The 72,089-nt window shown below is 41.0% G+C and overlaps 1 protein-coding gene and 3 long non-coding RNA genes across 7 annotated transcripts; 3 read left to right on the plus strand and 1 right to left on the minus strand.

The window, feature by feature from the left end:
• The first annotated feature begins 18,699 nt into the window (after positions 1-18,699).
• LOC111834021 (uncharacterized) lies at positions 18,700-20,483 on the plus strand. Of its 2 annotated transcripts, XR_011992820.1 has the most exons (6): positions 18,700-19,340; positions 19,462-19,549; positions 19,639-19,805; positions 19,897-19,998; positions 20,144-20,197; positions 20,376-20,483. It is a non-coding gene; the product is annotated as an uncharacterized lncRNA (long non-coding RNA). The 2 variants fall into 2 exon arrangements; XR_011992819.1 differs by lacking the exon at positions 18,700-19,340 and having other exon boundaries at positions 19,408-19,549.
• A 5,144-nt stretch (positions 20,484-25,627) lies between these two features.
• On the plus strand, positions 25,628-29,102 carry LOC111859318 (uncharacterized). The gene is made up of 4 exons (XR_011992821.1): positions 25,628-27,180; positions 27,651-27,753; positions 28,253-28,519; positions 28,933-29,102. It is a non-coding gene; the product is annotated as an uncharacterized lncRNA (long non-coding RNA).
• A 578-nt stretch (positions 29,103-29,680) lies between these two features.
• On the minus strand, positions 29,681-40,158 carry LOC111834024 (uncharacterized). Of its 3 annotated transcripts, none has more exons than XM_072716564.1 (9): positions 35,489-40,158; positions 32,948-33,023; positions 32,503-32,621; positions 32,014-32,433; positions 31,698-31,908; positions 31,201-31,412; positions 30,975-31,122; positions 30,664-30,773; positions 29,681-30,321 (listed from the first exon to the last, which is right to left on the minus strand). In XM_072716564.1, the coding sequence occupies exons 2-9, from the start codon at positions 32,985-32,987 to the stop codon at positions 30,055-30,057; spliced, it is 1,527 nt and encodes a 508-aa protein (XP_072572665.1). In that variant the 5' UTR covers positions 32,988-33,023; positions 35,489-40,158; the 3' UTR covers positions 29,681-30,054. The 3 variants fall into 3 exon arrangements, with proteins under 3 accessions (XP_072572665.1, XP_072572664.1, XP_072572663.1); XM_072716563.1 differs by having other exon boundaries at positions 34,499-40,158; XM_072716562.1 differs by lacking the exon at positions 35,489-40,158 and having other exon boundaries at positions 32,948-34,475.
• Positions 40,159-40,232: 74 nt separating this feature from the next.
• On the plus strand, positions 40,233-42,909 carry LOC140592511 (uncharacterized). Its single transcript, XR_011992822.1, has 3 exons — positions 40,233-41,063; positions 41,176-41,262; positions 41,597-42,909. It is a non-coding gene; the product is annotated as an uncharacterized lncRNA (long non-coding RNA).
• Positions 42,910-72,089: the final 29,180 nt, after the last annotated feature.

A 72,089-nucleotide genomic window follows, 5' to 3' on the forward strand; every position in this document is an offset into this window, starting at 1 on the left:
AGAAAGTCAGAGAAAAAAAGAGTGGTGCAGGGGCAGAGCCGAAAATAATATAGAAGTACTTTCCAATCATGAGCTTTCTGGAGCCTTATGTCAGGGAGAGGGCCACCTCCTCCAATATGTCCCCATCCTCACAAAATAGACCCTCCAGTCCCCAGGCTACCTCAGCTCCTTTGCCAGCATCATCATCGGGCACCCCTTCCGATGACACTTTCAGTCTTTACTTGACTGAAGTAATTCCCACCACCCAGACTACCTCTTCACCTCTGGCCGAGTTGGCACCTGAGCCTTTATTTCTGGCCCCTGCTGCGTCTCAGGAGCCTGGCCCATCCACCTGCACCTCAAGGGCTTCCCCAGTACCCTCCACTAGACAGGGTTCAAGACAGGGAATGAAAAGGCAGAGAGAAGAGTTTGAAAACAAAATTTTGAAAGTGCTCGAACAGCCAACAGATGAGGAAGAGCTATTTCTTCTAAGCTTAGCCCCACGTTTAAGAAACCTGCCACCAGAAAGGAGAAGTGAGGTTAAACTAGAGTTTATGACAAGTTTACACAGAGCAGAGTTTTCATAGTGAGTTTTCAAGTTCATTTGTTTGAGTCTTTAGTTTTATCATTGTTTATTCAAGAAAACTGATTGATGTTCATTGTTGAAATAAATGAGTTCATTATTTTTGAATATATTTTGATTAAGATGTAATGTGCATCAGCAACAACATTATTATTATTGTTATTAATAATATTATTAAAAAGTAATGTAGGAGACAATTCATGTTGCATTCTTCGTGTGAAGTGACTTTTGCCAACTTAGTTTAGATCAAAATGGGATTACATGCAGTAGGGATGAACTTCCTTTAACTATGAATGCAAAAGATAGTCTTCTTGACCAGCCCTTTATATGAGTAAGTAAGTGGCTCTTAAAAGAGCCTTTGTTTTATTGTGAAGAGGATGAGCAGCAGCAGCAAGTGGGGGTTGCATGTCAGACTGTAGTGTACTGCCAGGGCACCCCTCCAGCGGCTGAGCAGAAGTAGCTTTTGAAGGCCTCCCGTACAGCTATGGCCTCTTGGGTGGAGTTGTTGGCTCCCACTCTTCTCACAGGTTGAAGTGAAGGGATCTTCTCTTCTTGTGAGATGGGAGCTTCTGGTAGATAATTCCACCTCTGGAAGTTGTGAAGGGCCACTGTTGCTTTGACAATGACATTTACAGGGCACACTCCAATTACCCGGTGGTAGATCCTCCACTGTGCAGCAAGAATGCCAAAGGCATTTTCAACAACTCTCCTGGCACGTGAAAGGCGGTAGTTGAAAATCCTCTTTGGCTGGGAGAGGTCTCTTCCGGGGTAGGGCCTCAAAACATTCCTCCTTGTATTAAAATGAGAATAAGAAGGACAGGTTAAAATTCAACAATATACACCATCTAGAAAGTGCATGAGCAACAATTACCTCAGGGGAAAAGCCTCATCTCCCACAAAAACATGGGGCATGGGTCCTAGGTGGTCAGCACCTGGGAGAGGAGAATCCTCAGGCAAATCCAGCCTCCCTTCACGCAGGGCTTCTCCAAAGGTGGATGCAGCAAGGGTCCCTCCATCACTGCTCCGACCAAAAGCTCCAACATCCACCACCCTAAAAAGGTACCTTGCATCCACAACCGCCAGAAGTACAATGGAGTATGTTCCCTTGTAATTGAAATACTGGGAACCAGAATTATGTGGTGCTTGGATCACCACATGCTTCCCATCCATTGCTCCCACACAATTGGGGAAGTTCCACCTCTCCTTGAAGCCAAGAGCAATCTCCTGCCAAAGAGTAGTAGTTGGTACTGGCAGATATTCATGTACCAGGCTGTCCCAAATGGCTTTGGACACATCTGGCACAATCTCTGCCACAGTGGAGATGCCCACCCGGTAACTGGAGGCAATGGTGGTGTAGGAGTCTCCAGTTGCAAGGTATCTGAAATTAATGACATTAGATAATTTAGATATGCATCCAAACGATTTTTTAAATTGCATGGAGCATTTTCTCACCATTATATATTTATTATTACATGTCATTTAGCTGAGGCTTTTGTCCAAAGTGACTTACAGCAGAGATTTACTATCTTTCCGTTTTAATGTGTGCTTCCTGGGATTTAAACCCACGACCTTTGTGTTAGCCCACTGAGGTACTTTTTAAGACACAGGAGCTATATATTTATTATTACTGAAAGCTAAAGGCATGTATGTTGTTAACTGTTAGTGAAAACCATTACTACATTTAGATCACTTTATGGTATCATATATAGCATACCCATGCACAATAAAGTGGGCGGAGTATTTTGGCGGGAAATTTGAATGCCGGCAGTTTAATTCAAAACATTATTAATTCAATTCAATTAGATACTCTACTGAAATGAAGTTTTATTTCCAATTAAAATGCCAACCTCAAGCAAATTGCCAGACGCTGCGTTGGAGGAATTGACTCTCGGTAATTGGTCCGCATCTTAGTGATGCTAGGTCCCACTCTACTTAGCAGGCTGTCGAACTGCTCCATGCTGAGTCGAAAGTACACCTGGAACCGGTCGCTGTGACAACGGAGTTCCTTTACTAGCCTGAATTCCCCAAGCTGCTCTCTGGATAAGAGGGTGTCATGCACCCACAGCCTCTTCTTTCTTGGCGCTAACAGAGCTAGTGCAAGTGCTTTTCTTTTAAACATTGTCATGACTGACCGCGAGCTGTGACAACAACAAAACAGAAGAGTTTAGAAAGCCACGCCTACTCTTTGCACTGAGCCCCGCGGCAAGCGTGGCGCGTGAAGCGCACTCACTGTTTTTTCGGAGGAAGCGCAAACCCCGCGGCGAGCGCAGCGCATGTCGCGTTCGGTCTGAAAGCCGCTTAAGAGTCTTAAAAGCACAGGCGGAGGTTGCGGAACTCCCGGTATCACACCCTTTGAGCAACTAGTTGCTGCGATGATTGGGGACACACTTTTATCGGGTGAGGGGGACGTCGATGTCAGCGCGGGTGAGTTTTTTTCGTACCATACTTGTTTGAATTACTTGCATGTTTATGAATAACACGTAGGGCGCAGATGCGGTGTTACTTTAGTTTATTCTCTTTGTTTATTCTTACAGACAATAGTACAAGAGGTGCCCCTAGTGCATTAATAGAGTACATTAATAAAGTGAAAGTGCTTTCTATTTACATAAGCATAAGCAAATTCGTTCTCTGAAGGTGACTTTATAGCAATGTGCGCGCAGTCGATAATTCGACTACATTTGGAAAACCGGACATCGCTGCGAATTGCGCTTTAATGTTTGCCTGTTCACCCAGTGTAGGGAAAATTTATATATCTCGATGACAAGCGGATTATGCCATCCCATACAGCTGGCATGGCACGACTCAGTGATGACTGAGAAATGCCTGATCGGTCCGCAAGTTCACGCTGAAAAGCACCTGTGGCTAAAAATCCGAGGGTGGAGAGAACTTGTACAGGTACCGGTAAGGCGCAATTTCTTGCAGTCTTCCTCCGTAAAGCTGGCTCCAGTTCAGCACACAACTCCAAGAGGATAGCTCTTGGAAATCTGAATCGACTTAGTAACCAGTCATCATCATGAGCCAAGAAATCACTGTGATCCCTGAATACGCGCTCTCTTCTGACTCTTCCATTTGCAATGTCCTCTAACAATGCAAGAGCAGCCATGGTTGGAATATTTTTTGTCTTTCCCTGCACCGTTTTATTGTCACAGATTGATTACGATCAGGTGACCGATGGCCAATTAATTTCGGTGTATTTCATGCAGACCGCGTCATGAATGCGAGTGTGACACAGTGAAACTGCAGTAGCACTCTTTTGCCAGTAGGTGCCTCCATTTTGCCAAATCGAGCAGAAACTTGCGTACGCCTTGTCTAGGGTTACCGTGAGAATGTGCGTGGCGGTACGCCAAGTTTAGTTTTTATACATCTCGACGTGAGCGTGGAAACGGGCGTGCGCAACATTTTTGTGCGTAAGCACCGTTTATACATGAGGCCCCAGGACCGGAGCTGGAGACCCCTGTTTTAGACTGTAGATCTTCTAATGTTGTATTTAAAACAAGATGGATCCAGAATTATCTCAAGTACAAAGATCGAGAGCATGTGGTCCCTTATACTGAACTTAATATTTCAAAAGGTTGGAGGATTAGAATTATTGTTAAAATGTAATTTTGATATAGGATGACTTCCCGTGAAACTTGCTAATTTTCACAAGCAGGCACTTCTTGCTTGGTTGCTGATTTATAAAAATTATTTCTCCCCTCACACTTACTTAATCTGGAATAACAGATACATTAAAGTAAAAAAGACATTATTCTATGAAAACTGGACTGAAAAAGGTATACTTTTAGTTAAACAATTACTGAATGAAAACAATCACATACAGTGGTACCTCAGAACTCGAATTTAATCTGTTCAGAACTCCGGATTGAATCCTAAAAAGTTCGAGTTCTTATCGAATTTTCCCCATAAGAAATAATGGAAAACCAATTAATTGGTTCCCGGCCCTCAAAAATTACACCTAAATATGTATTTTTTTTTTTTTAGCATTTACACACAAAATGAACCGGATAAAACAAGAAGAGCATATACTGTACTAAACATATCTAAGCACATATATCAAAACAATAATTTGTAAAGTAAGAAAATCTAAACAATGTATCCTGCCCCGTCCGCTCCTTCCGTATGCCACGCCCCCTCCTTAACCCCATGTGGAATCCTCTTGTGATCAGCTGTTTATGGTTGTTATCATTAGTCCTCTGTATTTCGTCTGTGTTTCAGTTTGTTTCCGCAGTCCAGTCATTGTATTGTCCGTCTGCGTTTTGCCTGCCTTACCTGTAATTAAACCCCGTATACGCCGATACCCTGAATTCTGCGCCTTTGTCTCCATTCTGTCCCCGCTTGGCACAACAATATTATTATAATTAAACATATTAATGGTTTATTATTAATATTAAAATAATAAATAAGAAATCTTTATTTTAAAATGTATTTTATTATATAATAATAATTACTGTTACTGTCTATCATTGTCTAAATGTATTTTTACTGTCTAAATATATGTATTCAGTTAGTGTAAACATGCATGGTGCTATCACAGCGAATGCGAGGCTGAGACTGAAGCTTTACTCTTTGTTTCAGCTGAGATAGGGCCGTGTGACTCATTTCCCCATGCATACAAGTTATCTCAGGTCGGCGTTCATGGTTTGACTTCGAGCTCTAGGTAATTTTTTTTCGAACTGGTTGGTTCGACTTTTAAGGAATTCGAGTTCTAATGAGGTACCACTGTGTGTGTGTGTATATATATATATATATATATATATATATATATATATATATATATATATATATATATATATTACATGTACTGTAACAGCGTTACGTAATTTAATTACAATAAAAATGTAATTGTAATCCGTTACAGTTACTAGAGAAAAAAGTGTAATTAAATTAGTTACTTATGGAAATATTCATAATTACAATTTTACTTACATCATAAGATTGTATGCAAAACTTGCTGATATCTTTAATAACAGTGTTTTTATTGCTTTTCATGTTATTCTTATGCAAATATACTCATTTGCTATTTCCCTCCATAGCCAAAAGTTTGAAACTATTTGATGCTTCTGAATGGTAATCCTGTCGCGTCTATATTTGCAGCGCCAATTCTGCTAATTAATTTGCCTGAGTGGTCAGAGTTTCTGTTGCAGGCGATGGCAGACAAGGAAAGGAATGCATTCCATTGCTGGAAAAATAAAAAACATTTCCGATACATTACGGAAAAAGACACAAATTTAACTGTGCATTGCAGTGCGAACAGGCCCGGGGCTACAGGTCAATGATCGATTTTATAATCGTATCAACTGATCTGCGGCCCTCCGTCTTGGACACTCGGGTAAAGAGAGGGGCAGAGCTGTCAACTGATCACCACCTGGTGATGAGTTGGCTCAGGTGGCGGGGGAGGAAGCCGGTCAGACCCGGTAGGCCCAAGCGCATAGTGAGGGTCTGCTGGGAACGTCTGGCAGAGGCTCCTGTTCGCTGGAGCTTTAACTCGTGCCTCCGGCAGAATTCCGACTGCATGCCGGGGGAGGTAGGGGACATTGAGTCCGAATGGACACTGTTCCGGACCTCCATTGTGGAAGCGGCCGTACGGAGCTGTGGCTGCAGGGTGGTCGGTGCCTGTCGTGGCGGTAACCCCCGTACCCGATGGTGGACACCAGAGGTGAGGGGGGCCGTGAAGCTGAAGAAGGAGGCTTACCGGGAATTATTAGCCCGGGGGTCTCCGGAGGCAGCTGACGGGTACCGGCGGGCCAGGCGGAACGCGGCTCGGGCGGTCGCAGAAGCGAAAACCCGGGCGTGGGAGGAGTTCGGTGAGGCCATGGAAAGCGACTTTCGGTCGGCCTCAAAAAGGTTCTGGCAAACCATACGGAGTATCAGGAGGGGGAAGCAGCTCCTGGTTCCTACTATTTATAGTGGGGGGGGGGGGCTGTTGACCTCACCTGGGGACATCATCCGGAGGTGGAAGGAATACTTTGAGGACCTCCTCAACCCTGCCTCAGATACATCTACGCATACTGCCTTTGAGACATCTGAGGGCACAGAGCCCGAGGGTGCTTGGGGGGGCTTGCCCATCACTGAGGCTGAGGTGGCCGGGGTGGTTAAGCAACTCCGTGGTGGCCGGGCCCCGGGGGTGGACGAGGTCCGCCCGGAGTACCTGAGGGCTCTAGATGTTGTGGGGCTGTCGTGGCTGACACGCCTTCTCAACAGCGCGTGGAGGTCAGGGACAGTGCCGCTGGATTGGCAGACCGGGGTGGTGGTCCCCTTATTTAAGAAAGGGGACCGGAGGGTGTGTTCCAACTACAGGGGGATCACACTTCTCAGCCTCCCTGGGAAAGTCTATTCCGGGGTACTAGAGAGGAGGGTGAGATCGATAGTCGAATCTCGGATTCAAGAGGAACAATGCGGTTTTCGTCCTGGCCGTGGAACGCTGGACCAGCTTTATACCCTTGCAAGGGTACTGGAGGGGGCCTGGGAGTTTGACTATCCAGTCTACATGTGTTTTGTGGATTTGGAAAAGGCCTACGACCGGGTTCCCCGAGGTGCTCTGTGGGGTGTGCTTCGGGAATATGGGGTCCGGGGTCCACTGTTGTGGGCGATCCGGTCCCTGTACGAACGGAGCAGAAGCTTGGTCCGCATTTCCGGCAATAAGTCGGACGTGTTCCAGGTGCGTGTTGGGCTCCGCCAGGGCTGCCCTTTGTCATCGGTCCTGTTTATTATATTTATGGACAGGATTTCTAGGCGCAGCCAAGGCGTTGAAGGTGTCCAGTTTGGTGGCCTCAGGATTGCCTCGCTGCTTTTTGCAGACGATGTCGTCCTGCTGGCTCCATCAGCTGGGGATCTCCAGCAGGCACTGGGGCGGTTCGCAGCCGAGTGCGAAGCGGCAGGGATGAGGATTAGCACCTCGAAGTCCGAGACCATGGTTCTCAGCCGGAAACGGGTGGTTTGCCCTCTTCGGGTTGGGGAAGACGTACTGCCTCAAGTGGGGGAGTTTAAGTATCTCGGGGTCTTGTTCTCGAGTGAGGGTAGGCGAGATCGGGAGCTGGATAGACGGATCGGAGCGGCGTCTGCAGTTCTGCAGGCGCTTAACCGGTCCGTCGTGGCTAAGAAAGAACTAAGCCAAAAAGCCAAGCTCTCGATCTATTGGTCCATCTTTGTCCCTACCCTCACCTATGGTCATGAGCTATGGGTAATGACCGAAAGAACGAGATCGCGAATACAAGCGGCCGAAATGAGGTTTCTCCGCAGGGTGTCTGGGCTCTCCCTTAGGGATAGGGTGAGAAGTTCGGACATCCGGGAGGGCCTCAGAGTAGAACCGCTGCTCCTTCACGTCGAAAGGAGCCAGTTGAGGTGGTTTGGACATCTGGTGCGGATGCCTCCTGGGCGGATACCCGGAGAGGTTTTCCGTGCATGTCCTACAGGGAGGAGGCCCCGGGGCAGGCCCAGGACTCGCTGGAGGGATTATATCTCTCGGCTGGCCTGGGAACGCCTCGGTGTCCCCCCCGAGGAGCTGGTGGGGTTAGCTGGGGAGAGGGAGGTCTGGGTGCCTCTACTGAAGCTGCTACCCCCGCGACCCGAACTCCGGAAAAGCGGCAGATGATGGATGGATGGATGGATGGATTGCAGTGCGTGTTTACAAGTGTTCTGTCATAACATCGATCCTACCTATTGAGATGTGCTATCGAGCCTTTCTGTGCATGTGCAGTTCGACCGTCTTGGGATTAGGGTTAGGTTTTAGGGGTTAGGGTTAAGGTAAGGGTTTTAGGGGTTTTTGGGGGGTTAGGGTTAAGTTAAGAGTTAGGTTTAGGGCTATTGATTAGCAGTGTTTAGTACTGCTGTAAGGTAAACACTGCCAGGTTACACAATTTCAAAATGGTTAATGGTTGAGAATATTCATTCATAATTTAGAAAAGTAATCAAAAAGTAATCAAATGTAATTAGTTACATTACTTTCATATAGTAATTGAAATAGTTACACTACTATTACTTTTTAAATAGAGTAACTTGTAATTGTAACGAATTACATTTCCAAAGTAATCTTCCCAACACTGTTTATAAATAATATATATTAATATATATTATTTTTGAGAGCATTTAAAGGCAGTCACATATATTGCAGACACAATTTATATATATATTATATATATATATATGTATAAAAATTGTGTTTGCAATATATGTGTGCATATGTTTGTAGCATCACTGTATTTAAACAGAGTTAAAAAATATACACTCACCTAAAGGATTATTAGGAACACCATACTAATACGGTGTTTGACCCCCTTTCGCCTTCAGAACTGCCTTAATTCTACATGGCATTGATTCAACAAGGTGCTGAAAGCATTCTTTAGAAATGTTGGCCCATATTGATAGGATAGCATCTTGCAGTTGATGGAGATTTGTGGGATGCACATCCAGGGCACGAAGCTCCCGTTCCACCACATCCCAAAGATGCTCTATTGGGTTGAGATCTGGTGACTGTGGGGGCCATTTTAGTACAGTGAACTCATTGTCATGTTCAAGAAACCAATTTGAAATTATTCGAGCTTTGTGACATGGTGCATTATCCTGCTGGAAGTAGCCATCAGAGGATGGGTACATGGTGGTCATAAAGGGATGGACATGGTCAGAAACAATGCTCAGGTAGGCCGTGGCATTTAAACGATGCCCAATTGGCACTAAGGGGCCTAAAGTGTGCCAAGAAAACATCCCCCACACCATTACACCACCACCACCAGCCTGCACAGTGGTAACAAGGAATGATGGATCCATGTTCTCATTCTGTTTACGCCAAATTCTGACTACCATTTGAATGTCTCAACAGAAATCGAGACTCATCAGACCAGGCAACATTTTTCCAGTCTTCAACTGTCCAATTTTGGTGAGCTCGTGCAAATTGTAGCCTCTTTTTCCTATTTGTAGTGGAGATGAGTGGTACCCGGTGGGGTCTTCTGCTGTTGTAGCCCATCCGCCTCAAGGTTGTGCGTGTTGTGGCTTCACAAATGCTTTGCTGCATACCTCGGTTGTAACGAGTGGTTATTTCAGTCAAAGTTGCTCTTCTATCAGCTTGAATCAGTCGGCCCATTCTTCTCTGACCTCTAGCATCAACAAGGCATTTTTGCCCACAGGGCTGCTGCATACTGGATGTTTTTCCCTTTGCACACCATTCTTTGTAAACCCTCGAACTGGTTGTGCGTGAAAATCCCAGTAACTGAGCAGATTGTGAAATACTCAGACCGGCCCGTCTGGCACCAACAACCATGCCACGCTCAAAATTGCTTAAATCACCTTTCTTTCCCATTCTGACATTCAGTTTGGAGTTGAGGAGATTGTCTTGACCAGGACCACACCCCTAAATGCATTGAAGCAACTGCCATGTGATTGGTTGATTAGATAATTGCATTAATGAGAAATTGAACAGGTGTTCCTAATAATCCTTTAGGTGAGTGTATATCTCTCTATATATCTATCTTTAAAGTTTCGCTATAAACTGTCTGTTATGTGCAGGTCCAGAAACGTGCTGTCTGCCATAAAGCAAAGGGTTTCATGGGACTGATCATGCAGCAACATGGTGGCACATGCGCGGAACCGATCGTACAGCCGGCACGCATAGGGCACTGATACACACAGCCACTTACAGTGCTGGGTTAAATCAATGCATTCTGGTCCTGATGCAAAGCATCATGGTTAGATTTTTTTGTACGACTTCAGCTAAAGGTGGGATATGGACAGGATTCAACGCTGAAGTCCTTGCATCACAGCAACTGGATCCCCCGCAACCCAGTAGGATAAGCGGGTTGGACAATGGATGGATGGATGGATGATATCAGTGATACTTGTAGTATCACACACCACTATGGGTTGGAACAAAACATTACACGCATGACTTCTCTGGAACTCTATTTAGTGTAGCATATCTACATTCCATCTAGTTGCCACTGAACCACATCATAGCTCATTACTTCATTTTGATGCTCTCCTCGCCCAAATTGCGACGTGCGGTGCCTAGCCCGCTCCTTATGAAAGGCCAAAAGCGTCAAAATGTTAGTTTTTTTCACCTTAACACGCTCAAAATTGACATAAGAACATAAGAACATAAGAACTATACAAACGAGAGGAGGCCATTCGGCCCATTGAGCTCGCTTGGGGAGAACTTAACTAATAGCTCAGAGTTGTTAAAATCTTATCTAGCTCTGATTTAAAGGAACCCAAGGATTCAGCTTGCACTACGTTATCAGGAAGACTATTCCATACTCTGACTACACGCTGTGTAAAGAAGTGCTTCCTTAAATCCAGTTTGAAATGTTCTCCCGCTAATTTCCACCTATGGCCACGAGTTCTTGTATTTGAACTAATGCTGAAGTAACTATTCGGTTGAACAGCATCCAAACCTGTTAGAATCTTATAGACCTGGATCATGTCCCCCCTCAGTCTCCTTTGCTTGAGGCTGAACAGATTTAGCTCAAATAACCTTTCCTCGTATGACATTCCTCTAAGACCAGGAATCATTCTTGTGGCCCTACGCTGCACCTTTTCTAAGGCCGCTATGTCCTTTTTAAGATATGGTGACCAAACCTGTACACAATATTCTAGGTGAGGTCTCACCAAGGAATTGTATAATCTTAGCATTACCTCCCTTGACTTAAACTCCACACACCTGGAGATGTACCCCAACATCCTATTGGCCTTTTTTATTGCTTCCCCACACTGGCGAGAATGAGACATGGAAGCATCAACATACACACCAAGGTCTTTCTCATAATCAGCTACCTTTATTTCAGTAGGTCCCATAAAATACCTGTACTTTATATTTCTGCTCCCTACATGGAGTACCTTACATTTGTCTATGTTAAATTTCATCTGCCAGGTGTCAGCCCAGTCACTAATTAAATTAAGATCCCGCTGTAGCTGCTGAGCCGCTAGTTCAGTATCTGCTACACCACCCACCTTGGTGTCATCTGCAAATTTCACCAGTTTACTGTATATATTGGTGTCTATATCATTTATGTAAATTAGGAACAAAAGTGGTCCTAAAATTGAACCCTGCGGTACCCCACTATGAACGCAGGCCCACTGTGACATCGAGCCTCTTATAACTACTCGCTGCTTCCTATCCGTTAACCAGTTATCAATCCAAGTCGCTACAGTTCCTAAAATACCTGTCGCTTTGAGTTTAAGTGAGAGCCTCTTGTGGGGAACAACATCAAAAGCCTTTTGGAAATCAAAATAGATGACATCATAGGCCTTCTTATCATCAACTTCCTGAGTAGCTTCCTCAAAAAACTCCAACAGATTTGTTAAACAGGATCTACCTCTCCTAAATCCATGCTGGCTATCCCTCAAAATGTTATTTGAGTCCAGGTAATCTACCATTTTCTCTTTGATTATAGCCTCCATAACTTTACCAGTTATACAAGTTAGACTGATTGGCCTATAGTTTGACAAATTACTTCTATCCCCTTTTTTGAAAATGGGCGTTATGTTGGCATGCTTCCAATCAGAAGGTACCACACCTTCAGATAAGGATTTTTGAAACAGTAATGTTAAGGGTCGGCAAATAATATCCCTCATCTCTTTTAACACTATAGGTAAGATGCCATCAGGGCCCTGTGATTTATTTATTTTGAGCTTAGCTAGGCTCTGCAAAACATCAGCTTCAGTTATATATATATTAGTTATAGACGATGTTGAATTAGTAATAAGAACTGGTAAGTTACTAGTGTCCTCGACAGTGAACATTGTAAATAGAGCCCGACCGATAAAGGATTTTGAAGGCCGATACCGATACAAATATTTGTTGGTTTTAAAATCCGATATTCCGATATATCGGCCGATGCGATCGACAGTCTGCAATGCACACTTGGTGTCATTGGATTTCACACACATGTAAAAGGAAAGCCAACTTTTATGCACAAGCTACGTTTGATACTTTTTCTCTATGTCTAAATGTTCAAATGTCTAACTTACATTTTACAATGCAGGGACTGTAACTAGAGATAATACAGTAATCATTACTTTATTTAGGCAGAATAAGTTCGTTGTGGTTTCCAAGCTCATTAATGTTAACGTTAGCGGTCTTAGTGGCATTAGCTAGCTTTGTGGTTAGCTAGTCTATGATGAGCCATAATTTAGCAATGGATAACGTCATACTGCAAATTGTAAAACATACATTTTCAATATAACAGGCCAAGGAGAGATGATACGTCTCACTGCTATAACTGTCAGGCTATTAAAGAAATACTTCAGTCTCATTGTCAAAAGTTAAAAGGACAGTCAGTCAACTACACTGTAACAACGTAACGTAATTACTAGCTAATTCCGCTTTACTCTTGGCTTATTTAACAGCAGCAAAACTGGACATGATAGTCACGAATTTTGTTATGCTTATTTGAGTTAAGGCCACTTAAAATTAATAAATTGTTTTACATGGCCGCCCGCCTCAAGTTTTTGGTGCCGCCTCGATTTTTTAAATATTTTATATTTTTCAAAAAATCCGTTTTTTTTCCACCTCAAAAACTGTGGGTGAAAAATCTTGAATGTCAGCCTCGGATTTTTCAATTTGACGCTTCTCGGACAATGGTTTTTATCGTTTGTCAGATTGTGTGTGGGCCCACGGTATTAAAATCTTGGCAGGGCATCAATATACCGAGTAATATTACCCTTCGCGAGCTGTTTGAGAACTTTTCTAGTTTTAGTATATCTCTGTTGCCGTTCGTCTTTTCGCTAAAAATATAAAATATAAAATCCCCTACTCACCAATATTTTAGAAGTTTGAGTCATGTAAAACAATTTATTAATTTTAAGTGGCCTAAGAGAACTGATTTCAATTCAATTCAATTTTATTTATACAGTATAGCGCATTATCACAACATTACATTGTCTCAATGCGCTTTACATTTCTGCCTCGTAAGGACCCCCCATTGAGTAAGCCAAAGGCAACGGTGGCAAGGAAAAACTCCCTAAGAGGAAGAAACCTTGGGAGGAACCAGACCCAAAGGGGGAGCCCATCCTCCAGGGGCCGGCAGATGAGTCAAAAATGGGGATGGGGATGTTCTTTTAATTGTTATTCAAGCAATGTATGTCTCGTGACCAACTCACCATGAACACACTTCACCGATGATCTCACTCGCGGATAACTGGTTCTCTCTGCCCGACACTGGCTGGATCAGCAGGTTGCAGGATGTGTGGCGCGTTATACACGAGTGTTGCCAACAGGGACGGTGTAGAGTGCCCTCTGGTGGATAAACTATACGCCAACACTAATGACATGGTTGAAGGGTGTTTCGTCCGTTTTTATTTTATTTTTTAAATATTCATTTATCGGCCATTATAAATGCCGATACCGATAGTTTGGAAAATGCCTAATATCGGCCGATAATATCGGCCTGCCGATAAATCGGTCGGGCTCTAATTGTAAACGCACACATTCTGAACACGTTCAGAATGTACACATTAACATGTCAGTTTTGAGCATGTTAACATGCCATATATGGTTGCGTTTACATGCCCAAAAATGTTGTGTTAACATGTTTGTGTTATGTTGCCAGTGTGCAAATTTCTCATTGGGTTTTAGGGATATTGGACTCAACCAACTTATATTAGCAATGTGTATCTCAACCTCTTTCCCTGAATATGTGACAGTGCTTTGTTTTCTTTCCATTCCTGCCTTTTTTCAGCTATATTTTCAAAGCATACTGAAAACAATGTTTAAAGCTACAGTATATTCTAATTCCAATGTTTCTGTTACTTTATCGTACTTATATTTTCAAATAGTGCTGTGTCGATAAAATCGATTCTCTGATTCTTAGTCAATTCTCATAATAATTCCTCAAGATCGATTTCTGCCCTTTTTACAGCTAAAATAGAAAAAAAAAAGTCCAGACAGGCATTTTGAGGCTTAGATGTTAAAGGGTTAATATCTTTAATCACGCGCATTGTGAATTCAATGACGGGACAGTAGGTGATGATATAGTTCACCGGGGAAAACTTTATTAACAACATGGCGTCGGACACTAGCGATGCTTTGAAAACGCCCGTAACTTTAAAAGCAGCGGTCTGGCAGCATTTCTTGTTCAGAACGGACAAACAGACAGATGAGCTTGACAAAAGGAAAGCGATTTGCAAGGCATGCCAAATGGAGGTGAAGTATTCCGGAAATACGTCCTGGATCTGTTCGGTAATTCTGCCCAACAGCATGTTTGTGAAAGCAATTGTATCAACATTCTGGGAGGGGGATTGGACTTGGTCCATACAGCCATCTTTAACTAACAATACTTCATTAATTTGTTGTTGAATGTCAATATAATACTAGTATTAATATGTTGCACAATTACACAGTCATGTAATTAAGGTAACAGCTAAAAAAAAAACTGACCAAATCGATATCGGATCGGAAAACAGATTGGATTAAATCGTGATAGTCGATTCTAAATCTTGAGAATCGGTATCGAATCGATTCTTGAAATCTGAATTGATACCCAGCACTATTTTCAAATATAGGAACATACAAAATACAGGAATGGTTAGAACAAATGTAAAATGAAAAAAAGTATATCTTATGAAAATTTACTGTTATATCACAAAGCATTGTGGGTAGTGTAAGTTTCACTGTCTCTGGTGAGTACAACGCCATGGCTCCTGTTCTGTATTCTGAGTACAATATGTTTAGTTATTCTTCTCCAGTCATTAGTAAAAGTAATAAAGTAAGCGTAAATAATCAGAGATCACCAAGTCAAATTTTATAGAGGTGTGCAACCTTGTGAAGAAGATGTGTGTGTCAGTAACGTGCTTTTGCCCCATCCCTGCTAGGTGTGGTGATGAAACGTACAGCAGATTATCATCCCTACATAGCTGGCTTTCGGAATGGTGCCTGATAAATGGTGTGGGTTATATAGACAACTGGCAAACGTTTTGGAGTAGACCTGGGCTTTCGAAGAGGGACAATATTCACCCCTCTTGGGCTGGTGCCGACCTCCTGTCCAAAAGTATAGCTCACAGCCTCAAGGCAAATCACTGACTAGCTAGAGCCAAGTCTAGGCAGCAGGCAAACTGGCATAACTGACCGCCTGTGGGTCCCTTGGAATCGTCACCTAGGGTTCATGTTATTGGGACTGTGTCTGTTCCCTGCACTTTTAATCATGGAAGCCTATTCCACCGTAGTGTCATAATAACTTAATAAAAATTACAATGAATCCATTACTAAATAATCAGTATTTCTTCCCAAGGAAGAACGAAATAAGTTTCACCACCTCAACATTGGTGGCCTTCCTACACAACCTAATACAGTGGTCAGAAATCTTGGTTTTCTAGTTGATTCAGATCTATGTTTCGATGCTCACATAAGAAGCATTACTAGAACTGCGTTTTATCATCGACGGAACATAGCCAAGCTTCGTAAGATGCTCGCACTTCATGATGCAGAAAAATTAATACATGCCTTTATAACTTCCAGACTGGACTACTGTAATGCCCTCCTTTCTGGTTGCCCATCTAGATCCTTACATAAATTTCAGCTGGTGCAGAATGCAGCAGCCAGAGTTCTCACAAACATTAAAAAATTTGATCACATTAGCCCTGTCTTACCCTCCCTTCACTGGCTTCCAATTAAGTCTTGGATTGACTATAAAATACTGCTATTGACTTATAAAGCACTGAATGGCCTTGCACCGGAATAACTTAGTGAGATGCTGGCCTCATACAAACCTCCGCACTTGTTTTCTCAAGGCGCAGGATTTCCTCTTAGTACCTAGGGTAGAAAGAGCTACAGCAGGCTGCAGAGCTTTCTCCTATAGAGCTCCTCAGATGTGGAATGATCTTCCACCAGATGTGCAGGATTCAGGCTCACTTTCATAAAAAAAAGGCTACCTGGTACCTTGGGCGGAGCTTGACCCTCTGGGTTCCTACGACGCCGCAGAAACAGCGGGGTCAAGGCAGCCATTATCCCATTATCCCGCAACGGAGCAAACCCAACATGCATCCTCCCAGTTCAAAAGTTGCGCATCAACTGACTGTCCGCGGGGGCAGCACTCACGCAGACATCCCATTTCAAAATGGTGGCACCAACGGTGCACCTGTTATTTTAAATAAAAATCGTTATGGTTAAAGGGGTTTAAGTAATGAAGCACTTTTCTGCCAATGTGAATAACAAAATAAAACAGCCTAAGCATTTCGACAAGAAAAATCAAGGAATAACGTGGCTCTCGCTCTCTCCCTGTCGCGCTTTTGCGTAGAGCCACAATCCCCACACACCACTATCATTTATTGAAAACAGCTGAAGCAACTAGTTTTCTGAATTTTAAAGTGTGTATATAATAAGTAAATGTGTGTAAAATAAGTATAAGATGTGTTATAAAGCATATAGCCAACAATAATTAATAAATAATTTAAGCATAATATCCCACATACACCCTGGCCTATAGCTGGTAGAAATGGTGCTATCCTGTGGTCTACAAGAGAAAAGCATATGGTACCAAAGCAGGTTCAATAGACTTTAAAAGAATAAAATTCATGAATTTATTAATGTACTGGTTTAAATGCATTTTGAGGAAAATACAACTTTTAACGGCTTAATTTTAACGGGATCACCAGAAGCGTCCAACTTTCTAGCTAGAGAGGAAAGAGGGTCTGGCAGTTTTAAGTGGTAAAAGCAGTAGCTGTGTATTGTTAACGGGGTGGTTTTAAACAAAATACACTATTTCACATCGGTAAAAACACAGCCATCCTGTTTTTAGGGGGGGGATTTATGCGTATTGCATGTCGGTCAGCTAATGGTCACAGTGGGGGAACGGGGTGTTGGCGCAAGAGCTTTTGGAGTCGTGAGCCCATGAGAAGGAAGCATCAATGAAACAAAATGGTTCCCCGCTCGCCTGCCTGCACGGACGTGACAGCTACAGTATATACTTCAAAAATTTTTTTTAACTTTGGTAGAATAATACCTTAGTTATTTTAATAATTGAAGGGATTAACCCTGTCAGCACAAGTACGTCGGCAATACGTCGCATAAACGGCGGATGGTCGCAATTAGATCGCGTTCTGTTACGAAGCATCGCGTTTTATTCGCGAAAACGTCGGATCGTCGCGGTGTTGAAAAGCGTTGCTCGCTTAAACGTCGGATCGTCGCTTTTAAGTCAAAAGTCGCTTTTTGGTAGGGAAAACTACGCATCACGTCGGATCTTTTTTAGAAAAGGGTTTGTTTGACTCTGGAAGTATAGTAATATTACTGTAATAATATTTAATGTAGTGATATTACTTGTCATATAGGGTATGGTATGATTTACATAGCTATTTTATATACTGGACATTAAATGTTTCTTAATTATTATAGATAATTATGTTTAAAGATATCCTGTTTATATGACTGTATTTTAAATGAGTGCACACTTGTATGCATGAGGATCTATTGAGAGATGTCCCACTGTGAGTGAAGACTTGACAATGTGCTGCTGTGTCTCTGATATCTGATGTGTGTCCTTAATTATCACCAAATCCATAAAAAAACTGATATATGAACATGAGCAACTTGTGTAGTGATTTAATTATTGCACTTGTTCATTTTGGGAGCTATATTTGTTTACACTTCCATACATGTTTTACAGTTAAAATAATTACATTACATGAAGTCTACATTTCAAAAACACAATTAGGCTGGATTTCTTTGCAAAACAATGAAGTTGTATTTATAGTTATAAATGTAATTGCACATGTTCGATTTATAGCATACCATATCATGACCGCAAACAGTATCCTAGCTATAGCATGCAATTTCAGATTTTTACCAAACTTGTTATTGTCTTTGGTTTGTTTGTTTGCCTCTTGAAAAAAGAACATCGCTACGAATGTACTAAAATATTTTTTAATGTGGTTTGACTAGTTCGTGTTTCTTGTTTGTCTCTCGGAAAAAATCTCACTCCAAATCTGCTAAAATATAAAAGCGACAACGTTAAGCAGCCTGTTCATGGAGGCAACCATGTTTATTCAAGAGCGCCTGGCTGCAGACACTGTAGGTGTGGAGCGCCACAGTAAGCGGAGACACGTGATCTCCACAGTAGGCGGAAACACGTCACCGCCACAGTAGGCGGAAACACGTGATCTGCATAGATTCAGTGGAAACCGCGCAGGTTAGGGTTAGAGTTAGGGTTAGGGTTAGGGCTCAGCATCATCAACAGTAACAAAAACGCAATTTAGTTTTCGCTGTCAAAAACATTTCTCGTGCGACGTAACTGTGTTCAAATTTGAAGTCATGTGTTTCCGCCTACTGTGGAGCTCCACATTGGCTGCAGCCGAGAGCGTCATTTCCGGGCCCACAGTAGACTTCCTGCCTGTAAGTGGCTAAAAACTCTCAGTATATGTTTGTAGCCAGAGACTTCGTTTTTTCCCGCTCAGAGTCTTCCTTTGTCCCAGTCGCCGATAAGTGAGGTAAGTTTTTACCATTGTTCTTAATTTTGTGTGTGTGTGGAAGAAAATGGATCGTGTTTTAAAATATATTTTGTTCCCTGTTAAACCAGCTTTAAAAGACAAGAAAAAAGAAAAGTCTATTTCGTCGCGTACGATTAGTTAGAAAGGTAGGCTGAAAATCATTTCTTTCTTAAATAAATAGTTTCAGAATGATCTAAATGAGTTTCTTTTTGTTTTTGATGATACAAATTAATGTTAACAATCGTGTTTTGATTATTTATTGTTACAAACTTTTTATCGCACTTACCACACGGAAAAGGCTAAACTACTTCGGTGTGTCCGAGCAAAGGAGACACCAAACGAATGTGCAGGATGGACACAGCACAGGGCTCAGGTCCTTTATTTTATTATTTGCCAGGATGGGGATGTTTTTGTCAGTATAAGCTTACTAAAACTTACCAGGGTACATATTCTTGCTCTTAATCTGACTCCGTATTCTTGCTCTTAATGTATAGATTCTCTGGACAAGGTTGTTCGAAAATGGAGCACATCTTGTGATACTTCGGATTTAAATTCTGATCAGGAATCATGCAGGAAATCCAAGTAAGTAAAGAAGTTTGTCACACATGACAATTTTGATGTATTGGGTTAATTTGCAGAACTAATTTGTTGTTTTGTTGATGTACTTCCAGACCTAAAAAGCAATTTGCCTTGTTGGACAGTTCTCCACTGAGGAAACGTCACTAGGCTTACTCTCAGAGCGGGAATACTTTTAACAGAAAGAGGAAATTAGCGTTCCTGCCACCACCACCAACACCTCCACCAGCACATCAACCTTGTCTCACACACCACTTCCAAGGTACAAAGATGAACATCATTTTACTGAATTACTCGGTTACATAATCCAAATGCTTACCACTGTTTTGTTTCTGTTTTATCCTCAACAAAAGCAGATCTAGTTTCTCCGGGACCATCCAACACACTGAATAGTCACCCAGAGACTGAGGGAGAATCACTGGAATACACCTACATGCAAACATTCAGGGAACAAAGTTAGTAACATAAACTGCATAACTTAAGTTTTTTTTTTTTTTTTTAACAGTAGAAAATGTGCACGTAAGATGCGTGCAATGATATGGTAATCTGTTTCATGTGTGCGCTTGCACAGGAATTAAACACTGAATTATACGCCTACAGAAAGAACATCCTCTCCGGCTGTCCCACACCCTCTGCACCTGTCAGGAGAACAAAGTAAGATTCCAGAACAATCATGTTTGTTTGTTTTTATGGAATTGCTATTTGTGTGAATGAGAGGTAACTTAGAGAGTGCAGTATTGCACTCAATCACAAAGAATCAGAATACGATACAAGATAGTAATTATGATCAGTTAGGGTTTTAGAGTAATTTTTTACTGTCTTATTCTTACAGATAGTCCTTCGAGGACTCGGCTACCCACGGGGCAGCTTGTACCGAATCAATGCACTTGTAAGTTGTAAACAAATCTACATCCACATCTGTCTCGATGTATGTATAAATATTTAATGCTGTATTCTCTATTGTCCTTACAGCGACCGAGAATATCCTCCTGCAGATGTTGGGGGAGTTGCAGAGCCAGGTCAAACACCTGACTGAAATTGTCACCCAGATACATCTCTTGTTGGGTAACAGTCCTGGAAATGCACCAGTGTGTATCTTTTTAGTGTGTATCTTGTATATATTGTGTGCATTTTTAATATATATTTTTTTTTAATAAAAACTCTTTGAACGAACACCTTTGTGTTTTCTTTATATTATAAATAAAATGTTAGTATCAATACGTGTTCGACACTAAAGAAGACGTAAATAATTATTGGTAATTGTACAATAAGATTGTCGGGAAATGATCGCGTAGGATTAAAAAGGGGGTCGGGGAATGATCGCCTACGGATAAAAAAAAAGGTAGGGAAATGATCACGTATATCCGTAATTAGGTCGGGAAATGGTCGCGGAATCATCGCGGAGTTCGCCTAGACGTCGCGTTTTCATCGCTGTTACGGAGGCGCGACGTAGTGCCAATGTGCAAACGACTGAAAAGCTACTAAATACCGACCTTAAAAAGACCTATCAGCACCGTAGCTGTTACGCAGGCGCGACGTAGTGCCAATGTGCAAACGACTGAAAAGCTGCTAAATGCCGACCTTAAAAAGACCTATCAGCGACGTAGCTCCGACGTACTTGTGCTGACTGGGAAAAACATTTGTCATTTTTGTCAATGTGTTACTTTAAGCAAATGCGTTATTTTCTAACGGCAAAAGACCTGTCATGTTTTAGGTGCGAAATGATATGGTCAAGCAATGTTTTACAGCACGGGGAATTAATAAAGAATTTTTAAAGCATATTAATTGCCCCACATGCACCGCGGAACACAGCCATTATACATGGCGCTGACGGGGTAACATATATTATCGCAACATGATTATGTCAGGAAGATTGTCACGGACCTTGCCCGCTGTCTCTGGGGGGAGCACTCCGGATAGGAACTAGTAAGCAGCATTTAGTAACAAGCATCAAAAACACATTTTTAAAAACTTTAATAGGGTAAAGCCTTAGTTATTTTAAGTTTTTTTTCAGTAAATGTTTGTTCACGCTCATGTGCACAAGCGTGCACCCAAGGGTTGGCCTTTAAAGTTTGATAATCAAACTGAATCAAAAAACACCAGACATGTATAGTTTACGTTTTTTTCTTAAAATTTATAAGGATCGTTTTGTTATAGCGAAATTTTAAATTAGTAATTGTAAACTTAACAGAGGATTGACAATATCCGAATCACAAATACAAATACACAAATTGATTCTTTATTACAAAAACAGAGTAATATTTGCACAAAACAAAAAACAAACAGTTAGCACTGCTCCACATTTAATAGTACTGGCCATAATTCATCGGATTAGCTTCCGCACGGTCACACATAGGCATTTAACACACTGAACATGTCTCTCACAAATACACGTGTTCCACTCAGAGTGACATATGCACATTAATTCATACTCTGTGACACTGCAAATGTACCAATAAACCGTGCACACTTCAAACGTGTGCCAGTATGACCTTGGAAAAACCCAGCTGGCCCGTTAGCAGTGCTAACACACAAAACCAAGACAACAGAAAAAGAAATAAAAGTTACCCAGCAAACATGCAGACATTGGCCCCATGTGGGCAGACTAAGGGCAACGTGGGCTAGGGCAACCCATTTAGATACCACAGTGGCCCCATGTGGGAGTTGCTAGTAGGGGCCCACATAAATATTACAGCAGTGGCCCACAGTGGGTTAATTGAAGGCAGCCCGATTTCAGTCAAAAGTCAAGAGGTCCCTCATTGGTCCAGTGTTAGATTGGTAGTTCTGGGCCAATGTAATGACTACCCTGATTTTAAAAGTGAGCATTAAAGAATTATAATTAATTAATTCATTAATTCATTCATTTAATTTAAAATATTTATTCCATAATAAACACATATATTCAAAATAGTCTTATTTTATTTTTAAATTTATTGTAATATAATATAGTTTTCCCTGCCTCCCGCCCCCAAGATGCTGGGATTGGCTCCAGCTTCCCCGCGACCGAGGTGAATGAAGTGGTATGGATAATGGGTGGATGGATAATATAGTTTTCGAAACGCGCATGCGCCTTTACGTATCCTATGCACTATAACGGTTTTTTTCCCTTCGCGCCACGGAGGTAGTTTTTGAGGGAATTTGTGAGGGAGTTTTGGCGGGCAGGCGTGAATTGTCAGAAGGTAAGTTTTTCTTACTGCTGCTGTTGCTGGTTATTTGCTATTTACACGTATTTTAACATATTATTTATCTTATCAGTAAAAAATTCTTGACGGTTTAAAATTTCCTGTCAGAAAGTTATCAGATTAGATTGCTAGTTGATTTACGTCTCAGTACACATTGGTGTGCAGCGGTTGTTATATCAATGTGTTCAGTTTGTTTTTCAAAATAGGCCTATCAATTTTTCCGTGTTTTCATAGGGGTGCTAGTTTAAGCCTTTCGATTTAAGTTTTATAAAAACTATTGTCCGTCTTTGACTTCTCCCGCACGTCAATGCAATTTGTGGCCACTGCAATTTCAAGTCTGTTCCATGACCTTAACGTTTGAAACAAAATGGTAACTCTTTTGGCCACTGATGGTAAAAGTGATATCAAACAGCCAGTTGTGAGAGAGGCTGCGTCCCCAGATCTGCAAGTACTGACTCTCACCATTGCAAAAAAGCTTTTGCCTATAAGATATTATTACCACACGTTGAATTTCCTTAGATTAATTCAGATGGTTATTTACAGTATAGGGCTCACAAACGCTCGAATGCATTACAGTGGTACCTTGGTTCTCGAACTCACTAGAACTCGAATTTCTTGAAAGTCGAACAAACCAGTTGGACCTAGAACTCGATCTGAATATCAAAAGTCAAACCGTGAACACTGACCTAATATAAATTGTACGCGCCAAGAAATGAGTCACACGGCACGGTCTCTGAGCGGAAACAAAATGCTTCAATGTCAGCCTCGCATTTGCTGTAGTAACAGCGCTTGTTGGTGATAATGCTATTTTATTGAAAACACTGTATCAGGTAATACACTGTACTTTATATCACTTCGTTAGGCATTGCTCACCAAAACGTTACGTAATAGTTGTACAAATGTTACAATCTAAAAGTTTGCTATTCACGAACAAATGAACGGATACAGAGTAATAATAAAAATAAACAATGGACCGGTTTCAAAGTTTTTATTGTCATGTACAGACTACAATGCAATTCTTACTTGAATGCCTTCTTCACAGACTGGACGATTAACCAAATAAAGCAGCGCAACATTACAGTAACTATCAATAAATAAACCACTAACTTACGTGTACTATTAAAGCATTTATGTCATTTATTTAAACTTTATTTTACCAGGTAACCAGTTCTCATTGCTTTACGTGATATTCGGGAGAAATAGCAGATTACGCATCGGAACTGCCTGGGATACAAACGCCTTGCATGTAACTAAACTCTTCAGCCAATAAGGGTAAAGGTGTGTCGTCACGGAGGCGGTTCCAGTTTGTGCAGCCGGGTGAGAGGTCGCAATACATCTAACCGTAATGCATTGCGTCAGGATCAGAATGCGTTGCTTTAAGCTGCGCTGTAGTAGAACGCACCCAATGACCGGACTGGATCCCACACAAGGTTAATGAGGGGGCGTGGCACACGGAAGGAGCGGACGATTGGGTCAGGGCAGGGGTAATGTTGGGATAAGATCTTAATCGTTTTGGAAGCCATTAGGAAAAAAAATGCTCTTCTTGTTTTATCCTGTTCATTTTGTGTTTAAATGCAAAAAAAAAAAAAAAAAAAACATTTAGGTGTAATTTTGGGGGGCCGGGAACCAATTAATTGGTTTTCCATTATTTCTTATGGAAAAAATTCGATCAGAACTCAAACTTTTTAGGATTCGATCCGGTGTCCGGAACGGATTAAGTTCGAGAACTGAGGTACCACTGTATTTAGCTTCGCACAGAATGGCAAATTCTAATTAAAAAAATGTTGCACTGTAAAGCCCTGGTTAGGTCACTTTCCAAATTTAGGTGCCTGTTGTGTTACGAGGTGTTGTGTATTTCAATTAATATATTTTTAGCTGTTTTTAATTTGATATTTTTGTTTTTTTGTTAATACAAAATTAACTTTGCATGAATTAATACAACACACATTAAACATGCAGACTCCTGAGTTGAAGTTTGTCTTCTGGTTTGGTTTTTGATTTTGAAACTGAAGTTACTGTTTGTGTTATTTTTTAAATTTCTCTGACTAAAAATAAAATTCAAAAATTATACATAATTAATACATAATGTGTATTTCTCTCTCTCTCTCTGTTTGTATGTGTGTGTGTGCATGTCTGTTATGTGTATGTGTATTTGTGTGTGTGTGTGTGTGTATATATATAGTCTATTGTGTAAAATGTCAGGCTTCAGCGCCTTAAGTTACTGGACAAAACGGCGTAATGCACAAAGAATTTTAGATAGTTTTCAGTGTACTCAGGAGCAGCAGGATGTTTCCATGTCAGATTGCATGTCAGATTCCTTATTGGATCATCATGCTGAAAATAATGACGATGAAGATGATGTCTTCTCAGACTGTATTAGTGATTTTGAGGATGTAACGAGGGAATGCGATGATGACCACAGTGTTCTAGTAGATAAATTCAATGATGCTGAATGTTGGGCTGCTGAAAATGAGCAATGCATTCCAACTGAGGAATGCATTCCAACATTACAAGAAGAACTTGCAGAATGGGTGGTCAGCAATAGCATCACTCAGATGTCTCTGACTGCCCTTTTAAAAATTCTGAATCGTTATTTTCCAAATCTGCCAAAAAGTGCTCAAACGCTAATGAAAACAGGAGCTGTAGATGGCATGCGACAAATTAATGGAGGGGAATATTTTCATTTTGGAATCATGTCTTATCTTGTCACAAAAAAGGAGTGGCTATACACATTAAACAGAGGCATTGTGACTGTGCAAATCAATATTGACGGCCTTCCTATTTTTAAAAGTTCTTCAGACCAGCTTTGGCCAATTCTAGGGAAAATTGATGGTGAAGTAGAGCCTTTTGTTATTGGACTGTTTTGTGGAAAAAGGAAACCACAGTGCATTGATGAGTTTCTTTATGACTTTGTTAATGAAGTGAAGGAGTTAGAACAAGGATTTTCAGTTGATGGCAAAAATTATCATCTGGCCATTTCTTGCTTTGTATGTGATGCTCCTGCTCGTTCGTTTCTCAAGAATATTAAAAATCATAATGCCTATCATGGATGTGAGCGCTGTGAACAAGAAGGGGAATTCATTAATGGTATTGTTTTCCCTGAAAAAAATGCCAGACTTCGAAGTGATGAAGAGTTTAAAACTCAACAAGACCCAGATCATCATAAAGGGTCAACTCCGCTCAATGTGCTTAATGTAGGCTTGGTGACACAGTTTGTGCTAGATTACATGCACCTGGTGTGCTTGGGTGTCACAAGGAAACTGCTCTTAATGTGGCTAAAAGGTGATCTAACTTGCAGAATTGGCTGTCGTACAGTTACATGTATCTCTGCAAATCTTGTTGCAATAGGCAAACACATTCCCAGGGAGTTTGCAAGAAAACCAAGAGCTTTGTCAGAGATAAACCGGTGGAAGGCTACAGAGTTTCACCAGTTTTTGGTTTACACAGGTAATGTTGTACTTGAGGGAAGCTTGCCAGATGAATTTTACAATCATTTCTTGGCTTTCTCTGTGGCTATGTATCTGATGCTCAGTCCCATGTTGTGTGATCATTACTGCAATTACTCTGAAAGTCTGATGAAATATTTCTTAGACCAGTATGAAGTATTGTATGGACGAGGGGAAATGGTTTACAATGTGCACAACCTAACTCACTTAGCTGATGATGTGAGAAAGTTTGGGGCATTAGATAGGATATCTGCATTCCCATTTGAAAACTACATGAGGAAGTTAAAGAGAATGGTGAAGAAGCCTCAGTTCATCTTAAAGCAAGTTGTGAAGCGAATTACTGAGGAGAGACAATTTTCAGGACAGAAGAACAGTGACGGAAGAGTTGGATCTGCAAGAAAGAATGACATGGCGCCTTTTCAGTCTGAGCAATGCATTAAAGCCTATTGTAAAGACTTCTTTGTATCAACTTGCACAGGAGACAACTGTGTGTCAGTAAAAGGAGAGATAGGTGTTGTCAAAAACATTTTTTGTTCTGAACAAGAAACCTACATTGTCTTCCACAGATTTAAGAACCAAGAGTCACTGTATCCATGTTTCATGGACACTAGGGATATTGGGTTATACAAAGTCTGGGATGAGAGCAACAGAGATAGGATTGTAAAATTGACTGATATTGAAAAAAAGTATGTTCTGCTACCACTTGGTTCTTCATGGGCTGCCACTCCTTTGCTTCATCTGATTTAGATTATTAAAAATTTTATTAGTTTAATATGCTGTTGCAATCAGATTTAATTTTTTCTAATCATATAGATGGCAGAATTTTATGTGGTGGAATTTCCTGAGCGGGAAGAAGTAGCAGTGGTGAGCAAAAACTGGATGAAGGGGGAGAAGAAGTGCCTGTGGCCACCATTTGTTTCGGCAGACAAAATAAGAAAAGCTCTCATCAATCATGCAAAACCTGACATTTCCTGGCAGTGTTATGCAGTTGAAATTGTCTATTCAACAGGTAAGTTTTTGTGTGTCAGTGAATTAACCACCTGTGTTCAGCCAAATGGCTATTTCAATATTAGTTTAAATACTCGTGGCCGTAAGTGGAAATTAGCAGGAGAACATTTTAAAATGAATGTGAGGAAGCACTTCTTTACACAGCGTGTAGTTAGAGTATGGAATAGTCTTCCTTCTAGTGTAGCGCAAGCTAAAACCCTGGGTTCCATTAAATCAGAGCTAGATAAGATTTGAACTACTCTGAGCTATTAGTTAAGTTCTCCCCAAACGAGCTTGATGGGCCGAATGGCCTAGTCTCTTTTGTAAATTTGTTATGTTTTTATTTGTTCAAGCTAATTTGTTAGTATACAGTACTGTTACATTAAGGCACATTGCCCACTCAGCTCCAAAGATACTGTCTGATTATTAAAAAGTTTTTGTATTTCATTCACTGATTGTATTTGTTTTTCTCTACAAATATTTTATTTGTAGAAAGTTATGAGAAAGCCAGGAAAAAAGCCAAGGCAATTGAAGAGGACACTTCATTTTTCAGTGATCCAGAAAGACAGCTTGAAAGGGGAGATCGTTGTAGAAGGTACAATAATTCTCCTACCCCATTTCATTGCAATGAATTAAGGGCAGATTTCAAGCTTAGAATTTCTGCATTATAGAATCAAAATTTATACTCTGCGGTTTATCTAATCCATTAGCATCTGTGTTTTTTGTGTATGTTGTCTAAAGATTGTAATTTTCTATTATGGCTGTGTGACATGTCCAAACTCTCATGTAACATTTTAGGTCATTTCATATCTCATTGATACATATCATGATATTGCACATTTGCTGTAGGTTCAAAGCATAGTTTATGTAAAATGATCACTTGGATGGACTTATGTCTTGTTAAGTTTTGTCTAGTGTGTCATTCAAATGTATCAAATAGCTTAAATGCATTACCACTAACTGATTTGAAACACAATGTAATAAATGGCAGAATATTTCATAAAACACTTAGCATTTTTCTGTTGTCACATAATATACATCTTCATTTGGCACAGCCCTATTTATAATTATATTATACACATTTTTTTCAATAGACCAAACAAGAGATTGGAGGAGCTGGGCCATGGCTGCGCTGGTGTAGCTGTAAAAAAAAGATGTCCATCCCTACCCAAACCTCCTCCTCGTCCAGTATTGACCTCTACCCCCGAACACACTTCATCCTCTTCTGAACAATCTCCTTCTCCTACTGCTGCATGTTGAGTCTCCACAGCCAGCAGTAAATGAGCTACCAATGAGTTCTGTGACAGCAGTGTCACAGAACAGTCAACGTTATTCAACCATTCAACCTCAGCTCATTACAGGTATGGTTTGAAATGGTTTGTTACAAAGTAATCCAATACCATAATGCACAAGAAGTGGATATATTGTTATTGTACAATAACCCTAACAACAACAATAATAATGCTAGCAAAAACAGTAGTACTATGTGTTATATGTCCAATTTTGTTACATGATGTGTAGACTAGTTGTGAATTTGGCTATTAAGACTAAAACAGGCATACATTTTAAAGGTTTACCATGTGCATGTCATAATACTTGCATACCACGCACTTATTTCAACCTCTTTGTGTTAAATTTAAAATGTCAGCCAACATGAATGATCAGGCCAGAATTAAATAATTAATTTGTTCATCAATAGACAGTAGTTTATGTTAAATGTCTTACTTGCTTTTCTCATTTAAAAAAACTAAACAAGGATATCTGTCTGTCACAGCTCGAGATCGGTATATTGTCTCCACCTTAGAGACTATTAAGGAGGAGATGATGATACTGAAAAAAATGGTCATGAACTTATCTAAAACAAACCAGATGGGAATGACTTTGCCAGAGGACATCAGCCTACCATTGACATCATTGGAAGAGGTTAACTTTTTAGAGGATCAGCTTGAGGACAGGAAGATGCAGGAACTGGTAAGGAAATAATTTGTATCATTATTTTTCTGTTAGCCTTTATGCCTATAATGTTGCTGACCTGACACATATACACAATGATTATCCTTCCACTCATAAAATACTTTTTTAATGAATACAGGCAAAGTTGTTAGATAGTACACTGCAAAAAACAGCTAATTATAAGGAAAAAAATACTTATTCTTAGGAGATTCACACTATAATCAAGTGAAATAATCTGCCAGTGCAGTAAGATAATTACACTTGGTAAGATTTCCTGAAATAAGAAAAAATATCTAGGCTTTAGACAAGTGAGAAATACATTAAAACTAGTGATTAAACACTTATTCCAAGTACTTTATTAAGTCAAATAAACTCAAAACTAACTTGTCAAAGCTTCTTTCAGCGTTATTTCTTTCTCACTTTGAGAGAATTCATGTTAAAACAAGATCAACTAAACAAGATGATTATTCTGATTTCAAGAATTAATAATAGTGTTTCTGTCTCAAAACCAGACACAGCATATACACTTAATAAAACATCACACAATATACAGTATAAATAACCTTTATTTGAATTGTTTCTCCAAATAGTAACAATTGCTCAAAGCACTGCAGACATGAATGTGCAAAAAAACCCACAGAAATAATACTGTTGAGGTTATAATGTAATGTCAAACATTTTACACTGTGATTATTATTAAACTAATAGTAACTTTCACTTACAGGACAAAGTCATGGTAAAGTTACATTACTTTGTGTTTGTCACAACTGTTTACCAGTTTATTAACTGTGATCAACGTTCAAAGCTACTAAAACTGTCTATATAACTCTTTATCAGGTCAAAAAAACCCAAAAAACTTTCCACCACAGATATAAAAATTACATGCATCTGAGCAGCTCTACTCCTCAATGAAACCCTTCCACTCTGCCATGGCTTTTTTATATCACCCTGTGGTGTCTCGCTCATGGATACTGTCCTTTAACACTTCAGTCTGAATGACAGACAGAAGGGTTGCCACACACTTTGGATAGGTGAGATGCAGGGTGTAGTAGTATGCCATCAGATAAAGCAAACCTTGACTGAGGTCTTCTTTGGCAAATGTGGTGATCGGAGTGGTTCCAATTGCCACAAGACAGCGAGATCCATCGAAAAGCAAAACAGGGCTGAAGAGAGATCTCCTCTGGAGGTACACGGCTGGATCTTCTGTTGGCTGGACAGACAAAAAAATTCTCAGGGCAGAACAGACAAACTGAAGCTACCAGAGCAGTCCAACTACTGAGATAACAGTGTGTATTTAAAATATATCCTTTATCACAATCATAGAATACATGTTGTACACATCATTTTCATATTAATTGATTGAATTATATTCTGTTTTGTTTTCGCGTAATCAAGATAATCCTAAGAGACTATCAATTTTCATGTGAAAATTCAGTTATTTTTAGGGGCAGAGATGCACTAAATGTCAATTTAACTCTTAAATTGTAAAAATACAAACTGAAAGCCCTTGCAGACATACATTAACCGATACAAAATATGAGCCAACACTGACCTGAAGGACATGAAGCAGTGCCTCACTGGCATGTCCCAGTTTCTTAGGTGGCACAGCTGGTGAGGGGAAGAGTGTGGGAAGTGCCCTGAACAGGGCTATGTTGTATTCCACTGGAACAGAATAAATCAACTTTTAGTTCAAGGTTATCCTGCCTAAATTTGATTAACCACTTAATCTTGAGGTCACAGAAAGTTCTGTGTCATCACAAACAGTACAATTATTCTGGTTTTATTTCATCAGTGTCGACAACATACACAATCATATTTATACTCATGTCTGTGAAAACAGCTAGAGAAGATAAAAGCACTAACCTTTACCCAGGTTCATAAGTGGTTTCAACACCTTCTTCCAAACACCATAAAACTGTACCATGGAGCAGAAGTCTTCCCATCTCTTCTTTACTTCAGCTATGAATTTGCTGTTGCCCTTATCCAGGATCCGCCGCAGCTCATCCATTACCTATTTTGCAAGTAAGCATTAAAACCCGAAACAGAGCTTGCTTTGTGGTGAAGTCACAATAAAAACTAAATCTCTTACATTGTGAAGCTCCTTGAAACATGGATATGCCTCCAGAATCTTTGTTGGCCTATCCTCTTCTTTCAGTACATCTCCATCAATGAAGGCTCTTCTTGACTGAAACTCAAGGTCAAGGAGTTGGCAGACAGCATCTTGGTTGGGTTTTGGCTTCTTATAAATCTCCTGCAGAGTCTTGTAATGTCTGGCCTGTGTTGCGCAACTATCCATGTCAACTAAAAGGGAAAATACAAATCAGTAACTGGATCCAACATATCAACCTAAATGATACCAGCAAGCATAACATCCTATGAGTGTTATACATTTATCATGTTTATTCTACAGAAAGTCAAATAAATGTAAAATGAAAAAACATGTCACATCACAAATATATCTAAATCTAATCTCAGCTTAAATGTAAAGTATCAATATGTGCAATATATCATGATATCCAGAACTACCATAAAATTCATGTCCATCGTTATTGCCATAACTACAATTAATTGTAATTTTTAACTTACACGAAATCTCTCCATCAAAACTGCTCCCTGGTGGCAAAAGAACTGTTGATCCACCACTTGAATCACCATCATACTCTTCTCCCTGGTCACTTGGTGAGAACTCAATGTGACGCCTTTTGTTTGAACGGCCCCTCTCTGGTGTGGGCCCCTGCCTCTTTCGAGGGGACTTTAAATTCAGAATCCTCTTCTGAAGGTAACTGTACATGCTCGTCTGTAGTGATTAAAATTTTTTCAAAAATTAAACTTTAGTATAATACCGAATTCATATATACAAATATCTAATTTTACACCATGATAATAAAATTTGATCACATACATGTTTGGTATGTAAATCTTTGTCACGTAGCATGGGATAATACTCCACTAGTTTCTTAGCCATGGCAGTAACTTCGTGCTTGGAAGGGTACCGGAACTCTTCTCCTTGCTGACTTGCCCTCAAGATTGAAATCATGCTGGTGACAGTGTTCCTCACCAGCCTGCATCTCAACTCTTTCGACATGCAAGTTTCCCCCTCTCTACCAGTGCGGGCCATCTCAAAATAGTGCTTATGAGCCAATTCCAACTCACTGTCTGTATAGATCACATATTCAGGAGGACTGGGAAGCTGTAGGGTCTTCTCTTGGGTTTTCTTTATCAAAGGAGTAAATCTCTGGGGAGATGGTGGTGTTCCTTGAGGTGAAAACACAGTTCCTGTTTCCTCAGGACCAGCTTTGTCTGTTAAGGAGGGATTCTCATCCTAAGAGAGACAATCAAAACATAACCACTACAAGAGTTTCAAACAAAATGTTTTCAGATCCAAACTTGCCTCTTTGTGAAAGAAAGTCCACAACTGTCTCCTCCTGAGAAAGTTTTCTGGCCCGGGAAAAAGGTCTCTTAAATCATCACGACTGAGGGTGTGGAGCAAGACATTATCTATGTTGGCAGCTGTAAACACAGATAATCGTTAAAAAACTCTAGAATTAAAAACTTGTATATCACTTTAACTTCATATATTATCAATATTGAATTTGACAGGGCAACTAAAATCCAAATTGTCCTCTTGGCATTTCATCTTCCACCTACTAATAAATGTAAATAGAACTATAACATTTTAAATATATTATTAAATATAAAATGTAGATATTTTGGTGTTACAAAACTAGTTAAATGAAATTAGTCTTTGAAGCCAGTGTCAGCATGCACCCAAAGCTATTCAGTTAGATGACAATTAACATAAGTGTAGTTTTTTTCAAATTTCAATATCATCATACCATTTAGAATGGATACTGTAACATCATCCAATCCCTCCATGATTCTGTTGTATGTTCCTGGCAATTGCACCTTTACCTGAGGACAGGAACAAACATCATGTTGGGTCATGGGTAGGAACATTCTAACTCTAGATCTGGGTCGCAATCAAAAGTGACACCTTATCTGACACCTTTACAAGTTTAACAAGACTGAGAAATATCCAGTTCATTATCTAGATATACAATATTGTCAACAGTAAGCTGAATGTTAATGTTAAATAACATAGTTAAATTATCATTTAACATAGTAAGGCTAACAGGCTTGCAGCTTAACTAGCCTTGGCTATGATGCAGAGGTACTTTATATTTATTTACTCATACCAAGGTCTTCACAGACTCAAAGCAATTATGCCCAAAAGTATGTGAAATCGTCACACTACCACAGCTAACCGATTTTTCAGATTCTGATTTACTGAGTGTGTACAGCGGACCTGAGCAAAGGAGAGGAGCCTCGACTAGTCCAGAAAGTAAATTGTCAACCTGGACAGGCCACCAAGCTCTGTGGCACGCGCACTTGCCTCTCATTAACACACAGAGGTGCGGTAGTTTGAGCCATAGATATCTATAGAATGACTAGATGTCTCGTCTGCGTTGCTGGCCAACGGAGTCGAACGTCCGCATATGGCGGCCATCTTACCACAGGCTGCTCGCTCACCCAAAATATTGTGTTGATAGTAAAACATGTAATTTTTAAATAGCCATAACGTGCTCAATTTTTAACCGATTTTCAAACGGTTTGATTTATTATAAACGTCAAATATGTAGTTATGACACTGAATACTTTTGAATAATTATCTTATGTTCTAAAAAATAGAATAATGTTCTAGAATAGGTAGACTAAGCCTACAAGATTTCCCTTAACAAATATACATCAAGAAACGCTGCATGTTAAAATCCCCACCCTGTACAGTGATGACTATAACACAGCACAAAGAACTAAAGTCCATATTTCCAAATTGTTAATGAAAATATTTTTACACATAAAATGGTAGTAAACAGTTTGTTTAGACATTATAAAGGCACTTTTCAAAGATTTTTGAAGATTTATTAAAATCAATGTTTAGACAGAGGTGTTAGACATTTGATGGATTTTTTTTTTTTTAACATTTTCATTAAAAATTTAGCGAAGTAACAAAGGTGTCCCAGTGGTGCTGGTTCTGGTCCTCATCCAGCTGGGCCTGATAAGAGTGGGTTAGCATTACTATAACTCATGATCAGTGGCGGCTGGTGAATGTGTCATTTTCACATACAAACGGAGCATTCTGGTGCATTCGGACAAAATAATAGATAAAAGTTAACATTCTCTCCCTGTGTCTGTATGTGTGTTTGTGAGAAAGTGAGAGAGAGAGACAGAGAGAGGGAATATGATTTTTAAATGGGTGTACGTTAAACAAAATATTCTAAACCTTGTGTCAACAACAATCTAGCAATACTATTGTGTAATATGTACATACTTCCACTAAGTAACTAACGATTATCCTAAAAATAATTCATAATATTGTAACATCCTACAGGTGAAAGGTGATCCCTCAGGTTCTCGTTTTGAGACAACGGCGGTTACAGCAGCCATAGGCGGCACAAAAGTCTGGCATCTTGTCAGCAATTTCCTGTAGAAATCATAATGTAAGACGTTTTAACAAACCAACCAGACAGTAAATCATGTGTAAATTCAGTTAAATCATGTTTATAATGTGTGTATTATATTGAAAAGAAAGCGTAATTCTGCCTCGCCCCAAATTACTGGATAGCTAGTAGCCTAGCTAGGCGTGATACACAACTAAACTGCACGATTAAGTCAGTTTTTTTTTCGAGGAGAAAAGCTGCGATTTCAACATGTTCAAGCATCCAGAACTATAACCACGTTAATAATGTTTGTAAGAAAACACACAGTTTGTAAATCCATCAAGATTTCAGCGAGATAAGAGTATTAACGTTTGTGCAGGTCACTTACCTTACCTCCGTTTACCTCAGGTTCGAATGATCCCGCCAGAAAGCCAGCCTGTGGTAAGATGGCCGACCTGTGCGGACGCTCTAGACCTCGTCATAATACATCTAGTCATTCTAAATATATATATATATATATATATCTATGGTTTGAGCCGCGTCTTCTTCTGTAAAACCGGATGGCAGCCATCATTCTTATGTGCATTAGCTCCACTTCTGACGGCATGTTGTTGCGTTAATTATATCGCGGAAAAGTTATATTCAGATCATTAACGCTATTGGTTAGACATTGGAGAGATGGTAAACAAAATAATTTCTCACCTTATGGTAACCTTTTTTTTTTTACTCGATTGGTAACATTGCAATACCAAACCTGTTAGCCAACGTTAGCTAAACTAGCTAGCTAGCTGGCTTTTAGGCTACAGAGGCAAACGACTCACGGATGTATTATAAGAAGTAAAACACATCCATGGGTGAACTTAATGCTAGACCGTTATCCCAACGAGTGTAGTAGTACAAATTTTATAAATGAAACGTTACTGAAAAAGTTCTACTTACGCAAGTAGAATCCAGTCAAAACCTGCTTGTTCGCTCGATCTCCTTCCAACGGTTACAGGACAGACGTGACCACATGAGGTCAGTGAGGGGGGAAGTAGGTGCATAAGAACATAAGAAATTTACAAACGAGAGGAGGCCATTCGGCCCATCAAGCTCGTTTGGAGAGAACTTAGCTAATAGCTCAGAGTTGTTAAAATCTTATCTAGCTCTGATTTAAAGGAACCCATGGTTTTAGCTTCCACTACAATAGCAGGAAGACTATTCCATACTCTGATTACACGCTGTGTAAAGAAGTGCTTCCTCAAATTTGTTTTAAAATGTTCTCCCGCTAATTTCCACTTATGGCCACGAGTTCTAGTATTTAGACTAATATTGAAATAGTCATTTGGCTGAACAGCATCCAGACCCGTTAGAATCTTATAGACCTGAATCATATCCCCCCTTAGTCTCCTTTGCTCAAGGCTGAACAGATTCAGTTCCGCTAACCTCTCCTCGTAAGACATTCCTCTAAGACCAGGAATCATTCTCGTAGCTCTTCGTTGCACCTTTTCTAAGGCAGCAATGTCCTTCTTGAGGTATGGTGACCAAACCTGCACACAGTATTCTAGGTGGGGTCTTACCAAGGAATTATATAAGTGTAACATCACCTCCCTTGACTTAAACTCCACACATCTAGAGATATAACCCAACATTCTGTTCGCCTTTTTTATTGCTTCCCCACATTGGCGAGAGTGGGACATGGAAGCATCAACATACATACCGAGATCTTTCTCGTAATCAGCTACCTTTATTTCAGTGGAACCCATAAAATATCTGTACTGTATATTTCTGCTCCCTGCATGGATTACCTTACATTTATCTGTGTTAAATTTCATCTGCCAAGTATCAGCCCATTCGCTAATTAAATCCAGATCCCGTTGAAGCCTCTCTGCTGCTAGATTAGTATCTGCTACCCCGCCCACCTTAGTGTCGTCTGCAAATTTAACCAGTTTACTGTATATATTCGTGTCAATATCATTAATGTAAATTAGGAACAATAGTGGTTCTAAAATTGAACCCTGCGGTACCCCACTATAAACGGAGGCCCACTGTGACATAGTGCCTCTAATAACTACTCGCTGCTTCCTATCAGTTAGCCAGTTTTTGATCCAAGCTGCCACAGTTCCTAAAATTCCTGCAGCTTTAAGCTTTAACAAGAGCCGTTTGTGGGGGACAACATCAAAGGCTTTCTGGAAATCTAAGTAAATCACATCATAGGCCTTTTTGTGATCAATTTCACTTGTAGCTTCTTCAAAGAACTCAAGCAGATTCGTTAAGCAGGATCTACCTCTCCTAAATCCATGTTGGCTATCCTTTATAATGTTATTTGCATCTAGGTAATCTACCATTTTCACTTGAATTATAGCTTCCATTATTTTTCCAGTAATGCTAGTTAAACTGATTGGCCTATAGTTTGCTGGATTACTTCTATCCCCTTTTTTGAATATGGGTGTTATATTAGCATGCTTCCAATCTGATGGTACCACACCCGCAGATAACGATTTCTGGAATATTAAAGTCAAAGGTTGGCTAATAATATCCCTCATCTCTTTCAAGACTAAAGGTAAGATGCCATCAGGCCCCTGCGATTTATTTATTTTGAGTTTAGCTAGGCTTAGTATCACATCAACCTCAGTTATACATATATTGGTCATAGACGATGCTGTATTCGTATTAATTGGTGGTAAGTTACTTGTGTTCTCTATTGTGAACACCCTTGAAAAATAATCATTAAACTCGTTTACCATATCAATTTCGTTATCAATTATAAGGCCCTTACTATCCTGCAAATTAGTGATTTCAGCTTTTAGTGCTCTCTTGGAGTTAAAATATTGGAAGAAACCTTTACTGTCATGCTTAGCCTCCAATGCAATTTTTCTTTCTACATCCCTCTTTGCTCGCCTAATGTCATTTTTTAACTCTGCCTGTAGACTTAGATACTCCTGCTTGATTTTGAAATCATTAGTTATTTTCCAGTTGTGGAACAGAGCCCTTTTCCTCCTGACTTTATTCTTAATTTCCTTAGTAAACCACCTTGGTTGTCGTTTCCTAGATTTAGTTTTGCTGGAAACAGGTATGAAGTCCTCTTGCACTTGCAACAAGGTGCTTTTGAAAAATTCCCATGCCTCTTCAACTGTTTTGCTATTTAACTCTGTCCAGTTTACAGTTTCTAATTTCCGTCTCATACCATTAAAGTTAGCCTTCCTAACATTGTATACTTTTAATTTAGACTTTGCTCTTCGGACACTAAAATTAACCTCGAATTTAACCATGTTATGATCACTACCGTACAATGGGTCTAAAACCTCTAATTTTCCAATCCTATCCTGGTTATTACAAAAAACGAGATCAAGAAGGGCTTCTCCCCTGGTAGGAGTATTAACAAACTGAGTAAAAAAACAATCCTGTACTAATTCCACCATCTCAAGTTCATTTACAGAAGAGCCAGAGACTGTGTCCCACTGTATCCCAGGTAAATTAAAATCACCCATAACCACCACATCATTTTTATTACTCATAATCCTGATATCATCATATAATATTCTGCTTTCTTCTACAGCTACATTAGGTGCCCTATAACAAACCCCGACAATTAGGCCATTTGAATCTTTAGCATCAAGTTTGATCCATACAGCTTCTGAATTTTTATTTTTATCAGTGAGATCACTTGCCTGCAAGTTTTCTTTTACGTATACTGCAACACCACCTCCCTTCTTGCCTATCCGGTCTCTACGGAACAACGTATAACCATCCATATTATATTCATCACCATCATTGTCACTCATCCATGTTTCAGTTATTCCTATAATGTCGTAATTGTCTGAAGAAATTAAAGCCTCTAAGTCATTAATTTTGTTTCTAATACTCCTAGCATTCAAATACAGACCACTAATGGTAGGCCTTTTACGGTGTCTACTTTTAATATTTATTTGGGCTTTCCGTCTCTCCCCACATAAATTCTTAACTGACCTCCCTGCCCCCCCAGTCCCTAGTTTAAATATTCCTCAACTATTCTGCACATACGCCTCCCCAATACACTGGTTCCCCTATGGTTCAGATGCAACCCTTCCGGCTTGAACAGGTCCCACCTGTTCCAGAAGGTCTTCCAGTGCCCCATAAACCTGAACCCCTCTTTCCTACACCACCATTTTAGCCACGCATTTAATCCCCTTATCTCAGCTAATTTTGCCTGACTTGCACGTGGCACGGGAAGTATTCCAGAGAATACCACCGTGGATGTTCTGCTTCTAAGCTTATCCGCGACTTCTATAAATTTATCTTGCAGAACAGCCCTTCTGCCCTTTCCTATGTCATTGGTGCCAACATGCACCACGACCACTGGATCCACCCCGGCTGGGGCCAAAAGCCTGTCCACTCGATCTGGAAGGTCCCCTACCTGGGCACCAGGCAGGCAAGACACCGTACGGGACCCTCTATCACGGGTGCACACATAACTATCTATACCTCTTATAATTGAATCCCCTACTACCACAACCTCCCTCCTACTGGGGTTAGGTGGCTCCTTGGTGCCCAAGGGCCCACCTGCCTCCCCAGTCTCTTCCGGCTCTAAAGCTGGAAGCACCTGAAAGCGGTTAGAAACCGTTACTTCAGGTGATGCCGCCTCTGTGAACTGTGTACGCCCTTTTCTACGTCTACGACCTACGTTCACCCAGCTCTCTCGACCTACCTGTTCATCATTCTCCCCCCTCCCTGCTTGTGACGTACACATAGTCTCCCTAGAAGGCATATTAACTCTCTCCTTTAACTCATTGCTATGCTGGATGAGAGCCAGTCGCTCCTCTAGGTCACGAACCTGGACCATGAGTGAGTCAACTAACCCACATCGCTCGCAGACGAAGTCCGACTGGACGCAAGCATCCAGAAGGGCAAACATCTTGCAAACACAACACTGAGCCGGCCCCATAATTACCTAACTCACTATGTCCCCGTCCTTTACTCCCAGCCCAGTATATTAATAGAGAATATTTAAACTTTTAGTTGATCTAATTAATGTATAGTTAAAACAAAGTGCCGAGTACACTAAAACACTAAATTAACACTTGCGTTAAATCGGTACTTTATTATAAATTATCCGGCAGCGTCAGCGATAACAACCTTTAAATTTAACTTTTAAAATAACCAAATTTACAATTACTTACCCGAGATTAACTTCCTGCTGAACCACGTTTAGCTAAACTAAAGCGAAGTTGCTCTAGGGAGGCCAAAAAACCACAAAAACCCTCTCAAAGCAGGCTACTGCCGGAGCGGGAAAAAAAGTGGAAAATGTCCTCCCGGCCCCGACCGGCGACCGAGCAAAGCTCCGGAGCAACTGACCTTTTAGAGTTAATGTTACCGATGTTCGATAATATTACCCGCGGGTGTTTGATGCGAAGGACGCAAACAGAAACGCCACTCGCGCCCGCAGCTGTCGGTAACACTCACAAGGACAGACAAGTACACACGTAAAAATAAGAGTAAAAAATGAAAACAACAACCACCCACGTAACCGTGCTGGCACACAAACGCTCAAATATACTTTACAGATAATTCAAATCAAATCAACCGCTTCAACAGGCACACAACACAACACAAGTGCGCACAGCGACTACACCACTCCCGAACAGTACAGCAATCCCAGCAGCCTCTACAGCAATCCCAGAAGCCCAGACCATATAGGTTTGTGTAGAACTTGTGAAAAGTGATAATGACATACATTATAAGCGGATATTAGAACTATAAATGATATGGTAATTACTACACATTTTGTTGCCCCCCTTTTGAATCGCATTATTATGCAAATTAATTCAAGTTTTTGTGTATCCCATCCCCCCTCCGAATTTGGTAATGGCCTCCAGCACCCGTATGAGCCCGCCAACAATAACGTAAAGTTGGGAATATTCCGGATCAAAGCAGTTTAGGTATGTGTCTCTGCTCCTATTAAGTGGATTTACCATTTCGACTACTTTCTCCTGCTGTCTTGGCTTTATTAATATAGGCTCGTTAACGTGTGTGTCGCTGTGCTAACAGGACTTGACTTTGCCATAAGTGAAGATATTCACTGGGCTAAAACATTGACTCTCGGCACTCATCTGGCAGCCATTTTTTCTGTTTTGGCGGAACAACATGGCCTGTTGGAGGTGTTTGATTTGCTTTGTTTTTGTTGCCTTAACATTGAAGTCTCTCTTGAGCCATATTAACACAACACATAGCCGCAATCCAGATTTCCATGTTATATGCAGAATTGATGGTTGTACCGAGGAATACAGAGTCTTCAACTCTTTTTACTACCATATCAAACGGAGTCATGCACTGTATCTTGCGACTGGGAACCCACCTACTGGATGGATGGATGACAACAACTACAGTTAACTTATCACATGTTGGAGGTGAACATTTTGACATACCAATTTTTTCTGACTGCGCCACTAAAACACGAGGAATGCAAAGGACAGAGCCAGTCAACACACCTGTTACTCCAAATGAAATGTCAATGACGGAGTTTGAGGATTTCCATAGTCCACATACTGAAAACCAGGTAGGATGCAATGTTGGCTCTCTTGAAAGATAATAATTAACACCTAAACACTTGATGTGAACCAGTCTGTTTATATTGTATTTTAATGTCTGTTAACACAATATATCTACAGGAAGGATTTGGTGCGTCAAGTGAAAATCTTATGAGACGCGCAGCTGCGTTTACCATCAATGTCCGGGAAAGATGTCACCTGTCCCAGGTATTGCACAAACCTAACTCAGTGTTAATCTTAGTATGCAAGGAAGTGGAATAATCATCATGTGTCTATATATATCTATAAAGAACAACAGCCTTATATTTTGTGACAGGAATACACAAACACAAAAAAAACTCATTACATTCTACTTCAATCTTTCTCAAAACTAAATGTTTTTTTAATTTGTGTAATTCTGACTTTTGAATTCTGAGCAAGAACTGTACAGTAACCATTTTGGTATGAAATCTTGTTCAGATGGTTCTTAAAAAGGGTAATGCTATCCATATTATACAAACTGTATGTTTCTCCTTATACTACTTTCTTGTTTATGTTTCAGAGGAGTATCAACAGTATTGTCTCTGGAGTCCAGCAGTATCAAACTGCTCTTCTCACTACCATGAGGGACACCTTGAAGAGGATCTTTGAAAGACATTCAGAAAGCATGCAGCTACAAGAGGAAGCATTGGCAGAATTGGATAACTTTCAAGATCCTTTCTCCACGATGGCAACCAAATACAATCAGAACAGCACCATTCAGAGACTTTTCAACCCAGTTAAACCAGAGGAGGTAGTTCTGTCTCAAAAGGTTTGTAGGGTTAAAAAAGGACAAACAAGAGTTCTTGCAATCAAAAACAGAAGCTTTTACTATATTCCCCTTATTAAGAGTCTTGAACAGTTGTTATCCAACTCCAGGATTTTTGATATGATCAACAACACACCACAGAGTTGTCACAAAGATGGGTTTTTGTATGACATTATTGATGGAAGCCTTTTTTTATCCCACCCACTGTATTCAGCAAAACCTTCTGCTTTGCAGATAATCTTGTATGCTGATGAAATAGAGATATGCAATCCCCTTGGGTCACATGCTTCAGTAAATAAACTACTGATGTTTTATTATACTTTAGGAAACATAGACCCCAAGTTTAGGTCAAAGCTTGCTGCAATCAGGCTTCTTGCTATTGCAAAAGCAGGTGATATTGACAAGTCTGGTGTTGATGTTGTATTACAAAGAATTGATGACGACTTAAAGATGCTGTATAATGGTGTCAAAATCCGAACACAAAGTGGTGGAATGGATTTATTTGGTGCTGTAGTTTCAGTTTGTGGTGACACACTTGCACAACATGAGCTTGCTGGTTTCAAGGAAGGAGTTGGTTTCGCATATAGTAAGTGTAGGCATTGCGAATGTACTTTTGAGGAAATGCAAGTGAATTTTGATGAACAAAGTTTTACTAAAAGGACAATGGCAAAACATTCCACAGTGCTGTGACATAGAAAAGGCTAGCACAGACTTCTTGAAATCAGCTCTTAAAACCACCTATGGTATAAACAGAAGAAGCAAGCTGATTGATTTCCCAGCCTTTGACATCATTCGCAAACACCACAGGATATAATGCATGTCATTCTTGAGGGTGTTGCACCCATGGAAATTAAGTGTGTGTTGAAATACCTTGTTCTCTCTGGGCAGATGGAGTTGAATGTGTTCAATTCAGCCATGCAGAATTTTCCTTTGTCACCGATAGACATACGTGACAAACCCTGCCCTATCAGTGTCAGTACCTTGGCATCTAATGACAATAAACTTAAACAGTCCTCAGGGCAAATGCTGATATTGTTGAAGATCATGCCTTTTCTTCTCAACGCTATAGAGAAAAATGAATATGTTCAGTTTGTTTTGGACTTAATTGAGATAGTTAAGATACTTTTTGCCCCTGTTTTATCTGTACAGAGTGTGTTAAAACTAAAAAAATATGATTGAACAGCATTTGAAACAGTTTAAGTTTAGAGGTGAGTCCCGGAAATGCTGTAAGTGACGTCAGACGCCGGAGACTTGGCGGAAAACCTGAATGAACAGCGAGGACAGCGAAGGGAAGTTGGATTCACTCGAAGAATACATTGACTGGTACTTCGACGCTATAGTCATGAAGAAGAATCTAAATACATCTTCCCCGGGCAAAAGCGAGACGCCGTCATCGAAAAGAAGTCGCCCGGCAGACTCCCCCGGAACAACTTCGCCGACCAGTAAAGACTTTACCGACATCCTGGAGTCAATCGACAAGCGATTGTCCAGCTTCGACGCGAGGTTATCTCTGGTCGAGATTTTACATCAGGAGTTCAAATCCCTGAGGGAGTCTTTGGAATTCAGCCAGCAACAGGTGGAAACACTCGCTGCTGACAACGCCTCACTACGGGACTCGGTCAAGTCTCTAACTGAGAATGTGACCAATCTAAAAGAAGAAAATAAAAAAATAAAAGAGACTGTCATCGATCTCCAAGCCCGTAGTATGAGAGATAACCTGGTGTTTTCAGGCATCCCGGAATCTGCTGAAGAGGACGCAGAATTTACGGTTAAAACATTTATCAAGACCCACCTGAAGCTTCCAGAGGACACTGTGGAAAGCATCTGCTTTGACAGAGTCCATCGGCTGGGAGCTAAGAGGCCTGGTGCCCTGAGACCGCGTCCTATTGTGGCCAAATTCGGGAATTTCAAGCAGAAGCAGCAGGTGAAGAGTCGCGGCAGGGAGCTGAAAGGAACGGACTTTGGCGTAAACGACCAGTTCCCCAAAGAGATTCTGGAGCGACGCAAAGTTCTGTTCCCAATCCGACGCAGCTCCATTCAGAAGGGCTCCCGAGCTGTCATCGCCGTGGATCGGCTCTACGTGGATGGGCAGCTCTACCGCGACCCTAACATCACTCCCTGGCTATATTAACGCCACTCCAGATAAGAACCCGTTATATTTTTCTTCTTCTTTTCCCTAATCCTATTCCGTTCACATCAATCTAGCTTAAACATGTTAATTCGCTAATTTAATGTTATGTCATAACAAATACACTGCCGTCAGTCTCCGCAGCGCTTCAGTCCTAACAATGTTTTCGTTTCTATGTTTCTTATTTACACCCTTACTCGCGTGCCCCTTTGTATGTCTTTTTCACTTCTCCCTGCTTTCCCTGCACCGATCACCTGCTTTAAATCTCTACTCAGTCACTCACAACACCCTCGATTCTTACACATCTGCACGGCACGACCATGTACATATGTACTCAGCTTCACCACAACCACTCCGACCTTATAGTGCACACAGACATATAGGATACACACGCACACAAGCGCTCACACGCTTGCTCATATCTAACTCATTTGCACGTGCAATATTAGCTACACAAACATGTCTATGGGCACACTAAGGTTTGTCTCATGGAATGTGCATGGAGCTGGCTCCAGAGAGAAGAGGTTAAAAATATTTAGCCAGCTTAAAAAACTACAGGCAGACGTTGTTTTATTACAAGAGACTCATAGACCTGCCACAGCTACAGATGAATTTAAAACACCTGAGTTTCCTAATGTGTTCTCAGCCTGTTATAACTCTAGGCAAAGGGGAGTAGCAATTTTAATACATAAAAATGTTAATTTCACATTACTCAACACAATTATAGATCCAGAAGGTAGATTTATAATCATTAAATTATCTATACTTAACAAAAAGTTATGTATTGTTAGTATATATGGTCCAAATGTTGATAACCCTTCATTCTTCCACGTTTTCTTTACCGCACTCTCCGAACACCTAGATAGCTCACTCGTTCTTGGGGGCGACCTCAACTTCGCACTAAATAAAGAAATGGACAGGCTCAGTACAGCTGTTCAGCGCAATTGGGAATCCATAAATATAGTTAAGCAGTACATGAGCGACCACGGACTTTGCGATGCATGGCGTTCTCTTCACCCCAACCGTAGGGAATATACTTTCTTCTCACAAGTCCATCACTCGTATTCCCGTCTGGATTATTTCCTAGTCAGTAGCTCACTGCTGAGTGACATTTCAGACACTGAGATACACCCTATAGCTGTCAGCGATCATGCTCCTGTATCTTTAACCCTAATAAATAAGAAAGCCATTCCACCAATTAGAAACTGGAGATTTAATACATCATTGCTTAAAGATGGAGATTTTATTAACTATTTCAAAAAAGAGTGGGCCTTATATTTAGACTATAATGACCTGCCTGGAACATCAGCATCTGTTCTCTGGGAAGCAGGCAAAGCTGTGATGAGAGGTAAAATAATCTCATTCTCATCACATAAAAAGAAAAGAGAAAACAAGTATATTCAGGAATTAGAAGAAACCATCAAATCCTTAGAAGAAGCTTATGTATCATCCCAGGAACAGGAAATACTGAACAAAATACGTAAAGCAAAATTAGAATTAAATAAAATTATTCATAAAAAAACACAATTCTTAGCACAAAGACTTCGCTGGCAAAATTATGAATATGGTAATAAATCAGGTAAATTTCTAGCTAACCAGTTAAAAATAAATAAAGAAAAAACAACTATATGTGCTGTTAAAGACTTAACTGGGGATACAGTATATGACCCTGAAAAAATAAACAACACTTTCAGGGACTTTTACAAATCTTTATACTCACCACAGATAAACCCATCAAAAGACGAAATTGATCAGTTTCTTGATAGTATAACCCTTCCGAAATTATCAGATAATCAAACGATGACACTGGATTCCACGCTGACACCAGGTGAACTCCAGGAAGCTATGAACAGTATGCCCAATAATAAGGCTCCAGGTCCAGATGGATTTCCAGTAGAATTCTATAAAGAATTCTGGACAATTCTGTCACCAACATTCTACAGAATGTTGCAGGAAACCAAGGTAAATGGTAGACTACCACCAAATATGAATTCTGCCAACATTAGTCTCTTGCTAAAACCAGGCAAAGACCCTATTTTGCCTACCAGCTATCGTCCAATATCCCTTATTAATGTTGACCTTAAAATAATCTGCAAAGCTCTCTCAAAAAGAATAGAGAAGATAACCCCTCACATAATTCATCCTGACCAAACTGGTTTCATAAAAGGGAGGCACTCATCAACAAACACACGTAGATTACTCAATCTAATAGACTATTCGTGCAATAAAAACCTTCAAATCACAATATTGTCTCTAGATGCAGAAAAAGCATTCGATAGAGTCAGTTGGAGTTTTTTATTTGCAACATTACACAAATTTGGTTTTGGAACCTCTTTCATAAACTGGTTAAAAATATTATATAGTTCCCCAACAGCATGTGTTAGGACAAATGACCAAACATCCTCTAGCTTCTGTCTCAAGAGGGGCACCAGGCAGGGATGCCCTCTCTCCCCCTCACTGTTTGCAATTTTTATTGAACCACTAGCAGCAGCAATTAGACAGGCTATAGTGATTAAAGGCATCAAATGCAAGAATGTGGAACATAAGGTCAGTCTTTATGCGGATGATGTGTTACTCTTTCTCCAACATTCACAAACATCTCTCTCTGAGGTAATTACATTAATTAACTCTTTCTCAAGAGTCTCAGATTATTCGATAAACTGGTTAAAATCCACAGCTCTTCCAATTAACTGCTCCTTTCAGAATTCTTCCTCCACTCCACTGCAATCTGGAGATATCAAATATTTAGGTATTAATGTTTCACCTAGGCTGGCAGATTTAACTAAATTAAACCACATCCCACTTTTAAAAAAGGTAGAGGATGATCTGGCTAGATGGAAGTCCCTACCCATATCACTCATGGGACGGGTCGCCTCTATAAAAATGATGGTGCTGCCAAGAATTAATTATTTATTTGCAATGATCCCGAGCAAACCATCACCTGACTGGTTTAGATCTCTGGACTCCGCCATCTCTAAATTCCTGTGGAAAGATAAACCACCGCGTATTAGCTTAACAACGCTGCAAAGGACCAAGGACAAAGGAGGACTAGATCTGCCTAACTTTCACCACTACTTCTTAGCTAACAGGCTTCAAAACATCTCAGGGTGGCTAAAACATACCCTCTTAAATGAACCTTGGCTAGACGTAGAACAGGCACTATGCAATAACATAGAGATATCGGATCTACCATTCATTAGCTCAAACATTAAACGACACGAATGCTTCAAAAGCATCAGTATCAGCTCTTCTCTGACAGCATGGTGGGAGTTTCTAAAAATGACTGAGTCTTCATTAATCCCATGCAAACGTACTCCCATCTGGAACAACCCTGACATACTACTAAACAACAATATGATAAATTTCCCGGATTGGAGTTGTAAAGGTATTAAATACTTGGAACATATATTCGAAGAAATAGACTTTATCCCCTTTGACTTATTAGTTAAAAGACATGGGATTAACAAGAATAGATTTTTAGAATATCAACAAGTTAAATCTATAGTAAAAAGGAAATTCAAGTCTAATCAAATCAAATTACAAATACCACCAAGTGTGGCAGAATTCCTTAATCTCAAAACCCCCAAATTATTGTCTAAAATATACAGGACACTATCCAAAATGGATGGATCTATATCCCTTCCTATAGCAAAATGGGAGGCAGATCTATCAATCAGCTGGGACCACAATTTCTGGTCTAAGACATGTTTAAAAACCTTTGAACTGATTAGAAGTCCCAATTTACAATTAATACAATATAAAATCCTGCATAGAGTGCACTACACAGGGCATCGGATGTTCAGGATGGGTTTTACGTCTTCTAACAACTGCTCACACTGTCAAGGGGTTACACCTGACAATTACATCCATGCTCTTTGGTTTTGTCCACCTGCTCAGATGTTCTGGCGCAGGATTTGTGAGGACTTATCAAAGTGTCTGAAATGTACCATTCCAGCCTCTCCTTCAGTCTGCTTGTTGGGCGACCTAGATGGTGTCACTACAGAGATTAACACAACCCACATGGCTTTCACCGCTTTATGCATTGCTAAGAAGACTGTCCTCATGAACTGGAAAAATAAAAATAACCTTAATATCAACCAATATAGAGAGAGTTTGCTGGACCATATTAGTCTTGATACAGCTTCTGCCGCCACATTAGACCAATCTCTCTGGGCTCCTTTGATCAGCTCCATTACCTAGTGGCGGTGGGGGGTCGCAGGTTTGTCCCGCTTCGGTTTTTGTGGTTGGTGTGGGGGGGGGCATGTGGGCTTGGGGCGTCTGGGGGTTCCCTTGGGGGGGGGGTTTCTGGGGGGGTTCGGCGCTGGGACTGCGGTCATGGCCTGGATGGGGCTTTGGTGGCTCTTGGGTGGCGTCTTTCTGGCGGCTGCATGCAGCGCTGCTGGGGTAGCCTGTGCCGGCGGACGTAGGTTGCCGGCTGGCGGCCGTGCTGCTCCTGGGTGGGTCCGGGGCGGGCTTGGGGTTCTGGGGGCGCTCTGCCTCCGGGCTGGGGTTCCGGCTGGGCTGGGGGGCTTGGGTCCTGGTGGGTGTATCGCCGGGGTGTGGGTTGGCGCATGCACTGGGGCCCAGCCCCGGCGCGGGGGCCTTCGGCGCGTCGGAGGGGCTGGGGGCCTCTTTAGCTGGCGGGGAGGTTGTTACCATCTGTCCGCAGGTGGTCCCTGCCTTAGGGGTATCCTCTCTGCGGGGGTGGGGGGGAATCCAATAGAGTAGGAGAATGGACCCAACCTGGGTGTCTATTGTCTTATGTAGTTTGGGAGTTGACTGAATGGTGGGGTGGGTGTAGTTTTTCCTCTGTGGTGGGGTCTGGTTGGCTGCCCCGGGCTCTATGGTGCCCGGCGGTGCCGCTGCTCTGGGCCCCGGATTGGATAGGCCTGGGCCCTCCCGCCCTGGGTGAATTTCAGGAGAACGGAGGTGCTTATGGGGGTCAGCGGGGGAGCTGGCTCCAGAGGGGGGGTCCTCTGCCCCCCCCGATCCTTTCCTCCCCATCCCTAAATGCTTCCCTCCTCCCGCTCTGTCACCCCAACACACACGTAGGGCTCTGAGGTGCAGGTGCGTCGCTGGGATGCAGGGGAGGTATTCCTCCTCTGTCCCCCCGTGACCACCTGTATCTCAATCACACATCACAACTTAGACACTCTCATTACTTACTCTCTCATGACACATACATTTAGGGCCTTGGGGGTGGGCACACGGAATGGCGTCCAGAGGTCGGTCTGTTCATTCAGCCTTACCTCTGGTGCCAGTGCCCACTTCTCAATTTTAAGTTGCACATAGACATTGAGGGTTCTGGGGAGGGGCTGAGCTGACACCAGCTGCTGATTGGCAGAGGGTGGTTAGCACCATGCCCTTCCCCTGTTTTAAAACACTTTAGAACAACACGCACCAACACCACATATGAGCGGGCGGAGGGAAGCATGGGGTCTTTTCACACCCCCGTTCTCTGTTCGCCATCTGGAGCCGGGGGCTGGGGGGGGCTGGCCGTCCGGTCGGGGTCTGGGCTGGTGGGCTTCTCGGCTGCGGTGGAGTCCGGGGTGGTCTTCTTGTCCCCATGCCAGAGGAAAAAAGGGATCCATCTCCGAGGTCTGGCGACAGATTGCCCCTCTGGGGCCGTGGTGCCTGGATCTCGGAGTATAGAGTATATATGGGGAGTGTGAGTGTGTGTACGGCGTTCATTTCTGTGTGTCTTTATGTTGGGCGAATGGGTGAATATTTGATTATGTGTGCATGAGGGTGGGAACGTATGCTTGTGTATGTGTACGCCTGTTTGTCTTTACGCAGGTGTCAGGTTGGGTCTTAGACTCCACCTGAAATAACATCTCAGGCTCTATTGCCCCCCACCACACTCCCTGCTGGTGGATGGGGCCCCCGGCTGCCGATGCGTTGGTGGTTCTCGATGTCCGGGGCTGGATGCTCTGGTGTGTGCTGACTCACTCTCGGCGGTTGCCTGTCGGGGCCTGGCCCTTCCGGCTCTGTCGGGTCCCAGCTGGGGGGTGGGGGGGCCCTTGGTCCTCTGGGCCCGGGGTCCGGTCTGCCCTGGTGTGGCCGGCCGCCGACGGAGCCTGCGTGCTCGCCGCCACGGCCCCCTGGGGCTCCTGCGATGTGGCTGCCGGATGGCCCCCCTCCGGAGCGCTCCTCTGCCTTTTTCTGGGTGGGGGCTGCAATCGTCCCTGCGGTGGTCCTCCTGGGGTTCCCGTGCCCTGAGGGGCCTCTGGATGTCTGGGGCCCGGGTCTCCTCCGTGTCGGCTTCATGTCCTGGGTGGGCGGGGCTGTGGCTCCCCACACACACTACTAGACAGTTACATGGAGAAACCTTAGGAACACCAGCGCGCTGACACATACAGGTGTGCACACAGGTGCTCACAGACACGTGCTCACGGACACACACTGTCTTGACCGGCTGTTGCTTCTGGGCATGTGTTGTAATGCGGGTTGTGTGTACTGTTCAATAACATTTAACGTTTGATGGTTGTTGTGATTAGTACAGGTGTTGTATGTTGACTTTCTCTTTTCAGCAGACATGGAAACAGATTATATGTTTTGTTTTGTTTTTTTTTTTTTCCTTTTCTCTCCTTTTTTCTTTCTTTTTTCTTTTCCTCTCTCTCCCTCTCTCTCTCTCTTCCCCCCTTCTTCTCCTTTGTTCCCTCCCCCCCTCCCTCTCCTTCTTTTGAGGAACCAAATAAAAATATAAAATAAATAAAAAAAATAATAATAAATAATAAAAAAAAAAAAAAAAAAAAAAATACAAACAAAGTAGTCCTCCGCAGAGGGGGGGTGGAGGAGGGAGAAAAAAAAAAAAAAAAAAAAAAGAAACAGTTTAAGCAACTTTTTCCTGACAATAATGTAATACCTAAACAACATTACTTGCTGCATCTCCCTGCTCAAATTCTTTATCTCGGCCCTTTGATAAGGCACATGTGCATGAGATTTGAATCAAAACACAGTTTTTTTAAACAGTGGTCATGCAAATTGAACTTCAGAAATGTCTGTAAGTCGCTTGTGAACCACAATCAGCATTTTGAATGCTGTCAAAATGAAATGGGTACTGAGCATCCAATTTTTGTACATGAGAAAGAATTAGGTCCTGTCTCTGAAGTGACAAATCTCGAGTACATTACAGCAAAGATTAGAGATTTCTTGGGGATTTGTGGCATACAACATGGAGTCAAAGTAAAGTGGCTTATTCTCAATGGGAACAAGTACATAAGTGAAAGATCTCTAATAATCACCAATGCGAATGAAACCATTCCTGTCTTTGGACTTATAAAAAACATTTATGTGGTTGACAGTTCATTATACTGTTTTGAATATCAATCTTATGACACCGTGGGCTGGAATAGAGATCTTTTAGCCTATGAAATTGCAGTGCCTAATCTTGCTCAGGCAACCGAGTTTATAGATGCTGAGAAGCTAGTTGATCATACATCATATTATCCAGTCACTTTCAAGAGTAGTGTCTATGTTCTGACAAAATATGACCTTGATGATGTCATTGCACTCAAAAGTTGAAATTAATAACCATACTTAAAACAGTGGAATATGTGGTGTATTGATAATGATACCTGTGATTTGATACTGTCTACGTTGTGTTTTATGAATTGATACAGATTTGTATTGCAAATAAATGTGTTAATGTGACAAGTATTTGAATTGTTACTGGGAGGTCTTGAAACAAGTTTTCACAGCTATAAATGGTTGTGAAAAATAAAATGTGATCTCAAACTGTGTCTCTGTGGTATAATTTAGCCTAATATGAATGTAAAGTAACTCATTTTAGGATTCAGTAACTAAGTAAGAAATGAATACATATATTCTCAAAACAAGGTTAATAATCTTACAAATTCTGTGCTTACTTAGTATATCACTCTCAAAACAAGTTTAAAAAGATTTTTTGGCTGGATATAAGATTGTAAGACTTGGTTAGATAGCCAGTTTTTGCAGTGTACATTAAAGTTAAAAAGTGAAGTAAGACTACTAAAATCCCTCTTTATAAATGTATCAAACTTTGCAGACTGTCTACCTGGGAACTATTGGTGGTGGAGATGTAGCATCTACAACCAGGCGTGTAATGTCCACTCTCATGACCAATGAGCTAGCTACACAGCTAAACTGGATGGGCCATGGAGAAAAACGAGGCTTTTGAAGCTTAAAACTCTGTAAAGTTGTTTGTGGTAAGATTTACTCTGGATTTTAGAGCCTCAGCTTCTTAATTTACACTGACCAGAATATTTTAATTTGTAGCTTTTGAACTTCAAATTTCTTTCTCAGTTGGTGATCTTGCATATTTACTGCCTCTTTATTTTTCTTTTAGTTTATTCATTAACCTTGTATTTTTGCATAAAGCAGTAGTTTTTTTTTTATTGCTTCAAGTGGTTGTGAAATAAAGCAATTTCACATGCGCGTTTGACTTCTTGACATGAACTTTACTCCATGCGTGTTTTGTAGATGCAGTAAAGAGAGCAAAGCCAGAGCCAGTCACGCAGGATGCTGCAGTTGAAAATGCAGCTAAACTCTGGCTTCGCAACGCCAGAGACCGATCTGGAGGAAGACGGCAAAGGCTCGTCCGTGCTTTGGAGAGAAGTGAACAGGTTGCAAAAGATTTGTAATTCCAGTTTTGATTATTTTGTTTGTTATTAATATCAGTATATTCGTTTTTAAGTGAAATAAGAGTTTAGACATTGTTTGGCTATGTGCCCACAGCATATGTTATGGATGCATTTTATTCATGCTTATTTTGCAATTGTCTTTATTTTTCTGGTGGTTCCTTTAAAGTATTGTGTGTTTGAAAATAAAAGATTTAAGGGAAATCTTGTGTTGCATTTATGTATTATGTGAAATTATCAAATATTTTAACAAATCCTTGAAACTGCTAAAAACAAAAAAATAATGAAATATATTGACCTATAAGCACTTTATGATTAAATTTGGGCCAGCTGCATGTTTACCCACATGGGACCAATGTTTTTGGGCCAATTTCATGCTGATGTGCAAATCTCGAATGGGCCATTGTGGCTGCCCATTCGGGACCAATATTTTATCCACACCGCACCCACACTGGTCCAGTTCCAGGTAGCCTAAATTTGGGCAAAATATATGTTTGCCCACAATGGGCCAGCGTTTTGGGGCCAATGTCGCGCCGATGTGCAAATCCCAATAGGGCCAATGTGGGCTGCCCACTTGGGGCCAATATTTCTGCCCACATTGGGCCCACATTGGCCCAGTGCCAGTTTGTTTGCTGGGTAGTCCCCCTGGACCACGCCCCCCCTTCGACTACTCACGCGGCGGACTAACTAAACAAACCATACAAACTAAATCATAAAGAGCAGCGGCAAACTATAACCAACAAAAGCCACACTTAGCATATGCAAACGGATGCATTACAAACATTTCAATTAACTAACCACGTACCTTTTACCATAAACCTTTATTTCATCCAACAGGCACACATGGCAGTTCATACTAAAAAACAAAAAAAGACCACTTTAATAAAATAGACTATTAAAAATATTCCTCTTATCTTATAATTAAAAAAAACTACTGCTTACCAAGGCTGAGGCGTGCTCTCACAAACAGGAAACAGTCGCCCGTCACTGTTACCAACCCCCCCCCCCCCCCCCCCCCGAAACCTGCCCAAACAATTGGTTCCTGGCCCTTTTATACCTGCACGCCTCCCCTCATTAGCATAATAAACTAAACCCTTACACAGCCCCACAGGCTACATAATGAGTAAAGTCATTTAGGCAACAAGATTTGAGGAAGAACCTAAATAGCGGTTAGAAATGATCGACCAGGCAGACAGAAGGGGGGGCTTTCTTATCTCACAAGCCATGGAAGGGTAGGGGGGTTTAGGAACTGCGGAATCAGGCAAGTGTGTATGAATTTAGGATATATTTTTGTTATTTTAATTGAAGGTGGACATGGTTATTTCATTACATTTAATAGGAACTAGTAAGCTGCATTTAGCATCAAAACCATATTGCCCCCCTATCGGCAACACGTGGCATAAGCATGTATGATACCATTGGACATAACCCTCGACCAATCAGAACAAAGGATACGCCCCCTCCCGCTTATGACATCACAGGAGGGGGAGCTTTAAGCTCCGCCTAAGGTACCAGGTAGCCCCCAAGTGACACTTACTAGTCAGTTAATTTGGATTTGTTTGGACTTATTTTGAATTGCTTAGTTTAGGACAGTGTAGTCATATCCACTCTGTGAAATAATAAAAGAAAGGAATGACAGCTTTCACACTACAGAAGGAATTCTTTAAGTTAGTGCGGCACCAATGCAAATGCAGAATAAGACACAACCCCACAACATTTTGTGAAATGGCTTCTCCCAAATTGCTTGAGTACACAGTATGTAAGCAGGAACGTAGATAGCATGCAGGGACCACGTGTAACAGGTTGTTATTTTAATTTTGTTTATACAAGATTCTGTTTTCTTTTTTTGTTTAACCTGATGGGTACAATATCCCTTAAATTTTCCCATGATGTTCTTGTCCTGCATTGCCCCTCCCTCTGTCTTTTCCCCTTTCTAAGGGTCCCGATCTCATTTCCTCTTACCTTTGTTGTACCAAACACGCGGGAAGAGGTGAGGATCTAGTGGCAGGGTCCCTTGGGTTAATCAGTTATTGAGTATAACCAGTTGATTTATTATGTAATATAAGTAGGGGTTAAAAACATGTCAATATATGATATGCATATGCATTATTTTACTTTGTGTAGAGAGAGCGAGAGGGCCTGATCACATGAAGTTTATCCCCCCTCTAATTGTTCCCAACAGGTATGTTTTCATTTGTATTAGTTTATTTTATTAATATTATTTTTTTGTATTAATTCCTATTTATGCTCAGTGTGAATAATGTGCACGTTTCTCCACTGGCGCCTTCCCTTTGTTGTACCACACACACGGGAAGAGAGAGAGTGAGAGGGCCTGAGCACATGAAGCTTATCCCCCCTCTAATTGTTCCCAACACAGTTCAATAAACACCGAGAACGACAGCGGCGTCTGCTTCATCCCTATCTTCTGCACCCCACACACCTGTCTACACCCACAACACAACGCAGAGTAAAGGCAGAAATCCACCGGTTACACACGCAGTTGTGAAAAATACCCAACGCAGAAAACACGCTGGTTTACACAAAGGTCTGAAGACTCCCCCAGCGAAATGTGGCTCATGAGACTTGTTCGTTTTGATGATACAGTGGAGGGGTAGGCAGGAGCATCCTTTTTCACAACAAAATCTCACTCCCTGTAGGAAGTGGTCTTTCTAGGTTTGAGAGGGATTATTTAACACATTCAAAATCATATAGGTTGAGAAAACAATGTCCATACATGTTTCTGACAGCAGTCCAACACTGTGGTCAAGCCATCCGCGTTTTGCTGATACACAGTCAAATCATCCGCGCATTAAATGTATGGTGCACGCATAGACATAACAGTTCATGTTTAACAAAAATAACGTACTCTAAGCAATTGCGCATAAGAAAAGGGTGAATACTTCTTTCTTTCCCATAATGTACACTCACCTAAAGGATTATTAGGAACACCTGTTCAATTTCTCATTAATGCAATTATCTAATCAACCAATCACATGGCAGTTGCTTCAATGCATTTAGGGGTGTGGTCCTGGTCAAGACAATCTCCTCAACTCCAAACTGAATGTCAGAATGGGAAAGAAAGGTGATTTAAGCAATTTTGAGCGTGGCATGGTTGTTGGTGCCAGACGGGCCGGTCTGAGTATTTCACAATCTGCTCAGTTACTGGGATTTTCACGCACAACCATTTGTAGGGTTTACAAAGAATGGTGTGCAAAGGGAAAAACATCCAGTATGTGGCAGTCCTGTGGGCGAAAATGCCTTGATGATGCTAGAGGTCAGAGGAGAATGGGCCGACTGATTCAAGCTGATAGAAGAGCAACTTTGACTGAAATAACCACTCGTTACAACCGAGGTATGCAGCAAAGCATTTGTGAAGCCACAACACGCACAACCTTGAGACGGATGGGCTACAACAGCAGAAGACCACACCGGGTACCACTCATCTCCACTACAAATAGGAAAAAGAGGCTACAATTTGCACGAGCTCACCAAAATTGGACAGTTGAAGACTGGAAAAATGTTGCCTGGTCTGATGAGTCTCGATTTCTGTTGAGACATTCAAATGGTAGAATCAGAATTTGGCGTAAATAGAATGAGAACATGGATCCATCATGCCTTGTTACCACTGTGCAGGCTGGTGGTGGTGGTGTAATGGTGTGGGGGATGTTTTCTTGGCACACTTTAGGCCCCTTAGTGCCAATTGGGCATCGTTTAAATGCCACGGCCTACCTGAGCATTGTTTCTGACCATGTCCATCCCTTTATGACCACCATGTACCCATCCTCTGATGGCTACTTCCAAAATGGCCCCCACAGTCACCAGATCTCAACCCAATAGAGCATCTTTGGGATGTGGTGGAACGGGAGCTTCGTGCCCTGGATGTGCATCCAACAAATCTCCATCAACTGCAAGATGCTATCCTATCAACATGGGCCAACATTTCTAAAGAATGCTTTCAGCACCTTGTTGAATCAATGCCACGTAGAATTAAGGCAGTTCTGAAGGCAAAAGGGGGTCAAACACTGTATTAGTATGGTGTTCCTAATAATCCTTTAGGTGAGTGTATAAACAAGTCATCGAGCATCTGAAAGGCAAGATCCTACACTATTTCCAAACAAAATTTGGTCAAATTTTACTGTACCATTTTCAACGAAATGTACTTTGAAATTCATGCTATTATACACATTTGCATATATGAGCCAAGTCTGACAAGTTATTTCTCAGAAAATTCCCTAAAGGTATAAACAAGTCTTATACCTGCTGAAAGGCAAGGTGATAGGCTATTTCCAGACAAAATCTGGTGAACTTGTACTATTGTTGGGTGGTTGGGAGAAGTTGCTCTTGGTGGATGTTTTGGTACCATTCTTTATTCATGGCTGTGCTCTTAGCCAAAATTGTGAGCTCTTGGCTGAGAGACAACCCCATACATGAATGGTCTCAGGATGCTTTACTGTTGACATGACACAGGACTGATGGTAGCGGTCACCTTTTTTTCCAGATGCCCCAAACAATTGGAATGGGGATTCATAAGAGAAAATGACTCTACCCTAGTCCTCAGCAGTCCAATCCCTGTACCTTTTTTGCAGAATATTAGTCTCCCTTTTTTATGTGACCAAATTTTTCTTTGAGACTTTTTAAACAAAAAACAAGACGGAACAGAACAGAATACACTCCCCCCCCCCCCCCCCCCATACACCCTGAGACAGCACCTCAAAGGAAAAGAAACAAAAGATCAACAATGGTCACCGGTGCACCCAGCCCTGGAGAGCGCAGCTAAAAACTGAGGAGAAATGAAATAACACAGTTATATCAGTGAGAAATGTCAAAATTGGGAAAGTAAAAATCAAAAAAAAAAAAAAAAAACAAGGAATACAGCCTCAGGACATGACCTGCAGCCAGTCCTTGACCAGCTGCATGTCATGCAGCCAGCTCTGGATCATAGAACCAGACAAGTTGTTAATTTGGGCCGCAGAGAGTTCCAGTAGAAGCAGATCAAGAAAGGTGGACTTCCAGACAGTGGAAATGGCACGATCAGGAGACTTCCAACGAGAAGCTAATAACCTGGCCGCTAAGGAGGCAGACATCAGGAGTCTCTGCTGGAAGCGAGAGAGAGAGAGAAGAGAAGTCCAGGAGAAGAAGGACCACGGGAGACAGGGGGATGGGAGAGGAGAGAACTGAAGAGAGAGATTTGGCCACATAATCCCAAAGAGCAGCCGCTGGAGGATAGTCCCAGAACATATGGAGAAAGGTACCTGAAGGGGACAAAGATGACATAAGGAGTCAGGCTCTAAGCCCATGAGATGGCGTTTCCTGGGAGTGGGGTATAATCTGTGAACAAACTTAAATTGTGTTTGCTGGTGATTGGGATTTTTAGAACAGTTTTTAATATTATGAAAAATAACACTCCAAGATAAGACGGGGGTGGGAGAGAGCTCCCCCTGCCAGACAGAAATTATGGGGAGAGGTTTATGAGAGGATTTGCGGAGGAGGGAATAGAGACTGGACACAGGCTTAGAAATGGGTGGAAAGGACAGAGCAAATCTGCACAGCAGGTGAAGCGGAAGAGGTGAGGAAAAAGAGATATTAGAGGCTCTAAGCATGGACCTCAGCTGGAGGTAGAAAAATATGAGGAAGAAGGAAGATTAAATGTAACCTTAAGAGACTGGAACGAGTTGAGGCCCGAGCTGTCAAAAATGTCACCCAGGGCAGAGATACCTGACTGAGACCACGGTGAGGAAGAGATGGGGAAGAGAAGGATTGTGGAGCAACGGAACGCTGGGGTGCCATTTTGGGAAGGGGCCCAACAATTTCTCAACCCTTCTCCATTTGCGAAGGGCCTGGGAGATAATCGGACCGATGGAGGTAGAGATGGATTTTAATTAGGGCTGTTAAAATTAACGGGTTAATGCAGATTAATCCATCATCATGATTAATCTGATAAAAAAAAATTATGCAATTAACCCATCTGCATGTTATTTTCCTAAACCCGGGCTGATACCATAATGTTATGTCTATGCGTGCACCACGCATTTAAAGCTCGGAATAATTGACAATGTATCGGCAAAGCGCGGATAGCTTGATAGCTAGACTGCAGTTTTCTGACAGGGAGTGAGATTTTAGCGGAACACTCCAGGCAGCTTGAATGTTTTGGCCACACCATCCCCACCTTTGCATGCATCACTCTTCGTCCAGGGCTGTATTTGTGAGGACCTAAGTCATTACAATATCTAGATTTTATTGTCTGAAAAAACACATATTCGTAGACTGTTCACTTTTAACTGCTATTTAATTTGAAACATATTACATTAAAGCACTTAAACGAACATTACAAATATCTTGAAATATTTTCTGGCCATACATTGCAGATAGCCATTCATAACAAATAACTGGATCCTGGCTTTATCGAAAAAATGGAATTTCCAGTGCGTATATGAATAATTATTTCAGTCATGTAATGTTAGCTAGCCTTCTTTAGCTTAGCTCAAAGAAAAAATATATTGTGTAGCTTTTCTTTATGGAATACAGTTGTAGTGGCTACATTATAAAAGCAAGAATTGGTAGTAAATGAAGAACCATTTGAGAGCTGAAAGTGCTGGCTCTCATTGCTGAGCTGAAATTCTCATCACTAGTGTAGCTCGTCATGATCACGCATAGAAGCTGTACAGACACTCCTCTACTTACGAACTTTCAACATACAAACTTTCAGATGTATGAACAAAGAGGACTTTAAGTCCAAATTGTGTTTCTTGGGTTCCCGTTTCCTGTCTGCAACATAATTTTTTTTCTCCGTGCTAATTCCGCCTAGTACAACTTCTGGCCCCTATTCCCACTGCACAGCAGCATAGCGTGCGTACTCACAGCATCCTAGTGCTTTGTACTTGCGTATACCCTTAAAATGATGTTAAATAACGAATTACCAACATTTCAAGTTGTGAATGGGCGTTCGGAATGTAACTCATTTGTAAGTAGAGGAGCGTCTGTAATCACATACTTAACAGGTAGATTGTACCTGCGGGTAAGATCTGCGTTATCTCTTAGTCATAGCACGTTTGACCACATGTAGCCGGGTGCTGTATCATATAAAACAAGAATGGGGTCTCTGTTCCTTTAAGAGTGACAGCGCATGACCATGAAATTGAGCTCCTCTGAGTGTTCTTGCACATGAGCAAGACGCGTCTTCGATTGGTCAGCAAGCGCAGGAAAATGCCACAGCTTTGTGGAGGCAGCTGAGGTTGTTGCTTTCTGCAGGTAAATAGTATTTCTCTATTATCTCTATTATATATATATTAGGGCTGTCAAAATTAACAGGTTAACGCGGATTAATCCATCATCATGATTAATCTGATTAAAAAATTTTACGCAATTAACCCATCTACAGTGCATCTAGAGTTTTGGTGAGTTTCATTTGCCATGGGAACTCGTATTCCGAGTTGGATTCCAAGTTTTGAAGCCGGAAGTGACGGCATGCATGCTCCCTTTCTCAGAGATCCAAGAAATATCTCGGAGCAGCACAGAAGATCCCGAGTTCAGAATCCAAGGTAGCTGCGCCTTTTATCAACAGAAGGGGAAGTTGTAGTTTTATACTGTTTAAGCACTACTTCTCATTTGTGGCTCAATAAATCAGTCGCACACACTATACCATCCAACTTATCTGTGGACGTGTTGCTACGGAGTTTTATACGTAACGCACCGTGCGTAATGTGTTATCAACTGATATTGCTAACAATGGCAATTAACCGGGCTAGAATTGGATTTCATGATTAGTCGGATTATTTGTCAGATTTACGGTAGTTCGGGATAATTGTAAGTGAACGAAGATAAAGACAATTTAAACTGAAGTACCTTAAATCCGAAAGTTGTCCGACTAACCAGAAAATCTTGCTTGTTGACATGGGTCCATGGGATATTGCACTTCTGTGGCAGATGGAATGTATCCGACTCGTGTTCAAGATGTTCAATAAACATGTTAAGTGCATATATATTCCCTTTTTTCTTGAGTCTGTTTGGTCATGCAAAATTAAATGCAATTAATATAGATTAAAAATGAATGATATTTAATCGTGATTAATCGAAATTAATCCACAGCAACCCTGTGATTAATCGGATTAAAAATTTTAATCGTTTGACAGCACTAATATATATACATGTTTACATATCTCCCGTATCCAACCCTGACAATGCAGAAATACGACACCCTATATATATATATATATACACTCACCTAAAGGATTATTAGGAACACCATACTAATACGGTGTTTGACCCCCTTTCGCCTTCAGAACTGCCTTAATTCTATGTGGCATTGATTCAACAAGGTGCTGAAAGCATTCTTTAAAAATGTTGGCCCATATTGATAGGATAGCATCTTGCAGTTGATGGAGATTTGTGGGATGCACATCCAGGGCACGAAGCTCCCATTCCACCACATCCCAAAGATGCTCTATTGGGTTGAGATCTGGTGACTGTGGGGGCCATTGTAGTACAGTGAACTCATTGTCATGTTCAAGAAACCAATTTGAAATGATTTGAGCTTTGTGACATGGTGCATTATCCTGCTGGAAGTAGCCATCAGAGGATGGGTACATGGTGGTCATAAAGGGATGGACATGGTCAGAGACAATGCTCAGGTAGGCCGTGGCATTTAAACGATGCCCAATTGGCACTAAGGGGTCTAAAGTGTGCCAAGAAAACATCCCCCACACCATTATACCACCACCACCAGCCTGCACAGTGGTAACAAGGCATGATGGATCCATGTTCTCATTCTGTTTACGCCAAATTCTGACTCTACCATTTGAATGTCTCAACAGAAATCGGGACTCATCAGACCAGGCAACATTTTTCCAGTCTTCACCTGTCCAATTTTGGTGAGCTCGTGCAAATTGTAGCCTCTTTTTCCCATTTGTAGTGGAGATGAGTGGTACCCGGTGGGGTCTGTGCGTGTTGTGGCTTCACAAATGCTTTGCTGCATACCTCGGTTGTAACGAGTGGTTATTTCAGTCAAAGCTGCTCTTCTATCAGCTTGAATCAGTCAGCCCATTCTCCTCTGACCTCTAGCATCAACAAGGCATTTTTGCCCACAGGACTGCCGCATACTGGATGTTTTTCCCTTTGCACCCCATTCTTTGTAAACCCTAGAAATGGTTGTGCGTGAAAATCCCAGTAACTGAGCAGATTGTGAAATACTCAGACCGGCCCGTCTGGCACCAACAACCATGCCACGCTCAAAATTGCTTAAATCACCTTTCTTTCCCATTCTGACATTCAGTTTGGAGTTCAGGAGATTGTCTTGACCAGCACTGCATGAAAAGAGGTGTATCTGTACTAGGAAACTCCCGTATACACCACTGATTTTCGGGAGTATCTACAAGTACCACTGAGCGTATACATGAAATTCCACCAACCTAGGATACTTCCGGATTGATACCAATTCGGATGTATCTTGCTGAGGGATTCTTCCATGGTACAGCCATTTGTTGCCATGGCAAATAATCCACTCAAGGCTCTTTCAAGGAGACATTCACACCTCAAGAACCATTTGCATTTTACACCTCTGCGCAACTCTGCTGTTCCCCATTGGTCCTTTATCTCAACATTGATTGGTTGATTTAAAAAAAAAAAAAAAAAAACACTTCCACAAACCTGACATCTATTGGGACATTACCCAGTGACTTTCCTGTTATTTGATTGGTCACACTTTTTATTTAGCCCAACCCAAGCCCTCATAGCTTAGTGACTTGATTGGTTATTGGGCAGGTATGTAGACGGACCATATACACTCCCCACCCCCACCGTACTATATATCCCCCACACCCTTTAAAAAATGAAAACAAAATTGATTCAGAAATGTTTTTATTAAAATGAAGCCAAACACTAATAAATACACAAAGTAAGAATAAGAAATAACTGAAAATAGAGAAAAAAATGTGCAAACATTAGAGTTCCAGAAATGTATCTTCTTCTGGCCCGATTCCATCAGCTCTTACACGCTGACGGTGCGCAAGACCATAGCGCATATCCGCCTCCAATCGGGATTGAAGCTGCCGGCAAAGCTCCGACAATTGTGGGTTCCTGTGAGGTGGAGACCTCACAACCCACACCGGTCTTCCATCAACGATGGCATCCTCTTCATCGGACATCAGGTCCAAAACTGCAGTCTGCCACAGTACCCTTTCTGCATCTGTTTGGATGACTTTAGACCTGGACTCCAGCAACTGCAAAACACACCATATGTTAACCCCTAAAAACACCCAGAGATGTACCAAACTTATATACACTCACCTAAAGGATTATTAGGAACACCATACTAATACGGTGTTTGACCCCCTTTCGCCTTCAGAACTGCCTTAATTCTACGTGGCATTGATTCAACAAGGTGCTGAAAGCATTCTTTAGAAATGTTGGCCCATATTGATAGGATAGCATCTTGCAGTTGATGGAGATTTGTGGGATGCACATCCAGGGCACGAAGCTCCCGTTCCACCACATCCCAAAGATGCTCTATTGGGTTGAGGTCCGGTGACTGTGGGGGCCATTTTAGTACAGTGAACTCATTGTCATGTTCAAGAAACCAGTTTGAAATGATTCGAGCTTTGTGACATGGTACATTATCCTGCTGGAAGTAGCCATCAGAGGATGGGTACATGGTGGTCATAAAGGGATGGACATGGTCAGAAACAATGCTCAGGTAGGCCGTGGCATTTAAACGATGCCTAAAGTGTGCCAAGAAAACATCCCCCCCACCATTACACCACCACCACCAGCCTGCACAGTGGTAACAAGGCATGATGGATCCATGTTCTCATTCTGTTTACGCCAAATTCTGACTCTACCATTTGAATGTCTCAACAGAAATCGAGACTCATCAGACCAGGCAACATTTTTCCAGTCTTCAACTGTCCAATTTTGGTGAGCTCGTGCAAATTGTAGCCTCTTTTTCCTATTTGTAGTGGAGATGAGTGATACCCGGTGGGGTCTTCTGCTGTTGTAGCCCATCCGCCTCAAGGTTGTGCGTGTTGTGGCTTCACAAATGCTTTGCTGCATACCTCGGTTGTAACGAGTGGTTATTTCAGTCAAAGTTGCTCTTCTATCAGCTTGAATCAGTCGGCCCATTCTCCTCTGACCTCTAGCATCAACAAGGCATTTTCGCCCACAGGACTGCCGCATACTGGATGTTTTTCCCTTTGCACACCATTCTTTGTAAACCCTAGAAATGGTTGTGTGTGAAAATCCCAGTAACTGAACAGATTGTGAAATACTCAGACCGGCCCGTCTGGCACCAACAACCATGCCATGCTCAAAATTGCTTAAATCACCTTTCTTTCCCATTCTGACATTCAGTTTGGAGTTCAGGAGATTGTCTTGACCAGGACCACACCCCTAAATGCATTGAAGCAATTGCCATGTGATTGGTTGATTAGATAATTGCATTAATGAGAAATTGAACAGGTGTTCCTAATAATCCTTTAGGTGAGTGTATATATATATATATATATATATATATATATATATTAATTTGTACACTTACTCGTCTTCTCCTTTGTCGGTTTTTAGCCCCTTTCTTAATGGAGTCTCTTAGCTGGGACTTTCCTGGCTGAGACAAAGAGTATTTCCTCCGCAATGTCTCATAGTAAGTCCTACAGCATGCTGAATAAAAAAAAGAATTCATATAAGTCACAAAACCAATTCGACCCGGATAGCCTCTTCAAGAAGAGCAGTTTGTGCAGCCTGCTTCTTCTGCAAAGCCTCAAGCTGACGAGACAAAGCGTTCTGACAGGAGATCAGCTGCTTCATCAAGTCATTCATACTAAGTGGACTTGATGCTGGTTGCTGACCCGTAGTCACAGGAGTAGAAAAGCTTAGGTTTCTTTTGCACGCCATCACAAGTAGTACTTCCACCAAGTCGCAATTCAGAAGAATAACTTCCGTACACGATGCTGATAATTTAAGTAGTTTTTTTCGCGCCATTGAAAGGACACAGTAATGTCATTGGTTGCACCCGCCTTACGTCACCGACGTAATGCACGGAACTGTTTTTGAGTGGACGCTTTACAAATACAACCCTCCCCATTCGATGCTTTCCACGACACCCCGCCCACCCCAGTCAATGAATTGTTTGTATTTATTCTGGGGGAAAATATTATACTGGACATGTTGCCAGTCATCATGGAAGGGCGCTTGAGGTCGTCTGTGGATCTGTTGAGAAGAAAGAGAGCCCGGCGATTTTGTGAACACTGCAAAGAAATTGTTTCACATGCAAATTTTTATCGCCACAAAAAAATGTTTTTTCGTAATGGAGTTTGGATCAAAGATGATACAACCCAAGACAACTCAAGAGTGGAAAAAAACACAGAGTTAGAAGATTATGCACGTGATGAAAGCCTTGATTCGTCAGAAGTGGAAACTGCAGTCTGGGATGTCCCCCTTGGTAAGTTACTGAATTTATTTCATAAAGTAAAAATATATGTCAGCAAGCAAAATGATATATAAAAGCAGTTATGAATGTTTGACTCAATTCGCACATAATATTCAGATATATAGTCTGTTCATATGGATGGCCTAAGGATGTTTGTCACAGCTAACCCAAAATTTCATTCAAAAATTTGCTCTTTTTGTAAGATTCAGGATGTAGTTAACTTGTTTTTATAGCATATAAAAACTTGTAACTTTAAACTTGTAATTATTTTAACCTAGGATATAGCTGCTGATATGATCTTGAACATTTGATAATGTAGAACAAAACTATATAAAAATCAAGAGTACTAAGGAGCACAATAAAGTTAAGAAGAGCAGAATCTTGTTAGGTTTAGGTGATAAACTGTTTCTATCTTCAATTGCTAATGCGGGTGTTTATCAGATGATTTAAGTGAAAGCCTGTTAACAGTAACCTACGATGAACATTGGCATGCATGACAATACATATTACCATGGGTTTGTGATTGTAATGGTATTCTGATCTTTGGGTGCTTAGGTTGATTATCTTGTAAACACAAATAATCCATTTTATGCAGAGAACTTTGGCAGCCTAGAAGAAGGAAATCTAAGCATGCCTGAGGAAGACATACATTTTAATGAAAATCCAGACTCACCAGAAGGACCATCAGTTTCTGATGGTATGTATATACTGTATAATAGAGTGTTATTACATATTACATTACATTAATTTCTGTGCTTACAAATAATGTTTATCTCTTTGTCATTTTATCAAAAGACAGTGATGAGCTCAGGCTTTACCTGGAGCCCAGTGAAACAGAGTCTTCAGATGATAACAGTGACAATGAAGAGGCTATCTTTACGGATGAGCAGGACAATGAAGATTTTGATTTTGCAAAAGATGATAACACAGATAAAACCAATAGTGATGACTCCAGGCTGTTACTAATAAAGGTCATTGCATTCATGCTTTTAACCTGGCAAGCTGTATTCAACATATCAGACAATGCCATCACTGCATTGCTTCTGTGCCTCAGACATTTCATGTGGCTCATTGGAAATACTCTCACTGCTGATTTACTTAGCAGTTTTGCTGATATGATTCCCAAGACTTTACATTCACTTAGGAAATTGAACAATATTAACAGAGACAACTTCTGCAAGTATGCTGTCTGTCCCAAGTGTAAGATCACATATACACTTGCTGAGTGTTATCATATCGCCAGGAATGGTTCAGCTACAAGTAAAACATGTGGATATATTCCATTTCACAAGCATCCACACAAGACATTTGCCCTGAGAAAGAGATGTGGCTCTCTCTTAATGACCAAAGTTAAACGTTTCAATGGCACCGAAAGTCTTTACCCCAAACAAACCTATTGTTATAAGAAAGTAATTCAGTCTTTGGAAACTTTGATTAGAAGACCTGGATTTTTGGAAAAGTGTGAGAAGTGGAGACAAAGAAAAATTCCCAACTCTGTAATGGCAGATGTATATGATGGACAGATTTGGACAAACTTTCAATATGTTAATGGACAGCCATTTCTAGCAGAGCCAAACAATTTTGCTCTCATGATGAATGTTGATTGGTATCAACCCTTCAAGAATTCCCCATATTCAGTAGGGGTTATATATCTGGCCATTTTGAACTTGCCACGAGAAGATCGTTTTAAGGAGGTGAACATAATTTTAGTTGGAGTTATACCAGGACCTACAGAACCAAAAAACAACATCAACACTTATCTTGAACCTTTGGTGGATGAACTTCGTGAGCTGTGGGATGGAGTTCCCATATTTGATTCTTCATTTTTGGGGTGCCAAGTCTACAGAGCGGCTCTTCTGTGCCTTTCATCAGACATTCCAGCTTCACGCAAGTGTGGTGGCTTTGTGGGCCATGGAGCTTTAAGAGGTTAGTTTTCTGCTATTGTGCCATAATATCTGTTGTTTTAAAATTTAAAAGTACATCTGAGTTTAAGAGACATCATCCATTTATTGTTGTATTTGTGTTGTGTAGGATGTAACAAATGCCTGAAAACATTCAAGAAAACATCCTTTGGGGGAAAAACAGACTTCTCTGGTTTTGACCGATCATCCTGGGTCCCACGCACTTCAGAGGAACACAAGTTGTATGCTAAAATGACGGAGAAGGCAACTACAAAGGCAGCCCAAAAAAGACTGGAAGCTCAATATGGTGCCAGGTGGTCTGAACTTTTTCACCTTAAGTATTATGATGCCATACGATTTGTTGTCATTGACCCAATGCATAATCTACTTCTTGGAACAGCTAGGCACATATTCAGGTTATGGACTGAACTTGGTGTTTTAAGCACCCAAAAGCTTGAGGAAATACAAAAGAGAATAGACTCTTTGAAAGTGCCTCAGGATGTGGGAAGGATTCCATGGAAAATTGCTTCTAGGTTTAGTGGGTTTACTGCTCATCAGTGGAAAAATTGGACTACTATCTATTCTCTTTTTTGTTTGAAGGGATTAATTGATGATAAACATTATGATATGTGGTATGACTTTGTACAAGCATGCATTATCATATGCTCAAGAGTTATCTCCACAGATAGACTCGAAGTAGCTAACGGGTATCTGCAGACATTTTTATCTAAGTTTGTCAGTCTGTATGGACCACTAAATTGCACACCCAACATGCATCTGCATTTACATTTAAAAGACTGCATTTTAGATTATGGACCTGTTTATTCGTTCTGGTGCTTCTCTTTTGAAAGATTTAATGGAATGTTAGGGCAGTATCATAATAACAACAGAAACATTGAGGTTCAAATCATGTGGCATTTTCAACAGAACCAACAGCTTTATATGCCATTACCTTGTGAATATGGCACTGAATTTATGAACATCCTAGCAAGCGAAAAATGTGATACTTTGTCTCCTTATGGAGCAACTGACATGATGTTGTTGAAACGAAATTCCCAGATCTCATCTGAAACACTTATTCTAGAGGATGGAGACAGTATTGAGCCACTGTCCCAATTTCAGGAAGTTGTGCTAGATGAATCTGACAGAGAAAATCTGTTATTAATGTACAACAAAATATATCCTTACAACTGTGTCTTACAGGTGTCTTGTTTGGCAAAGACTTGCTCTAAAGTTAAGAATCTTGGAGTAACTCTGTCAGTTAACAGTTGCAGAACTGAAAGGTCTGCTTGTGTTTTGGCTAAATGGTGTGCTGGTAACTCCAGCTTTGAGGAACCAGTCCTAGATCCAAATGCAGATTTCTGCCCTGGAATTATTGAAAGGTTTCTGATAGTTACTTTAAAATCTAAAGCATGTACCTTTCAGCATATTGTTGCAAAGGTAACATGGTTGCACCCTCACCCAGACAGACATTTCTTTGGGAGTCCTGTGGAAGTTTGGAGTTTGCAGGGCACACCTACTGATGCTGCTGTAGCATTTCTCCCTGTGGAGCGTATTGCACGCAGATGTGTACTTAGTACTTCAACTGTGCAGTTAAGTCACACTACAGAGAAGGTCTCGGTCGTAATTCCACTATGCACAGTGGTTGAGATTTAGGCCAATGTAATTACAAATGCTTGTTTGTTTATACTGTTATTGTGCATTTTCATAATTTTTTGTCATTATCTGTAAATGTAAACCTTCACAATAAAACTTTTTCATGATATTCTGAAACAACGTTTGTTGCATTCCTCTTGACTACTATAATCCACGAAGTGTCAAACACATGTATAACAGTAATTTTCACACATTAAAAAAGGTAATCATGTCTATTGAATTTAAATTATTTTGAATGATGTGCACATTTTCTCAAAAACACAAATGAAGCTATCCTAATATTAAACGTGTGGAGTAAACACAATTGTACAGACAGGGTGTTTTATCCAGTTTTTATGTAAAATATTGAAGTATCTGCTGTCCCATGGCTAATCCCCCCACCGGGCTATGATAACAAAGACAACACCTCTACTTGATAGTCATTAACATATGAAAGGCTCTTACACCTCACAGCCATCACACCTCATTGCTAGCTGTGAGGATTCCTTGAAACTTCCACCGATTCCTGTATACATCCACATACGTAAGGTATCTGGTTGTTTCACGAAATTTCCTTTTGCATGCTACCTTTCCAAGCACTCTACCTCATACATCTGGCAAACGCAGAGTTTAGCGGGGATTTCCCATACCATATTTGTCTGGATACAGCTCTTTTCATGCAGTGCAGGACCACACCCCTAAATGCATTGAAGCAACTGCCATGTGATTGGTTGATTAGATAATTGCATTAATGAGAAATTGAACAGGTGTTCCTAATAATCCTTTTGGTGAGAGTATATATAGTTATTTAACATTGTTGTTTGTAACAGAAACTTATAGCTCATTATTGGGTGTCGTATTTCTGTATTATGTAAACGTGTATATTCGACAATGTCTACCATTTTTGGATATGGTCTAAGTGGATCTAAGCGACTCGTATGACGTAAATATGTTGAGCGCACAAATTGAATGTATATGTCTAATAGGTTCCTGTATAATGCCTTAATGATGTAATGTGTGTTTAATCTCCTCTGAAATATAACCACTACCGTATATTAATGGGTGTAGTTTAGAAAGATTTTCTTTTCTTTAAATTTTGGTGTATGACTGTAATATGTTGAACATTGGTCTTTTAAGATACTGTATTCTGACCGAATAGACAGGGTATTTTGGTTTATTTGGTCTGTCATGAATTGTTATCAACAAAACTGACAACTTCTTATATTTGTCCAATTTGTTTTACTTTTCTCTACATATAATTCTCAGAAATAAAAGAATCCCAGAGATTTTGTGATTATGTGTAATTTCTACATTTTGGTACCAGGAGTAGGGTTTCTGATAGATTAGTTTTACCAATAATATGCGGTAGTGGTAACGACTGGTATTGCAGAAGTCAAAGAACGCTGACCTGTTTAGCGTGTCATCAACGACAGGGAGCAGATCAGATGGTGATGGGGCAGTCTGCGTCAAGATGGCCTCTGTATATAGAGGACCGTAGACTGATTTTCAGCAAAAATATCCTTTGTTTGTACTAGAAAGACTGAGTAATTACATCAGGACTATTTGTCTGGATAATTTGTTTTATTGAACCTGTACAATATGTCTTGTAATCCAGATGAGGGTAATGCGATAATTGAACTTCATGAGCAAATAAGTGAGCTGAATAGGAGACAAAAGGAAGCCATGGCTACTATTGCTGACTTAAGTCAGAGGCCAACAGGGTCATATGTATATGTTCCCCGAGAGCACCATGTATAACCGTTTAGTGGTGATTTAATTAAAGACAGGAGAACTGTAGATGAGTTTGTTGAAGAAGTGCAACACATTTTGTGGGCAAGAGATAGAACCACTGATGACCAAGTTGATCATATTATGTCCTTACTTAGGGGTCCTGCTTTAGAGGAAGTGAGGTTGTGACTGGATGTTGAGTTCTTTACCTTTTTGAGAGAAGGGTTTAGAGAGAAATGTAGTGCCTCTCAACTCTTGCATACATTCTACAGTCGTAAAGAAGGTGAAGATTTCCGTGACTGCTCTCATGCACTCTCGAAAATATTGAATTCAGTGACAAAATTGTCACCAGAGATAGTTCCTGATGTTAAGCTTGCACTCTGAGACCAGTTTGTTGAGCGTATTAGAGATGATTCACTTCGTAGGGAGCTGCGAAAGTTTGTCCGTGGGAATTCTAGATCAACATTGATGGAAGTGATCGAAAGCCAAGGCTGTGTTCTCTGAAGTTGTGCAGGATGAAACACATTGCTCTTCAAATAATGTACAGGAAAAACAGTCTGTTACATTAGAATACATACTGAAAGTGGTTGCTGAACAGGGCAAGGCTATTGGCGAGCTGACCAATGCAGTTTGAGATCTCACCCTGAAAAGTTCTGCTGAAAGGAATGACAGGGGTGTAAGGCCAAAATTACAGCCTAGATTTACTGAGGATGAGCAACCTGTATGTTTTAAATGTAATGGAGTAGGACATATTGTGAGGAAGTGTACAAATGGATGCCATAGGAAAAATAACGCCCCCCCTCAGAAGTCTACTGAACAGGGAAATGAGCACCCTCGGTTGCTGTGAGCCAGGCCATGCGAGGGAGCAGTATTGCCTCAGATAAGAGGAACACTATAGTCGTGGTGAGATGCTAGAGCGTGCAGTAGGAAAATGTCCTGTGGTGGAGTTAAAAATTGAGGGTGTAACTGTGTCATGCTTACTGGATATGGGTAGTAGGGCTGCTGGATACTGGGGGAAAAAAACACTATTTATTCTTTCTGCGATATATATATTGCGATATTAGGATTTAAAACAATCTAATTAGTTGAAGTCGTCTAATTAGTAGAAGTCCTCATTAATAATGTGGACAGTCAGACTTACGTAGGGCTCCGTTGTCTGACTGGACCACAAATCCATTGTAGCTGCATAATATTGTACCACTGAAAGTTCCATTTCAACTTCTGCCTTGCATTTCTTGTACAGCTAAAGGATGGCAATTTGTGAAAAATAGGTCCTTGACGGTATTATATACCACTTGTCAAGCGACCAGTTCATGTTTTTAAAACCCTCTTTGCTGACTGTGTTAATCGGTACAGCAAAGATCGGTCTTTTGCAAGATGTAAAGTTATCATATAGGGTATTTCTTTTAGGGCTGCAACTAATGATTATTTTGATAATCAATTAATCTGTCGATTACTTTTTCGATTAATCGGGGTGGGGGGGGAGGCAAAAACCAATTCCATTTCCAGCAATTTTTAATAACCCAGTCTGTCTTTGTACAAAGGTTGTTTCCAGCAACTCACATAAAAAACTAATGTATGCTACATTGAGTATATAAAAAAAAAAATTTGTAGCAGCTGAATCAATGTAATGAAACACACAAAATCTTGTTTTATGAAGTGCAACCAGTATGATGCTTTAGATAATGTATTCAGTACTCCAGTTTTTTAATGTAAAAGCACAGATTACCGCTGCTGCTACTAAGAATATTATTACATAATTGTCTAATGTTATTTCATGTTGATACACATATGTGACAGGGGGAGAGCAAGCAAGCGAGTG

Source organism: Paramormyrops kingsleyae, chromosome 9 (genome assembly GCF_048594095.1).
Source record: "Paramormyrops kingsleyae isolate MSU_618 chromosome 9, PKINGS_0.4, whole genome shotgun sequence".
NCBI classification, from domain to species: Eukaryota; Metazoa; Chordata; class Actinopteri; order Osteoglossiformes; family Mormyridae; genus Paramormyrops; species Paramormyrops kingsleyae.

Bases quoted from the DNA above. Each gene is read 5' to 3' on its own strand.
- LOC111834024 (XM_072716562.1), bottom strand. From the start codon at position 33,068: ATGTTCCTACCCATGACCCAACATGATGTTTGTTCCTGTCCTCAGGTA. The intron at 32,434-32,502 runs GCAAGTTTGGAT...TGTCTCTCTTAG, and splicing joins GGACTTTCTTTCACAAAGAG to GATGAGAATCCCTCCTTAAC. The intron at 31,909-32,013 runs GTATGTGATCAA...TAATCACTACAG, and splicing joins AAGATTTACATACCAAACAT to ACGAGCATGTACAGTTACCT.